The sequence below is a fragment of the Bos taurus genome, chromosome 4, assembly GCF_002263795.3.
Source record: "Bos taurus isolate L1 Dominette 01449 registration number 42190680 breed Hereford chromosome 4, ARS-UCD2.0, whole genome shotgun sequence".
Classification (NCBI taxonomy): domain Eukaryota; kingdom Metazoa; phylum Chordata; class Mammalia; order Artiodactyla; family Bovidae; genus Bos; species Bos taurus.
The window spans coordinates 39,376,880-39,448,968 of record NC_037331.1 but is presented as its reverse complement, the minus strand read 5'-3'; positions in this window follow the sequence as shown (position 1 = coordinate 39,448,968).

The window sequence follows — 72,089 nt, the reverse complement described above, 5'->3', positions numbered from 1 at the left end:
GTACTCTTGCCTGGAAAATCCCACGGATGGAGGAGCCTGGTAGGCTTCAGTCCATGGGGTCGCTAAGAGCCGGACACAATTGAGCATCTTCACTTTCACTTTTCACTTTCATGCATTGGAGAAGGAAATGGCAACCCACTCCAGTGTTCTTGCCTGGAGAATCCCAGGGATGGGGAAGCCTGGTGGGCTGCCATCTATGGGGTCTGCACAGAGTTGGACATGACTGAAGCGACTTAGCAGCAGCAGTATGTACATAAAACTGCAGGATTGGAACCTGGAATGTCTTTTCACTCCTGGTCCAGTACTCTTTCTGAACATTTGCATTATTTCTAGGTAATTTATAGAGTATAATCTTTCATACACCTTGTGCATGCACGCATGCATATACATAAATATCACACAGCAACAGCTCTGTTTTCTTTTTTTTCTTTCAGACTGATGTTTAAAAATGCTTTACATTGATGCCAATTTTATATTTACAGCCATGTAGTTTAATTCTTAGAAAAGAAATATGAATGCATTCTTTAGATAGCAGTCAAAATTATATATGTTCTGTTTGTGTGTGTGATTTGAAATGTGTTATTTTACATTAAAGGATCTGTAGTTAACAGACTTACTTTGGGTAATATCAGGTCCCTTGATCACTTCTCTTGCTTTTTTCATCGAAAAAGAAAGAGAGTTCCAGAAAAACATCTACTTCTGCTTTATAGACTATACCAAAACCTTTCACTGTGTAGATCACAACAAACTGTGGAAAATTCTGAAAGAGATGGGAAAACCAGACCAGCTGACGTGCCTTTTGAGAAATCTGTATGCACGTCAGGAAGCAACAGTTAGAACCGGACATGGAACAACAGACTGGTTCCTAGTTGGGAAAGGAGTATGTCAAGGCTGTATGTTGTCACCCTGCTTATTTAACTTATATGTAGAGTACCTCATCAAAAACGCTGGGCTGGATGAAGTACAATCTGGAATCAAGATTGCCGGGAGAAATATCAATAACCTCAGATATGCAGATGACACCACCCTTATGGCAGAAAGTGAAGAACCAAAGAGCCTCTTGATGAAAGTGAAAGAGGAGAGTGAAAAAGTTGGCTTAAAGCTCAACATGCAGAAAACAAAATCATGGCATCTGGTCCCATCACTTCATGGCAAATAAATGGAGAAACAGTAGAAACACTGCAGACAGTGACTGCAGCCATGAAATAAAAAGATGTTTACTCCTTGGAAGAAAAGTTATGACCAACCTAGACAGCATATTAAAAAGCAGAGACATTACTTTGCCAACAAAGGTCTGTCTAGTCAAGGCTATGGTTTTTCTAGTAGTCATGTATGGATGTGAGATTTGGACTATAAAGAAAGCTGTGCACAGAAGAATTGATGCTTTTGAACTGTGGTATTGGGGAAGACTCTTGGGAGTCCCTTGGATTGTGAGGAGATCCAACCAGTCCATCCTAAAGGAAATCAGTCCTGAATATTCAATGGAAGGACTGATGCTGAAGCTGAAACTCCAATACTTTGGCCACCTGATGTGAAGAACTACCTCATTGGAAAAGACCTTGATGCTAGGAAAGATTGAAGGTGGGAGGAGAAGGGAACGACAGAGGATGAGATGGTTGGATGGCATCGCCGACTCAGTGGACATGAGTTTGGGTAAACTCCGGGAGTTGATGATGGACAGGGAGGCCTGGCGTGCCACAGTCCATGGGATCACAAAGAGCCGGACACGACTGAGCAACTGAACTGAACTGATCACTTCTCACTGCTGTCCACTTTCAAAATTGGTCTCAGTCGTTTAAAGAGGGATTAATCCACAATTCCCTAGTGTGTGCTCTGTTTAAGTAATTTTTTAAAAAATGTTTTCTATCTGCAAAAAAAGTTTAATAAGTTGATTATTTTCCAATCCTCAATGCTATCCAACATTTCTTGGTGGTAGAAGAGTTCTAGAATACTTAATGAGCTGTTTTGTTTTTTTCCTCCCTTTGGTGTGTATATGTGTTGTATGTGAGGCAGGAGGCAAGAAGTGTGTGTGTGCTCGCAAATAATAAACAATGAAAGAAAACTCTTACTAAATATATGAAATAGGCTGCTTAAAGGGCAGAACATTTATGAAGTGTTGGGGAATGTATCTGAGAGTTCACAATTTTTCTCTTAATTCTTACAGTTATGGTTTATAGAGGCAGGCCAAACGCTAATGTGGAAGGAGTAGTCCATTTGGTTATAAAGCATCTAGAAAACACAATTAATTTTAGTTAGATACACAGTCTGATTCATGCATTCTAAGCTGATTACAGTCTTATTCTAGCATACCAAACTCATATTTCTTTTTCTTTAGAAGAATATTTTATAATAATGAAATTGAAGCCATAAAGAATGAGATAATTAAGAGAAGAAACTTTAACATCACCTTCTGCCTAATGCCTTAGAGATGCATTTTCATCAAAACCCCACCTAAAAGGGTACATGTTTTAAGATTTGGCTATTTTCCTTTCAAATGCAGTGGAATGTATTACTGGCTTATTACATTTTTGCTTTTTATGAGCTTTGTGCTCCCCTCCCTAATCTCATACAATTAAATGTCATATCCCTGCGGATTCTGAAAATATTATTAAAAGTTGGCACAAATATTAAATTTAACCTCTATTTCTACCTTAGTTATCATAGCCATTCTAGTAGTTATAGAGGAGAAAGGGCATGCCTTTGTCCACAAGATACCTAAAAGTCTTGTGGACTCTAAATTTGTAGGGCATCCTACAAACTCAGAAGAAAAAAGTCACATTGCTTCATGTCTTCATTTTTACCACACACACACACACACACACACACACACACACTATCACACACATTTCTAAAGAATTGTGATATATATGTATTGTGTGGAAACAAATTTTTGTTGTTGTTCAGTGACTAGGTCATGTCCAAGTCTTTGAGACCCCATGGACTGCAGCACACCAGGCTTCCCTGTCTTTCAGTCTCCCAGAGTTTGCTCAGATTTATGTCCTTTGAATCAATGATGTTATCTGACCATTTCATGCTCTGCTTTCTCCTTTTGCCTGCAGTCTTTCCCAGCATCAGGGTCTTTTTCAATGAGTTGGCTCTTTACAGCTTCAGAATCAGTCCATCCAGTGAATATTCAGGGTTGACTTCCCTTAGGATTGACTAGTTTGATCTCCTTGCAGTCTAAGGGACTCTCAGGAGTCTTCTCCAAAGCCACAGTTTGAAAGCATCAGTTCTTCAGCTTTCAACCTTCTTTATGGTCCAAGTCTCACACCAGAAACAAACTACTTTAGGGGAAAAAAATGTAGTGAACAGTACTTGAGTTGAGATCATCTTTAAGTTTATCAAGTAAATAAAATTTTTCATATTTAATAATCAAACTTTTATTTTATTTCCCAGAAAGAGGGATATATACCACTATGTAAAGGATTTGCCCATTCCAGTTGGGCAGGCCTGTTAACTAATCTTCACTCAGCCACAAAGGAGTTGTAAAATCTTGGGCAAGATTTTTTTTACTTTTTGGTGACTCAGGTTTTTCTTTCCTAATAGAACTAGCAGGGTTGTTTTGATTGTTAAATGAAACATCATGCATAAAAGGCTGGTACACTTATAGCATGTACTTAAATGCCAATGATTAAATGACAGCTATCCTTGTTGAGAAATAATTTTGCTATCATAATGACATTTTTAGTTAGCATGCTTATTATTAAAATGCTGTCTAGATACTGTAAGTAATTTGAGGGTAGGTCCATATCAGTGCAAGTTGAATTAAATTGAAATGATTTTACAAAACTTTTGCAAAATATATGTTAACTTTAGCGAGTTTCTTCCATTTAAAGTATAGTGAATTTCTTTTTCATTTCTAGGGCAAGTGAAATTCATGCTGGATACAATAATTATTAATTAGATTTAAGCAGTCTGTCAATCTAGGTTTGTGACTGAAGTCCCACACAGAGAAAACTTCAGCGACAAAAGGGAAATAAATAAATGATGAGACTGTTGAAAATTGAAGTTGTGTACAGAAAGATATTCCAAGGTCTTCAAATTGTTTAAATACCCTAGGCTTATTTGGAAATGATCTGTAAATTTTATAGGCATAAAGAGTTATTCCCACTGTATTTAAATCAGAAGAGGACAACTTATTCTAATTTAAGTGATGCTTTTATATTTGGATCTTCCCCAGATTGAATGGATGACTCAAAATACTTAATCACTAGACAATTCTAAAAGAATTTACAGACACGTTTTGTTCACTCTAATGGTCACAATGAATACTGAAAATCAGTGTTCATTTCTGGTATACAGGGAGCTGATTAAATAATTGAACTCTAGTAACATGTTCTGTGAGATTGATACAAGTCATTCTTGTAATAAATTTTGTGTTATATTTTTATAAAACCAGAAATGCAAACCAGTTTTACTTAAAATAAAACTGGAATACTTTCTATTTCCATGCAGAATAAAAACCTTAAATGTATGTGTAAAATTTTAAATATTATATCTGAGACAATTTCCATAGTGATTTTTTTAGCCTAAAATTTAGGGCCACTGAAGACAGTCAGGTCATAGTAGAGAGTTCTGACAAAACGTAGTCCACCGGAGGAGGGAATGACAAACTACTCAGGCATTCTTGCTGTAGAACCCTACCAACAGTATGAAAAGGCAAAAATATATGACACTGGAAGATGAAACCCCCCGCCCCAGGTTGGAAGGTGTCCAATATGCTACTGAGGAAGAGCAGAGGGCCATTACTGATCCAGAAAGAATGAAGCATCTGGCCCAAAGAGAAATGACACTCAGTTGTGGATGTGTCTGGTGGTGAAAGTGATGCCTGATGCTGTAAAGAACAATATTGCTTAGGAACCTGGAATGTAAGTTCATGAATCAAGGTAAGGTGTAACTTTTGTCTTATGTTGATAAGAACTGAACATTTCTCAGTCTGGGCTATAGTCCACGGGGTTGCAAAGAGTTGGACATGACTGAGCACACATGCACACATGGAGTTTAAATCTCCTAGATTTTTTGTAAGCTTTATATCTACTAACAGTATCTAGTCTTAAGGGTAATCCTCTACCTCCCAGAAATGCAATTATAGATAGTTCCTACCATCATAAGTGTATGTTCTCTTGAGTCTAGAAAATCCTACAAGAGGCTTTAGTGTACTATGGGCTTTGATGTGGAGAGTCTTGACTGTAAAGGAATGGCATGCCTCTTCAATCCCTCCTCAAACTTCCAGTGGTTGGTTAATTACTGGATGTAATACACACACACACACACACACACACACACACACACACATTTGGTGCCGAGATGATTAAATAGAACATTTTAGAATGTTTACAATTTACTAGTCATTACTTTGATGCAAGTTTGTAATGATTTAAATACATTGTTCATCTTCAAATATTACCTTGATATTTTATGACTTTTATCTTGAAGAGGAAGATGGTATAATTGTAAACTAGATAACCTCCGAAATGATTAAAGATTATGTGTGTGTGTGTGTGTGTGAGGAGGGGGGGCGGGCACGCGAGTGCACACACACGCACACTCAAGCGCGATGGGAGAAAATGCAGATATTTCAGAAAATAAGAAGTCTTTTATTTTTTGTTCTGTCTTCCTAATTCTTTTTTTTTATTTAAATTTATTTATTTTAAATGGAGGCTAATTACTTTACAATATTGTATTGGTTTTGCCATACATCAACATGAATCCGCCATGGGTGTACACATGTTCCCCACCCCTGTACCATCCATCTGGGTCATCCCAGTGCTCCAGCCCCAAGCATCCTGTATCCTGCATCGAACCTGGACTGGCAATTCATTTCTTATATGATATTACATGCTGTATATTGTCACCCTGTTTATTTAACTTATATGCAGAGTACATCATGAGAAACCCTGGACTGGAGGAAGCACAAGCTGGAGTCAAGATTGCCGGGAGAAATAACAATAACCTCAGATATGCAGATGACACCACCCTTATGGCAGAAAGTGAAGAGGAACTCAAAAGCCTCTTGATGAAAGTGAAAGAGGAGAGTGAAAAAGTTGGCTTAAAGCTCAACATTCAGAAAACGAAGATCATGGCATCCAGTCCCATCACTTCATGGGAAATAGATGGGGAAACAGTGGAAACAGTGTCAGACTTTATTTTTCTGGGCTTCAAAATCACTGCAGATGGTAACCACAGCCATGAAATTAAAAGATGCTTACTCCTTGGAAGGAAAGTTATGACCAACCTAGATAGCATATTCAAAAGCAGAGACATTACTTTGCCAACAAAGGTTCATCTAGTCAAGGCTCTGGTTTTTCCTGTGGTCATGTATGGATGTGAGAGTTGGACTGTGAGGAAGGCTGAGTGCCGAAGAATTGATGCTTTTGAACTGTGGTGTTGGAGAAGCCTCTTGAGAGTCCCTTGGACTGCAAGGAGATCCAACCAGTCCATTGTGAAGGAGATCAGCCCTGGGATTTCTTTGGAAGGAATGATGCTAAAGCTGAAACTCCAGTACTTTGGCCACCTCATGCTAAGAGTTGACTCATTGGAAAAGACTCTGTTGCTGGGAGGGATTGGGGGCAGGAGGAGAAGGGGACGACAGAGGATGAGATGGCTGGATGGCATCACTGACTCGATGGACATGAGTCTGAGTGATCTCCGGGAGTTGGTGATGGACAGGGAGGCCTGGCGTGCTGCGATTCATGGGGTTGCAAAGAGTCGGACACGACTGAGCGACTGATCTGATCTGATCTGATCTGATACATGTTTCAATGCCATTCTCCCAAATCATCCTACCCTCTCCCTCTCCCACAGAGTGCAAAAGACTGTTCTATACAGCTGTGTCTCTTTTGCTGTCTTGCATACAGGATTATCATTACCATCTTTCTAAATTCCATATATATGCGTTAGTATACTGTATTGGTGTTTTTCTTTCTGGCTTACTTCACTCTGTATAATAGGCTCCAGTTTCATCCACCTCATTAGAACTGATTCAAATGTATTCTTTTTAATGGCTGAGTAATACTCCATCATGTATATGTACCACAGCTTTCTTATCCATTTGTCTGCTGATGAGCATCTAGGTTGCTTCCATTTTCAGGTTTTAGAATCTCATTAAGCATTATCATCTTTTGATCCAGTACCTTCTTCCACTCTGTCAGATCATTCTTTCTTGTTGTTTAGTTGTTAATTTGTTGTTTAGTCGTTGTTTAGTCGTTAATTTGTGTCCAACCCTTTTGCAACCCCATGGAGTGTAGCCCACCAAGCTCCTCTGTTCATGGGATTCCCAGGCAAGAATACTGAAGTGTGTTGCCATGTCCTTTTCCAGGGGATCTTCCCGACATAGGGATCGAACCTGCAGCTCTTGCACTGTCAGGTGGATTTTTTTTACCACTGTGCCACCAGGGGAGCCCTGATTCTCTCTTACTTCTATCCAGTTTAACCCAAGAAAACAAGAATATGTACCACAGCTTTCTTATCAATTCATCTGCTGATGGACATCTAGGTTGCTTTCATATCCTGGCTATTAGAAACAGTGCTGCGATGAACATTGGGGTACACGTGTCTCCTTCAATTTTGGTTTCCTCAGTGTGTATGCCCAGCAGTGGGATTGCTGGGTCATAAGGCAGTTCTATTTCCAGTTTTTTAAGGAATCTCCACACTGTTCTCCATAGTGGCTGTACTAGTTTGCATTCCCACCAACAGTGTAAGAGGGTTCCCTTTTCTCCACACCCTCTCCAGCATTTATTGCTTGTAGACTTTTGGATAGCAGCCATTCTGACTGGTGTGAAATGGTACCTTATTGTGGTTTATAATAGCTAGGACTTGGAAGCAACCTAGATGTCCATCAGCAGATGAATGGATAAGAAAGCTGTGGTACATATACACAATGGAGTGAGTATTACTCAGCCATTAAAAAGAATACATTTGAATCAGTTCTAATGAGGTGGATGAAACTGGAGCCTATTATACAGAGTGAAGTAAGCCAGAAAGAAAAACACCAATGCAGTATACTAATGCATATATATGAAATTTAGAAAGATGGTAATGATAATCCTGTATGCGAGACAGCAAAAGAGACACAGATGTATAGAAGAGTCTTTTGGACTCTGTGGGAGAGGGAGAGGGTGGGATGATTTGGGAGAATGGCATTGAAACATGTATAATATCATATATGAAACGAATTGCCAGTCCAAGTTCAATGCAGGATGCTGGTTGCTTGGGGGTGGAGCACTGGGACGACCCAGAGGGATGGTACGGGTATACCTGTGGCTGATTCATGTTTATGTATGGCAAAACCAATACAATATTGTAAAGTAATTAACCTCTAATTAAAATAAATACATTTATATTAAAGAAAAAAAAAACAAGAATACACTGAGGACACTCTCACTGTGTGTGTTTCTTCTGGTTAACATCTAAATAAATCACTCCACCACCTGAAGTTTCATTCTGTTTCTTCCTGTTTTATTTATCAAGGCCTTTCCTGAACTGTCTGAATCCAAAACAAATGACCATCCTGTCACTTGCCTTTCCCTATCTCTTGCTGCTGCTGCTAAGTCGCTTCAGTTGTGTCCGACTCTGTGCGACCCCATAGACCGCAGCCCACCAGGCTCCGCCATCCCTGGGATTCTCCAGGCAAGAACACTGGAGTGGGTTGCCATTTCTTTCTCCAATGCATGAAACTGAAAGTGAAAGAGAAGTCTCTCAGTCCTGTCCGACTCTTCACGAACCCATGGACTGCAGCCTACCAGACTCCGCCCATGGAATTTTCCAGGCAAGAGTACTGGAGTGGGGTGCCATTGCCTTCTCCATTCCCTATCTCTTAGGATCTTCCTATTGATTAGGCAAGGCTATGAAAGTGATCCTCAATATACTTATCTCCCACTCCAGTGTTCTTGCTTGGAGAATCCCAGGGACAGGGGAACCTGGTGGGCTGCAGTCCATGGGGTCGCTAAGAGTCATGACTGAGTGACCTCACTTTCACTTTTCACTTTAATGTATTGGAGAAGGAAATGGAAACCCACTCCAATGTTCTTGCCTGGATAATCCCAGGGATGGGGGAGCCTGGTCGGCTGCCATCTATGGGGTCGAACAGAGTCAGACACGACTGAAGCGACTTAGCAGCAGTAGTAGCAGCAGCAGCAGCAGCAGGCACATTAATGGAGCTATGGAATTATTTTATAAAGGATGAGTCTTTAATCCTAAATTAAAGATGAAATTTCTAAAAAATACACCAAAACAAAACATTTTATGTAGTTCACTGCTCTGTTTTTGCTTTCGTTCTATAGCCTATAGGTTCTATAGGCTTCGTTCTTTTGCTTGCTCATTCTATAGGTGTCATATGCAAGAAATCATTCTGAAGAACAATTTTAGGAAGTTTTTCCCTATATTTTTTTCTGGAGTTTTATAGTTTCTGGTCTTAACATTCAAGTCTTTAATCCATTTTGTATATTTGTGTATTTTTGTATATGGTATAAAATATGAATGCAATTTTATTCTTTTGCAAGTGGGTATTCAGTTTTCTCAATAACATTTGTTGAAGAAACTCATTTTTTCATTGTGTATTCTTAATATTTGTATAAAAATTAACCATATATGTGTGTGTTTCTTTCTTTTTTTATTGGAGGAATATTGCTTTACAGTGTTGTGTTGGTTTCTGCCATACAAAAATGCAAATCAGTCATGTGTGTATGTATATATATCTCCCCTCCTTTTTGAATGCCTGCCCACTCCCCCAATCTCACCCCTGTACATCATCAGAGAGCTTCAGGCTGAGCTTCCTGTGTTATATAGCAACTTCTCACCACCTATCTGTTTTACGCATTTTAGTATATATCTGTTGATGCTACTTGACACACACAGATTTAAAGTGTATGTAGTAAAGTGGACTACTTCGTCCCACTCTCCCCTTCCGCCTAGTGTGTCCACAGGTTCATTCTCTATATCTGCATCTTCATTCCCTCCCTGCAAATAGGTTCATCAGTACCGTTTTTCTAGATTTCATATATACAGTATTTGTTTTTTCTCTTTCTGAGTTACTTCACTGTATAACAGGCTCTCAGGTCATCCACCTCACTACCACTTTTCCTTTTTATGGATGAGTAATATTTCATCACATATATGTACCACATCTTCTTTATCCATTCATCTGTCTGTGGACATCTAGGTTGCTGCCATGTCCTAGCCTTTGTAAATAATGCTGCAGTGAACATTGGGGTACATGTGTCAAAAATTGCAGTTTTCTCAGGATATATGCCCAGTAGTGGGATAGCTGGGTCACATGATAGATTTATTCCTAGTTTTTATTTTATTTTTTATTTATTTATTTTTTTTTGAGGAATCTCCATTCTGTTTTCCATAATGGCTGTATGAGCTTACATTCCCACCAACAGTGCAGGCAGGTTCCCTTTCTCCACATCCTCTCCAGCATTTATTGTTTGTAGATTTTTTTGATGATGGCTATTCTGACTGATATGAGGTGATTACCTCATTGTGGTTTCGCTTTTCAGGTCTCTGATAATGAGCATGTTGAGCATCTTTTCATGTGTATGTCTTCTTTGGAGAAATGTCTGCTTAGGTATTCTGCCCATTTTTTGACTGGGTTGTTTGATATTGAGCAGCATGAGCTATTTATATATTTGGAGATTAATCCTTTGTCAGTTGCTTCATTTGATTTTCTCTAATTCCGAGGGTTGTCTTTTTATCTTGTTTATGTTTCCTTGGCTGTGCAAAAGTTTTTAAGTTTAATTAGGTCCCATTTATTTACCTTTGCTTTCATTTCCATTAGTCTGAAGGTGGGTCAGAGAGAATCTTCCTGCTATTTATGTCTAAGAATGTACTGCCTATATTTTCCTCTAAGAGCTTTATAGTTTCTGGCCTTACATTTAGGTCTTTAATCCATTTTGAGTTTATTTTTGTGTATGATGTTGGGCTTCCCTTGTGGCTCAGCTGGTAAAGAATCCACCCGCAATGCAGGAGACCTGGGTTCGATCCCTAGGTTAGGAAAATCCCATGGAGAAGGGAAAGGCTAGGCATTCCAGTATTCTGGCCTGGAGAATTCCATGGACTGTACAGTTCATGGGGTCACAAAGAGTCAGACACAACTAAGCAACTTTCACTTCACTTATGATGTTAGAAAGCTTTTTTAATTTCATTCTTTTACATGTAGTTGTCCAGTTTTCCCAACACCAATTATTGAAGAGGCTGTCTTTTATCCATTGTATATTCTTGCCTCCTTTGTCAAAGATAAGGTGCCCATAGGTGTGTGGGTTTATTTCCAGGCTTTCTATCTTGCTCCATTGATCTGTGTTTCTGGTTTTGTGCCCCTGCCATACTGTCTTGATGACTGTAGCATTGTAGTATAGTCTGAAGTCATGAAGGTTGATTCTTCTGTTTTTCTTTCTCAAGATTGCAATGACTATTCAGAGTCTTTTGTATTTCCATACAAATTGTGAATTTTTTTGTTCTAGTTCTGTGAAAAATGCCATTGGTGATTTGATAGAGATTACACTGAGTCAGTAGGTTTCTTTGGGTAGTATAGTCATTTGAAAAATATTGCTTCTTCCAGTCCAGGAACAGGGTGTCTCTCTCCGTCTGTTTGTGTCATCTTTGCTTTCTTTCATCAGTGTCTTACAGTTTTCTACATACGCGTTTTTTGTCTCTTTAGGTAGGTCTATTCCTAGATATTTTATTCTTTCTGTTACAATTATAAGTGGGATTTTTTCCTTAATTTCTCTTCCTTATTTTTCACTGTAATGTATAGGAATGCAAGGGTTTACTGTGTATTAATTTTATATCTTGAAACTTTACTAAATTCATTGATTAGCTCTACAAAATTTCTGGTGGCATCTTTAGGGTTTTCTATGTATAGTAACATGTCATCTGAAAACAGTAAGAGTTTTACTTCCTTTTTTTTTCTAATCTGGATTCCTTTTATTTCTTTTTCTTATGTGATTGCTGTGGCTAAGACTTCCAAAACTGTGTTGAACAATAATGGTGAGAGTGGACACCTTTGTCCTGTTCCTGATCTTAGAGGAAATTATTCACTTTTGAGAATAATGTTTGCTGTAGGTTCATTGTATATGGACTTTATTATTTGGAGGTAGGCTCCTTCTATGCTTATAGGAAATAAGAAATCTATGTCAAGATAAAAAGGCATTTTAAAAAGTTGTACTTCCATACATTAGTCAATCCCTTAATTTAGAAGAAACTTTGCTTGGAAAATTTTTAAAAATCACTACAATGAGAAAATATTTCTGCTGAATCCAGGATACCAGGCTCTATTAGAAGGGAAATACCTTCTGAGCCATAATTCTGCATCATTTTATGGCTTAGATCCATAGAAAATAGTTCATTTAAAAATAAATATCTGCCTTGTTGTTAGCAGATTTTTCGGATGAATCAGCTGGTTTTGGCTTTGTATAAAGCTCTGATCTATAGAGTTACTCAGCTTAAAAGTCACCAAATATTTTCTTAGCAGTGTGGAAACCAAAGAGCAAAGGAAACAATCATACACTATATCCTTTATACCCTTCATAAAAAAATATTATTACATAATCTAATCATTTGATTTTGCTTAATGTTAAGTTTATATAACTTGTATTCCTTATTCCAAAGTTTTGATATCAAAACTTATATAATATGGAAAAAATATAAAACTCAGAAGTAGTAAGTAAATGTCTTCATAGCCAAAATGTAATATACCTATTACCTTCTGAGCTTAATTTTTTTTATGAAAGACGATTGTTTCTATCTTATTATAGTATTACAATCTCTCATTTAAACACAGGTAATTTTAGGAAAGAAAAATAAACTTTGCATATTATTTTAGAACTATTTCATCATTGAAATAAAAAGGTTATAAAAATTTGAGATTCTTCAAATTAAAAACTTTTTTCATGGCACATCTACCCCTCTGAATTATTGCACCAAAGTTACTTACTCCCACTTAAAGAATATTAAGTTGTCTAAAATTCATATTCCTAGTTCAGTTCATCTAATACCCATTTCTACTTTGAATATTTTTTATCTTGTTCCTTGCAGCTTGTATCATCCTGAGACCAAAAATTTAGTAATTTCCTCACTTATTGTACAAATATTCATATTCAATACTTATATACATAATATATAACAGTGAAACAGATATTAATTGTTGTGTTACCAAGTTATATAGTATCTAAAGTTGAACAGTTTTGAGAGTGGGTTGGAAAGATGATAATAAATGCTCTCTGGACGTCAGGAGTAAACTGAGATTTGTTTCCCCAGGCAAACTGCCTTACTTGACCATCCTAATTATGTAAATTGATTGAAGGTCAGAAGCACAGAATGTTCGAGACTTTTTAGCTGGAGAAAGGAAATAAATACAAAAGGTGAAAAAAATTGTACCATGGTGTATTTTATTGAGGACTTAAGTGTTACAGTTTATTTGTGTTCTCACAGGTGGGTTTCCCTTATGGTTCAGCTAGTAAAGAATCTGCCTGCAATGTGGGAGACCTAGGTTCTACCCCTGGGTTTGGGAAGATCCCCTGGAGAAGGGAAAGGCTACCCACTCCAGTATTTTGGCCTAGAGAATTCCATGGACTGTATAGTCCATGGGATCACAAAGAGTCGGACACGACTGAGTGACTTTCACTTTCACAGGTAATAGATACAAGCATTTGTGTTTTCAAATCTTCAATGTCAAAAATGAAGATGTTAGATATTTTGATTGTCTGGCTAGATGGTGAATATGCAGAGGAGACAAAAAGAAGAGTAAGGAAAGAAAATGCAGTATCAACATGAAATTTGAAGTCACTGACATCAGTCTGTTGAGTCCCAGGCATTTTACTATATACTGCAGACTAAAGATTATATTTCATTCACTGTCCTTGAAAGGCTCACTCTGGTGAGAAGACCAACACACAATCAAATATTTAAATACATGGCAAGTGTTATAATCAACATTCATAAAGTTGTGTAAAACATATATGATGGGTAAAGTATATCTTTGAGAATTAGGGAGATGGTTCAAAAATGTCTTTTGCTAGATACAGATGAAGGACAGTGGAGGAGAGTATAGGCTAACTATATTCCCAGAAAATGAACAGAATATTCTAAGCCAAAAAATGCCTTTGGTTATGGTTGTAGTATAGAATACATGTTTGAAGATAGTGTAAAGGTGGAGATGGTTGCAAAGGTCATGACATGAAAGATTTTTGTATATAAAATTTGGAATTGTACTGAGTTTAGTGAATGTGATGAATGAATTTTTTTTCCCCCGAAATTTGTGGTAGGGAAGTTTTAAATAGAGTTACCCTTGAACTTCAGAAATATTACTCTTATGCTGATTATAAGAATGGATTAGGAAGTTACCATACCAGAACCAAGAGGACAATTTAGAAAGATTTTGAAGCAAGAAATAATTGAGATCTACATTAAGGAAATTTAGCAAAATATGCAACAAGAAAAGATAAATTAAACAGATATTAAGGAGGTCAGATGGGGTGAGTTGGTTAAAATGACTTTAATGAAAAATTCAGGGTTCTTAGGAAGAATGGAGATCCAGAATGCTGTGGCATTTCTCAAAAAAAAAAAGGTTGAGGCTGAAAAACCTACAGAATATTTAGGTGGAGATATCCAGTAGAAAATTAGAAACCTAAAGCTCAGGATTAAAAATTAGGATAAAAATCAGGATAAAAAAAATCAATTGAAAACTATACTTCATATGAATTTACCTACCATATATTTCTGAATATTATCCATCACCAGCCAGGATCATCTTCCACTCTGATGATTTTTTTTTTCAATTAACTTATTTTTCCTTTCCATCTTTTATTGATTTTTCAAGATTCTAGTTAATATGCTTAGTTATAGACACTACTGAATTTCTGCCTGGGGGAGGGGGAAGCACTATTGTAAGAAATAAATAGAAAACATATTTTACTGTCAGCATAAACAATTTTTTCATGATTAAACAAAGATTTAAATTTGGGTCAACAAATATTTATTGAATTTATCTCCAGGCATAATGCTGGAGATAAAGAAAATGTATACTATCACTGTCAGTCATCAAAGAGTTTGCAGTTAAATCAAAGAGAATTGAAATTTAGATATATCAGTGTAAAAACAAAAGTGTGTAAGGTATCCAGGTGTTACAAAGAACCATTGATCAAATCTATCTGTGGATAGAGTTAAGTTCAAAATGGACTTGACACATAATGGTTCTAATTTTTTCGTTTATTTTAAATAATTTTATTTAAACATTAAAAAATACAACTAGAGAAGAAGACATGTTTCTTAGAAGTGTCCCCTAAATTTGTCTTAAAGTTTATTGACTAACCACTAGGAAAATGAAGCTTAATAGTCATCTATGTGTAATATTAATCCATAACATTTTGTTGCAGATCATGAAAAATGCATTCATTGAAACACATGTCTTAGGTTGGTTGTTTTTTTTTTTGTTTTTTTTGTTTTTAATGCTGGGTTAAGTTTTATCAGCATTCTCTTACTCCACTAAAGGAATCTGAGAGCATGCATATAACCATATGGCTTTTCTCTCATCTCAAAATAATGGTTCACATGGATTTTTATTATAAAAATAAAAACAATTGGCTACAGAGTAAGTGGTTTCTCAGAACCACACCTAACAATGATATAATATTATGAGATTTAAGAAGAAAGTAGCCAAGTTTTTCATAATGAATGCCTTAAATAAAAGAAAAAAATCTTTTGTTCCAAAGAGAATTCTGTTTCACTTTTTCACATGAACATTCTCTCCTGTTGAAATCCAAAGTAACTTAGAAAGTTGACATAATTGTTAGTATTTGCAAATTAATTATAAAATATTTTTTGTGCAAACATATGTAAATGGATTTAAAATTCTCTATTTGGTTCTATAAAATCAAATAAACCATTCTGTGTCTCAGGTCTATAACAGAAATATCAAATAAACCATTCTGTGTCTCAGGTCTATAACAAATATCAAATAGTGAGATTGGATATACTGTGCCTCTAATTGAATTCTCAGTAAAATTGCCTGTTAAAGTTGTAAGAAGTATTTTTGTATTATGAATTACATAGGATAAAACCAAAACACAATGCTACTTTTTACAATATACATTAGAACTGTCATAGTTCAAATATGATTCTAAATGTACTTTTAGGAGAAAAATCAATTTTAAATATTGTTTATTATGGTTAAATTTATTTAAACTATTTGATTTTATATTTGTACTTAATAGTTAATAAAAATTTTGTTTTAATGTTTCTTACAAAGCCCTTTTAACTTTTTTAAAATCCCCAAAGAATCTCATGAATTTATTCTACTTATGTTTAGAAAAAAATTAAATAAATGTTAATACTCAGAATCAATTTCTAAAATAGAATGAATGCTGCAGTTGATGGATCTTCTTATTGTAAATAAATAAAGAAGTTATTTAGGCTTCAAATTGGTAGTAGAATTGTTATAATTTTCATACCATTAGCTCAGCTCCAATAATTCTGTACAGGATTACAATTGGAGACAGATGGTTCTATGTCTCTAGCAATTGATTATATGATTTTGTAAACAGATAATATCAACTTGGCAGAAATCATAGGCACAACCTTTCGTTAGCATTTCAGGAAATTAGCCCCTAATCCAGTTTAGGTAGATCAAATTTAATGTGGGAGAGGACCTTTTAACCTTGCAAAAGAACACAGGCAAGAGGAAAGAGCTACTGCCAGAACAGATCTTGCTTGTTAACCCATACAAATTGTATCTTACCTTTACTTTTCATGTGAAGAAGTAAAACATGAATATTAATAGCACCTATTTTGTAAGCTTGTCATGAACAGTGTCTGTTTTGTAGGTAAATACCATGTATATTTTATGACCCCATTTCTCCATTTTCTTTCTCTGATAGTTCCTAGGAACTCCAGATTCTTCTCACTCTATTATGCAAAGTAACTAAACTCCTCAGACTCTTACATCTAGGTTTTTTTTTTATCTCTCTTAAATGTACCTGAAATATACTGATTGTATTCTGATATAATACTTAGACTCTGATGAAGCTGCTTAATTAATTACCGTTCTGTAAGACCCAGTTAAGACATGAAATGTGAATGTCCTAATTATAGTTGTATGTCAAGTAGATAACACTGCTCTATTTAAGTAGAGAAGAGAGAGAGGAAGGCAGGCCAGCAAACTACTCCAGCTATTAATTCATCTAAGTGCTACTACCCAAGCCTTCATTTACTTAATTCTAAGCTTTGTAATTCATTTCACTATAGATCCAAGGGGCTTTCCAGGTGGCCCTAGTGGTAAAAGAACCTGCCTGCCAATGGAGGAGATGTGAGAGAACCAGATTCGATCCCTAGGTGTGGCAGATACCCTGGAGAAGGGCATGGCAACCCACTCCAGTATTCTTGCCTGGAGAGTATCATGGACAGAGGAGCCTGATGGGCTACAGTTCATAGGTTGCAAAGAGTTGGACACTACTGAAGCAACTAAACACAGACACATAGATCCAAAAATGTTTAGACCCTTTCTCTTCCCTCTTGGCAACAGATGAGTTTCAAAATTCAAACTTAAAAATACATTTTAAAAAGTTATTTATGTTATTTTATGGAATACTTCCTTACCGAAGTGTACCCAGAACTACAAGTAAAATATTAAAATAATGGCATATGAATATTTAAATTAACAAGTAAAATATTGTAAATAGCCTCATAACAATCTAAATCTCATCCACTTTCTTTCTTTGTCTTCATTTCTTCCTTCTTCCTATCCTTCTATCCTCTCTCTCTCTGTTTCTTAACAAGTGAAAGGTTTCCTCAGTTTTCGCTACTGATAGGATACATTAAAAATAGGTTTTCAGAAATTTTGGGATTTGGGAATGGCAAGTAAAGGATGGTAAACTTGTATAAGAGTGGTTAAGAAATTACAAACTGAAAATTTCACTTGGACTGAAGGACAAATATTAGGATAAAATTATTTAAGGAAAGTTGTGATAAAGATTAGATTTTTTTAAAGTTCTCTTTGAGTAAAAGGCTTTTCATATACTAATTGATATATATATATATATATATATATATATATATATATATATCTGCATGTAAGCCTAGTTCATTCTCCACATGGAATGGAACAGAGACTGAACATTTGGTTTACTATAACTCAAAAAGTCAATTGTTAACTGAATAACCTCCATGCTTTACCTGCTTAGGATGATCTTACCTTATCAGTTATATACAAACGCCTTTGATTTAATAGCTTATGCCAGATCTCCTTTTCTTCTCTTAGGGAGTACCTTAGCATTAATTCATATCTTCTCTTATACCCATCTGAAACACTACTGGGATTCCTCTCACTTTTCTTTAACTTTTCAGTCTTATTCTCCTAAATAGCCCCATACAGCAAGCTGCTCTTTCAAGATTTCACATAAGCCAGAAGCTACTTTGTCTCTATCACTGCTTACAGGACCACAGAGCTTCCTTGTGACCTCTGTTCATGCCCGCAGTATGTTACATTGTCCTGGTTAATCAACATTACTACACACCAACAGGATGGTACTCTTTCTCTTAATTTCTTTGAAGGTATTCCACAAAAGAATTGCTTAGACTTCTTATTCTTTAGAAAAATTATGTGTGTGTATGTATATATATATACATACACACACACACACACATACATATATATATATGTACCTTTTCTCTCAAAGAGTGACAAGGGGTTATCCACAATGAACCTGAAAGTATTTTCTCCCCTAGATCTCATCAGGGCTAGTCCATCAGACTGAATTCTTTCTTTTACGATGGAGATTTTCCAAAGGTATTTCATTGTTAATCATATGCCTCACCCCAGCATGGCTCTATCTTAAATTTTGCTTTTCAGTGCCTCCCTCCTCCTAGATATGTGGCACACTTGTACCTGCCTGAAACTATCCATGTTAATTATTGCATTTGGTTCAACTTCTCTGACACATCATAGCCCCAAATTTGATATGCCAGAGACTCTCACTATTAACATGGCCATACTCAATACAGGCTGGGAATGGGAAGAGTAGGTAGGTGGAAAGCTTAGCATTAGTTGGATAGTTGTTTTCATTCCATGCTTTGTTCATGGAGAGCTGGCTACAATCCCATGAAAGGCAATGTGTCTCTCTTCCATCCTACAAAGAATCACGCTCTTAAAGAGTAATTGCTGTTGATGGAAGTGTGGTCTATTGGTGCTTTAAAAAGACTGAAAAATCAGTTAATCAGCTGTTGAGTAATACCTGTAAAGTGCTTTACTTTGTCTAAAATTATGGACTCTTGGCTAGCTACTTAAATAATTCAGTTTTCCACCAATAATACCTGTACGTTTCTACCAAAATATGTCATACTGTGCATTTGTAACCTTAATTTTGATATGAAGAATCAATACATATAACTATAAAAAATAAGTTTTAGAGTCTAGCTAGGTAAAATTCTGGACATAAGTAATCTATTTTTTCTTATGTCATTATAAAATATGTTTGTGATTTTTGTTAATTATTAAAGGAATCAGATAACAAAATCACTCCTTTTGTCTTATGCTAGTAAAACAAATGTATGATGAAAAGTGTATTTGTTTACATTAAGTTATTTAGTCCTATACTTACTACCCCTGAAGTTTAATGTAGAATTAAAAACAAAAACTATATAACTTGCATAATTAATTGCATAGAAGTATATTTCTATATATAAAAAGCAGATAGTTATTTATATATGGCTGGTAGTCTAGTTGCTAAGTTGTGTCCAACTCTTGTGACCCCATGGACTCTAGCTTGCCAGTTTCCTCTGTCCGTAGGATTCTCCAGGCAAGAATACTAGAGTGGATTGCCATTTCCTTCTCCAGGGGATCTGCCCAACCCAGGAATCGAACCTGGGTCTCCTGTCTTGCAGGCAGATTCCTTACTCTCTGAGCTAGGAGGGAAAATTATATTTGGCTAATACAACATAATTCTTCAGGATGAACTGATTAATAATAGCTTTATTTACCCCCAGTTTCACAAAGAGCATTGTATTTCAGAGATTAGTAGGAGTATTAATAGGATAACTAATTTGTCAGCACCTGTCCTTATTTAGTTATAATTATTTAGTTTCAGATAATAAAACATTTACATTTCTTAAAGACAAATATTTCATTTTAAATCTAGAGAACAAAATCTAGAATAGTTGTGCATAATGCTTTTAAAATGACACTGAAGAACAAATAAAATCAGACTCAGGTGTTTCCAAAATCTTAAGCAAATCTAAATACAAAATTCAGATTGACCTTTTTTCATATACAATGAATATTAAGATATTTAAGATAGCAGATTAAATGAAGCATTCAAACTGCTTCATTTCAAGAAATATGAGATTGTAAATACATGATTTAGTGCCATAATTTTGGTCAAGCAAAACCTGCTTTTTAAGACAATATAAACTTTAGAGGGAGGGGGGTTCAGGATGGGGAACACATGTATACCTGTGGCAGATTCATGTTGATGTATGGCAAAACCAATACAATATTGTAAAGTAATTAACCTCCAATTAAAATAAATTTATATTAAAAAAACAAAAACAAAAAAATAGAAAAAAAATCAAAGTGAATTTATTTGAAAGGTTAAAATTCAAAATGAGTCTCAGAAAGGCAATGAGTCAAAATAACAAATAAAATACAGTCAGGGGAACTGGTACCCAAGTATATACTGAGTATATACCCAGCTGGTACCCAAGTATATACTGAGAGACCAGAGCTCAATAAAGAGTAACAGATAAAATCCAAGAATTGTTAAGATTCAGTTTCTTTTCAATGCAAAGACCAATCTGCTTTCATTAACATCTAAGCTTCACCACTGAGTACAATTTGATTCCCATGTCTTATTCCAGTCCTTGACTATAAATAACATTATTTATAGTCGAGGGTTCTAAGGAATCAGAAACCCAGTGGTATGACAACATGCCAGCTTCCCCTGCTCCCCTAATAACTCAAAGCCAAGCTTGAGTACACACTTTCTCACTGTCTTTCTTGACAAAAGCAAGACATTTTGAGGCTTGCTTCAAGAAACTTGGCCTCATTTATAAACTTTAATGAGTACTTAATTTTTTAAAAATAAAATTGCAGTCCTGCTTTGCTTTCTTTAGAGATGAGGACATTGCCTCTGAACCTTGTTCTTTAAGATTTTTGGTTATTGTTACCAATTACAAGATAGAGTTGCCAGATAGCACGCAGTACACTCAGTTAAGTTTGAATTCAGATAAACAATGGGATTTATTTTTTTAGTATAAGTATGTCCCAAATGTTTTTTATGCTAAAATTTTTTGTTGTTTATCTGAAAGTCAAATCTAACTGGGTATTTTTACTTGCTGAACCTACTATCAGGCCTTCATGGCATTAGCATCCAGTTTAGTCCTCAGGTTATTACTAGAACTCACTTGGTGGGCCAGTCAACTAGAGCCAGCTAATATCCCCTGAACATTGTCATCAGTGTTACACTGTATCTCTAGAAAACTAGAAGTTTCTCCTGGGACCTTCTGTGTTTATCTATCCTACCACACTCCTAGCCTGACAGAACTTTATTTCAAAAGTACTTTAAATTGCTGTAGTAAATAACTCTGATGGTCTTTCTAACATGGGCAATTGATAAAGCTTTAAAATTAATAATAAAGTTGTTTGAAGAATTTATCTTAAAAATAGATTATGATCAAAATAGGATTATATGAATTATTATAAGCTATTATATGAAGACATGACTTTGGTCTAATTTTGCCTATGTTCCCTGCCCTTGCCAGCTTAAATCTCAGGGGTATAGAAGTATTATATTACAGTTTAATATAGTTATGTACTGTAACTAAAACAAAAATATTGAATAATTTTTTTTGGTTGCAGTACTTCAGTAAAAAATGTGCTAAAAGTGACAGAAGTTTCAGATAAAGGAAACAAAAACCTTATTTTTCCTGTTTAGGACATCTGAGAACAGATTTAAATACACACACATATATGCATGAAAACTAGATCATATATGGAATGATAGCTATCAGACAGAGCTTAATTTCAGCCTATAATGTCTATGCTATTTTAAGCAGGCAATTTATTAGAGATAATTAAATAATAAATTATAGAATCTTTGGGAAGACTGAACAAATATAATCCGTTTACCTTCTTGGAATGACTACCAAAGACATACCATTCAATTCCACCACAGAGGTGGGCAGTACCACTGCTACTGTTAGGAAGCTGCCACATCCAGAATCACACCCTCACAGCCAAAATCAGGAACCTGACATAGGAAGGTTGCATAATGAGGAAGCTCTGGCTGCTGTAGATGCTATTTACATAACTACATCTCACTTATAAATCACACTGGTAAAATGGATGTCCCACACTATGCCTCTTGACACTCAATACTGGATACTGAAACCACTGTTCATTTGCTTCAGAAAACTAAACACCTTCTTATCTGCACTTGCCAGCAGAAATGGCATTTGCATCAAAAGTTGGTTTCTGCTCACATCCATTTAACAATATCATGTAAGCCCAGTCTTACTGCCTGAATGTAAATCCCATTTGGAACCCCAGTTCCAGAGGTCTGGGAACTGCAGTCTGTAGTTTTCCATCTAAATGGAAAAGATACTAAAAGTAGAGTACTTATTGAATGCCAGTCTACTATATCCATACAGGGTGCCATAATATTTTTTAAACCTGAACCATATGTTTGTGTCATATCCAACAGCCACCAGACTACAAAATGATGACATTAAATAAAATAATTTTAAGTTATGGTATATTAAACTTAATTGGTTGTGACAAATGCTGAAAAGAAATGCAGATTGGAAATTTAGAGCTTCAAGAACTGCTTAGGTGCATTCATAGATAAGTGATAGGTTTTTTACTGCAAACTAAGGATGTTTTGGAGAAGGCAATGGCACCCCACTCCAGTACTCTTGCCTGGAAAATCCCATGGACGGAGGAGCCTGGTGGACTGCCGTCCATGGGGTCGCTAAGAGTTGGACACAGCTGAGCAACTTCCCTTTTGCTTTTCACTTTCATGCACATTGGAGAAGGAAATGGCAACCCACTCCAGTGTTCTTGCCTGAAGAATCCCAGGGATGGGGAAGCCTGGTGGGCTGCCATCTATGGGGTCCCACAGAGTCGGACACGACTGAAGCGACTTAGCAGCAGCAGCAGCAAGGATGTTTTAGATTTTGTGTTTATAATCTTTTGAGATTAATGTTCAGGACAGCATCTCTCAACTCACGTGTGAGTGCATGCTCAGTCTCTCAGTCGTGTCCGACGCTTTGCAACACCATGCACTGTAGCTTGCCAGTCTCCTCTGTCCATGGAATTTTCCAGGCAAGAACACTGGAGTGGGTTGCCATTTCCTACTCCAGGGGATATTCCTGACCCAGAGATTAGATCGAGCCCATGTCTTTTGCATCTCCTGCATTGGCAGGTGGATTCTTTACCACTGTGCCAAGTCTGTAATCACTTAAAGAACTTTAAACAAAATGCCAGTATTCAGGCTACTTTGATTTATTCAGTCAGAATTTCTGTGTGCTTAAAGATCCATGGGTTAATCTAATACGCATCCAGCTTGAGCATCACTTGCTTCATATGAAAATCAGTCCTTCTGGAGACACATCTCCGTTAACTTAAAATATAAAGGCTGTTGAACCCATGGGTCTCATCTAGAATAGTATTTACTATGATTATTAAAAATGGAGTACATATAGAGATATAGGTTTTATTTTTACGTACTAATCACTAGATTACAAATGAGAGCTATATATTTTATGATCACAGATTAGACTTGATTTGGAATTAACTTCAGAAATGGAAATTCTGATTTTGCATGGACTAATATATACATTGATTTAGATGAAAGGCATTACATTTTGTGGAAAAAACAAACTTTCCTTAAAATTATTTCCTTATAATAATTCTGTGATTTAAGGAAAAAATGATTATATATCACTAATAAAATATAATCTGTTAAAAATAGGCTGTATAAAGCTGTATAGTCTCATGGTCATTTTTTATTATTACACATAAAATATAAATACATATTTTAAAATTATGACACAGTACAAGAAAATTGTTAACATTTTGTAAAAATTAAATATGAATTCTTCTAAAATTCAACATTTAGCATGGTGTTGCACACTATAAACATCTAATAAACTGTTTTTTAGTAGATTCATATTAGAATTATGCAGCAGGGGAAAAGAAAATCACTTCCAGGAGAGAAAAAGCACATTACTCATCTTCTTGAAGTTCTCTTTACACAAACCAAAGCGCGTTTCTACACAGTATTAAGTAGTTTTCTGGGGTGGAGTTGCATTCCTTGTATTTTTCTGCATTCCATCATCATTTATCAAATGTCCCAACTTGGATTTTAGAAATATTGATCATACACATTGCTTAATAAACCTTTCAAACTTTATGAGTAAATAGGCAAAAAGGGAAAAGATTGCAAATTGTAAAATTAAGGGGATGGTACAGTGATGAAAGATAAAAGAATATCAATGTACTGGATCTAAATAATCTCTTCAGTGATTTATAATATTAAAGAAAACAATTAAAAATAATACAAACCTCACGTTTTTCTTTAAGTTTTGGCTTATTCTTATTTTCATCCATTTTTTAAATGCAAAAACCTGAAATTTTTAACAGCCTAATTTAAAAAGTACCTACTTTTCTACCTAGTTTGATCTAGTCAACAGGGTTCCTCATGGCAAAAACAAATAAGCTTTAATATTCACAAGTAGGGGCTTCCTAGGTAGCTCAGCTGGTAAAGAATCCACCTGCGATTCAGGAGATCCCAGTTAAATTCATGGATTGGGAAGTTCCCCTAGAAAAGGGATAGGCTACCCACTCCAGTATTCTTAGACTCCCTGGTGGCTCGGATGGTAAAGAATGCACCTCAGTGTGGGAGACCTGGGTTCGCTATCTGGCTTGGGAAGATCACCTGGAGGAGGGCATAGCAACCCACTCCAGTATTCTTGCCTGGAGAAACCCCATGGATGGAAGAACCTGGTGGGCTACATTCCATGGGGTGGCAAAGAGTCAGACATGACTACACACTGCACAGCAGCATTCACAAGTATGTCTATTTGAGCTTTGATGATTTATTGGCTTTTGTCACTATGTTCTTATTCCCCCTGAAAAAATATTTACAATATTTAGGCATTTGGACTATTTTGATTACATTCTCTCCCCCTTAGACTACTCTATGTAAACAAGTAGCTGATATGAAACTAAATTTTTCCAGAAGACGTTGTGGGTTGGGTTGCTCAATATCCACTCAACTCCCTTCTAGCATGCCATTCTAAATATGGTCAGTGTTTGAAACACAAAAAGTAAATGTAAGAGACTCCTTTGCAGCCACTGTTTTAGACTCTTCCAAACAGAAAATCTAGTAGAGAATTAGGAGAAGGAACAACTTGAGCTACAGGAGTAGATAGGTACAATGTGTGCATATGTAAGAGCAGGCATTTTGTTATGTGACAGCTCAAGCAGAGATTCTAGCATCTGGTTCTTGTTGTCGTAGATGCCAAGTGGCATGAGCCAAGGCCTGTACGGTTTCCACCAGAACAGCCTTGCAGCTGAATGCTTACCTTGGCTGCCTTTGTTCTAGCTGCATCTAGCCACTCTCCCGCCTCTAACTACTTTAAAGTTGCTATCAGTCACACAGCATGTTCTGATAAATCTTTTTGTGCTTAAAATAGTTGAGCCCAAAGTTAACCCAGTTAAAATGGATTTTGTTGTCTTCTTACTGAAATGCTAACCAAAGAATCAGCTAAAGTAGTTTGGTAGCAGTTCGTACTTAAACACTTTAGGAAATTGGGAAGATGGCACAGCAAAAAAGGCAGTACAATTACCCTGAAACATAATCTAGAAGTAGTTGCATTTTGACTTGTGATATCTCAACAGAAATTTCTCCCATCAACTTCATTGTCTTACAGGAGTTTCTGTCTTTAAGTGACCTCACCCATAAAATTTTCCTTGGTTGTGTGTTCAACCTTAACTAAAAATAGGCATGCAGGTTTTTTCAGCACTGTTTACTTGACAACAGACAGGATTTGAAGTCTCTTTGCCTCAAGTCTTTTCAGTCAGTGAGTGGAATCACCCACAGATTTATTCATTTATTCACTTTAGTCCCAATAAGAGACTTAGCTTTTGATTATAATTTGGTTTGACTCCATATGTTGGGTTAGGTGCCTACATAAATCCCCTTACTTTAGGACCTAGTTTCTCTAAAACTAGGTCTCTTTCTCTCTTTTCTTAGAGAAAATAGAAATTATATTATTTTCTCTTTTGGCCACTGAGGCTCTTTTCTACAAAAGTTGACTCATATATCTTATGCTATCATTTTTATAGAGCAAAATTTTTAAATAGAAATAACTGTTACTTCAGTTGAAACAATGAGTTTAGTTGTTAGTTGCCAATGTAATATAATAAAATGGCAAATTATTTGTGTATAAGCATGATTTGCATGAATGCTTGGCAACTCTTGATAAGGGGCATGATCATACTTACTTAGCTCAATATAATCAGTGATGCTCTCTACATATCTCCCCAGCTCAGATTTCCATAAATAAAAATAATCCAAGTTTTTAGTGGATAATTAATCTATCAAGTCAACCTGATCCTATTATGGCTATGATTGTATTATAGTTGTTAGTAGCAGCAAATACAAAATAAGACAAGATAGTTTATCACTGTAAAATTATAGCAATGGGAGCTAAAACTATCCTTAAAATAATATAGTATACATTTATAAGGGGTTTAAAAGATACAGAAACTAATGAGACACCACAATTTCCCTCTGCCAATCTTGCCTCACCACATCTCAGTACATATAATCTCTACATCTTTAGTTAAAAGATGTAGTAAAAGGCAGCTCTCCTTTTCAGAGTCTGTATTATTCTAGCTGTAGCAAACAAACTGAAGAGGACAGAATATTGAAATATTACACGGCTACTCTGTTGACTTCCTTAGCAAGTGCTATCCCAAACTTGATGTCCTATAACCCTGAAGATGTATGTCTTCTAGTGGCATTGGGGTTGGAAAGCCACCCCTGGCGTAATAAGATCAAGTATGGTCAGTGTGATTGTGACATTCTGGCCCAGCTTCACTCAAGGTCTTGTATGACACAGACTCCACAATCTCAGTTAAAATTGAAAACCATGGTTTAATGAATTTGTATTTTAATACTTAGAAAGAACATGATCCATGGAGTAGTATTATCTGTACACTCACAAGGAAGTTATTAAAGTTACTTTTTGATGAGAAGTTAAAATATTTAGGAATGTCTTTATTTTGGAAGAATGTACTCCTAATCTAATTATAAGACTATGTTGCTAAAATCATGGCTGGGTACCAGGTAGTTCCTACACATCATTATCTATTCTGGTAACTGTTAGACAGGAGAATGTATTAAAAGAGGTCAGGAGATATTTTCACTTCACTTCCAAATCTGTGAGAACACATCTAATTTCAGTCTATGTCTCTAGCATCCTAACTTTAAGAGATTTTAAGAGGTAAATTTACAGTTTGGCCCATCTCTGGAACTGGCAGGCAGTCTCAAGGAGGATAATAGTGAGATTGATCAAATTAATATGCAGTTTTCACACAAGTTGTTGTTCTTCCAGTTGCTCCATCATGTCTGACTCTTTGCAACCCCATGGACTACAGCATGCCAGGCTTCCCTGTCTACCATTTCCTGGAACTTGCTCAAACTCATGTCCATTGAGTTAGTTATGCCATCCAACCATCTAGTCCTCTATCATCCCCTTCTCCTCCTGCCTTCAGTCTTTCCCAGCATTGGGTTCTTTTCTAATGAGTCAGCTCTTTGTATCAGGTGGCCAAAGTTTTGGAGCTTCAGCTTCAACATCAGTCCTTTTAATGAATATTCAGCATTGATTCCCCTTAGGATTAACTGGTTTGATCTCCTTGCAGTCCAAGGGACTCTGAAGAGTCTTCTCCAACACAAGAGCTCAAAAGCATCAATTCTTTGATATTCAGTCTTCTTTATGGTCCAACACTCATATCCATACATGACTTCTGGAAAAATAAAATTTCACACAAATAGTATTAATATCTATAGCCTAGCCCCTAGACTACAATGTGCATGTCTATATAATGATCATTGTTAACATCAGTGAAGATTCAGAATTTGGAAACCAAACAATTTGCATTCCAGGAGCACCCGCCAAGTGTGAAGTCCACACCAAGGAACATCCAAGCAATGATAATATAACTCAGGAATTTACTACTTTTTGTAGAATAAAAATGTGGGAGGTCTGAAATGTTACATTAGAATCAAGTGTGCCTGTAAGACAAGGTGAATAACAATAGTATTGTGCTGGAGGTTGAAAATGTAATTTTCAGTGTTTTAATTTATTGTTTTTCTTTTTATATCAATGGAATATTTTATGTAACAGTGTTAGGAAACCCTAAGAGTTCACACTCTGTTAATTTCTTTAACCATTTAACATTCTTAACAAATGAATGTTAAAAAGTAATCAGACTTCAAACTCTTCAATATACTTCTAAGTATGTATATTAGTCAGAAAGCCTGTTTATGTTTCATAGTATGTTTCATTAGCTCACTACAAGTAAGTTACAATGAGTTATAGACAATTCTTACATATTCAATAACATAAATACACTCTCAGTATCAAGTACTTACTGGCTAGTAACAGTAAATTGAAAAGTAATAAGCAGGCCTTCAATAAGACTGTATTTTATTGCTGTAATTTTACTCAAGGATGTTCTCACCATGAAAGAAAAATTTAAAAAGTAAAACTACAACAATCCAAGAGCAATTGACTTCAAACAAGATATAGAACAAATAGAAAACCAACTTTGAACCACAGTGCCCCTGGCATATAGAATAGGCTGTAAGTGGATTTTTAAAATAAGCATCTAAAATTTTTTGATTTAAAGAAAAGATCTACTTCAGAATTGAAGAGACATTGCAGGGACAACTGGATAAAGATACGTGTCTCTGTTCTGGGACACTCAGATGTGTTAAGACTGACTATTTTGAATGTGCCTATTTAGCATGTTTCGGTATGGAAGTGAGATATCAAGATAGTGTATATATGTTCGCATCTCTCCCAAGAACAAGCATTTATTCTCCAGGACAATTAAAAAAAAAAAGATAGTGTATATAACAGTTATCACATAAAATTACTAAATAAAAATAACATACAAAATTCTACTTCTGTCATGGAGTGGATCAAATAAATTCATTTTTTTCTGTTAATATTTTATCATATACATACATGTTATTTTAAGATATTATTAAATTAGACATCAGTCTGTGTGTGATGGTATTTAATCACAAGATAAATGCTGTATATATATCCAGTCCCATCACTTCATGGCAAATAGATGGGGAAAAAATGGAAACAGTGACAGATTTTATTTTCTTGGGCTCCAAAATCAGGTGACTGCAGCCAGGAAATTAAAAGATGCTTGCTCCTTGAAGAAAAGCTATGATAAAACTAGACAGTGTATTAAAAAGCAGAGACGTCACTTGGCTGACAAAGGTCCATCTAGTCAAAGCTGTGGTTTTTTCAGTAGTCATGTACAGATGTGAAAGCTGGACCATAAAGAAGACTGAGCACAGAAGAATTTATGCTTTTGAACTGTGGTGCTGGAGAAGACTCTTGAGAGTCACTTCAACAGCAAGCAGATCAAACCAGTCAACATTAAATGAAATCAACCTTGAATATTCATTTGGAAGGACTGATGCTGAAGATGAAGCTCCAGTACTTTGGTCACCTGGTGGAAAGAGCCAAATCATTGGAAAAGACCTTGATGCTGGGAAAGATTGAGGGCAAGAGAAGGGAGCGACAGAGCATAATATGGTTGGATGGCATCCGTGACTCAATGGACATGAGTTTGAGCAAACTCTGGGAAATAGTGAAGGACAGGAAAGCCTGGTGTGCTGCAGTTCATGGGGTCACAAAGAGTCGGACATGACTTAGTGACTGAACAGCAACATCTCAATATGGTTTGATAGTATTCAAGTATTAAAACATATATTTTCATCTCTAAGAGACTTTTAAAGTAAAGTATTATATAACATGAAGCACACAAAATGAGAAAGGAAGGCTTGACAGAAGAGATGTAATCATAAGCTTGAGAATAAAATGACTTTGCTGATGGATCAGAAAAGCTGTGAGATACAGGAAAGTCCGATAAGTGGATTCTTCTGCAGGATACATAAAAGGAGATATAATTAGTGGTATGAAATACCAGGATGCAATTTACCAAGAACATGATTCTAAGAAAATAGGACTTTTATAATCAGGCAGAAAGCTGCTAATAATTACTATGACCAATATATATGCCATGAGTTGTAAAATATCTGCCCCTGTTGAAATTTGTATCCTGTAGATGTCATCAACCTTGTGAATTTATAAAGGATCCCTTTGAGCTGGAATGGAAAAAAAAAAAGCTTCAGACCATATACCCTGGTTCTCAATTGCCTCAGTTTAGAACGTGATTGTTTTAACAAATTAAACTGTCTTAGATGATCTAGTTTCTCTTATTTCAGATCAGGAACACCTACAAATATTATTGTGCATATGTGCTGTGTGCTCATTCCTGTCTGACTCTTTGTGACCCCATGGAGCCCACCAGGCTCCTCTGTCCGTGGAACTTTCCAGGCAAGCATACTGGAGTGGGTACGATTTCCTACTCCAGGAGATCTTCCCGATGCAGAGATAGAACCTGTGTCTGGCGTTTCCTGCATTGGCCACAGATTATTTACCACTGCACTATGTGGAAAGCTCAGAAATCGTGTGTCAGTGTGTGTGTGTGTTTGTGTGTGTGTGTCAGTGTGTGTGTGTGTCTGTGTGTGTGTTTGTGTGCTCAGTCATGTTCAACTCTTTGCAACCCTTTGGACTGTAACCCACCAGACTCCTGTGTCCGTGGGATTTTTCCGGCAAGAATGCTGAAATGGGTTGCCATTTCCTCCTCCAGGGGATCTTCCTGACCCAGGGATCAAATCCATGTATCCTGCATCTCCTGCATTGCAGGCAGATTCTTCACCTGGTGAGGCATCGGGGAAGCCTAGCTCAGAATAATTACAAGACTTACCTAACCACAGTTAGGATTAAGTATTAAAGTTAGGTATTAGTCTTTCTGCCTCCTAATTTAGAGATCTTTTTATTGTACCACATTTGAGAGCAGCCCTGCAGACCTGAGAAATACCTATGTGGAAAAAATATTTTTTTCTCTGTCTACAGTCCATTTACAGTATATGTTGATATTCCTGCCTGAAACAATTGACTATCAATTTACTCATGTAAATTCATTTGAGTTCCTATGAATCTTATATCTCTCTTCTCACTTTTGTTTTATTAATTATTGAATATGAATTGAGTCCAATGAATATCAAATATGTGAAAAGTATAAACTATTATACAATTAAAAGCTGTAGGTTCACTGTCCATTTTAAGGAAACTTCAAATAAAACCATTGCCTGGAAATTTTTTAATTTCTGTTCCTTGGCTTTTCTTTAATATTATGCTACACAAGTTAATATTACAAAATAAAATCTTATTGAATTACACCTTGGGGGCATAATTTAACAGTCTATTTTGAAATGTTACAATTTATTAATCTAAAATTGAAATCATTCCAAAAACTGGAAAAAGTATTGATTAAAGAGGCCTTTTAATATTTCTGTATATTTGTTCTATGAAATTAAGTTGGGCGGGTTCTGTGTGAAATGAAGGTTGGGAAAAATAGAAAAAAAAGAACAAAAAAAAAACACAGATAGTGCAGTATTTCAACCTGTGAGATAAAAAAAGGCCAATGAGTAAAGTCAAAGTATTTCCCTTGCTCTCTGAAGGGACTCACTTTCCCAAGCACAACATTAGGAGAGGGTAGCCAAATAGTGCACAGTGATCTTGCTGAGGGGTGAAACAGATCACCACTACTGAGCTGGCTAGAATGTGCTTGGCAACATAACAGAGAAGGGAGCTGTGTATAAATGAAGCTCCAAAATTTTACGTAAAGGTCCCCTTGGGAATTGTTACTGAATAGTAGACTGTATATGTACAGGGAGAAACTTCACAAATTTAGGCAAAGAACAACTACTGGGGAAAATGTATCAAAAGAAAGAAAGAAGAAAAAAGTATATGGAACTGTAAACTGAAGAAATACCTGAGCTCATACAAACCTTGGCTATGTTTAATACTGAGATTCCAGAGTGGAGAGACATCATCAAAAACTCAGATCACTAAGAAGTGAGCTCAGGCAGTCCATATCTAAATAAAGAGCTAATCTGTTTTAAAGTAAAAGCTATCATTTCAGTTCAACTGCTCAGTCATATCCAACTCTTTGTGACCCCATGGACTGTGGCATGCCAGGCTTTCATGTCCATCACCAATTCCCAGAGCTTGCTCAAACTCATGTCCATTGAATTGGTGATGCCATCCAACCATCTCATCCTGTCATCCCCTTCTCCTCTTGCCTTCCATCTTTCCCAGCATCAGGGTCTTTTCTAATGAGTCAGTTCTTCTCATCACGAGGCCAAAGTATTGGAGTTTCAGCTTCAACATCAGTCCTTCCATTGAATATTCAGGACTGATTTCCTTTAGGATTGACAGGTTGGATCTCCTTGCAGTCCAAGAGACTCTCAAGAGTCTTCTCCAACATTACAGTTTAAAAGCATCAATTCTGCGCTCAGCTTTCTTCGTAGTCCAGCTCTCACATCCATACATGACTACTGGAAAAACCATAGCCTTGACTAGACAGACCTTTGCTGGCAAAGTAATGTCTCTGCTTTTTAATATACTGTCTAGCTTGGTCTTAACTTTTCTTCCAAGGAGCAAGCATCTTTTAATTTCATGGCTGCAGTCACCATCTGCAGTGGTTTTGGAGCCCAAGAAAATAAAGTCTGTCACTGTTTCCATTGCTTCACTGTCTATTTCCCATGAAGTGATGGGGCCAGATTCCATGATCTTAGTTTTCTGAATGTTGAGTTTTAAGCCAACTTTTTCACTCTCTTTCACTTTCATCAAGAGGCTCTTTAGTTCTTCTTCACTTTCTGCCTTAAGGGTGGTGTCATCTGCGTATCTGAAGTTATTGATATTTCTCCCGGCTAATTGAATCCAGCTTGTGCTTCATCCAGCCCGACATTTCACATGATGTACTCTGCATATAAGTTAAATAAGCAAGATGTCAATATACAGCTTTGATGTACCTCTTTCCCAATTTGAAACCAGTCCATTGTTCCATATCCTATTCTAAGTGATGGTTCTTGACCTGCATACAGGTTTCTCAGGAGGCAGGTAAGGTGGACTGATATTCCCATCTCTTTAATAATTTTCCATAGTTTTTTGTGATCAACATAGTCAAAAGCTTTAGCATAGTCAATAAAGCAGAGTATATGTTTTTCTGGAATTCTCTTGATTGTTCTATGATCCAACGGATGTTGGCAATTTGATCTCTGGCTCCTCTGCCTTTTCTAAATCCAGCTTGGACATCTGGAAGTTCACGATTCACATATCGCTGAAGCCTCGCTTGGAGAATTTGGGGCATTACTTTGCTAGTGCATGAGATGAGTGCAATTGTGTGGTAGTTGAGCATTCTTTGGCATTGCCTTTATTTGGGATTGGAATGAAAACTGACCTTTTCCAGTCCTGTGACCACTGCTGAATTTTCCAAATTTGCTGACATATTGAGTGCAGCACTTTCACAACATCATCTTTTAGGATTTGAAATAGCTCAACTGGAATTTCATTACCTCCACTAGCTTTGTTTGTAGTGATGCTTCCTAAGGCCCATTTGAGTTCGCATTCCAGGATGTCTGGCTCTGGGTGAGTGATCACACCATTGTGGTTATCTGGCTCATGAAGATATTGTTTGTATAGTTCTTCTCTGTATTTTTGCCACCTCTTCTTAATATCTCCTGCTTCTTTTAGGTCCCTACCATGTCTGTCCTTGGTGGAGCCCATCTTTGCATGAAATGTTCCCTTGGTATCTCTAATTTTCTTGAAGAGATCTCTAGTCTTTCCCATTCTATTGTTTTCCTGTATTTGTTTGCAATGATCACTGAGAAAGGCTTTATTTTCTCTCCTTGCTATTCTTTGGAACTCTGCATTCAATAGGGTATATCTTCCTTTTCTCCATTGTCTTTAGCTTCTCTTCTTTTTCCAGCTATTTGCAAGGCCTCCTCAGACAACCATTTTGCCTTTTTGTATTTCTTTTTCTTGGGAATGGTTTTGATCCCTGCCTTCTGTACAATGTCATGAACCTCTGCCCATAATTCTTCAGGGACTCTGTCTGTCAGATTTAATCCCTTGAAACTATTTGTCACTTCCACTGTATAATCATAAGGGATTTGATTTAGGTTGTACCTGAATGGTCTTTGGAGAAGGAAATGGCAACCCACTCCAGCGTTCTTGCCTGGAGAATCCCAGGGATGGCAGAGCCTGGTGGGCTGCCATCTCTGGGGTTGCACAGAGTCAGGCATGACTGAAGCGACTTAGCAGCAGCAGCAGCAGCATACCTGAATGGTCTAGTGGTTTTCCCTACTTTATTCAATTTTAGTCTGAATTTGGCAATAAGAATTTCATGACCTAAGCCACAGTCAGCTCCTGGTCTTGTTTTTTCTGACTATATTGAGCTTCTCCATCTTTGGCTGCAAAGAATATAATGAATCTGATTTTGGTATTGACCATCCGGTGATGTCCATGTGTAGAATCTTCTCTTGTGTTTTTGGAAGAGGATGTTTTCTATGACCAGTGTATTCTCTTGGCAAAACTCTGTTAGCATTTGCCCCTGCTTCCTTTTGTACATTTTGCAAAACAAATTTGCCTGTTACTCCAGGTATCTCTTGATTTCCTACTTTTGCATTCCAGTCCTCTATAAGGATAAGGACATCTTTTTTGGGTGTTAGTTCTAGAAGTTCTTGTGGGTCTTCATAGAAGTGTTCAATTCAGCTTCTTTAGCATTACTGGTCGGGGCATAGACTTGGATTACTGTGATATTGAATGGTTTGTCATTTTTAAGATTGCACCCAAGTACTGCATTTCTGACTCTTTTGTTGACTATGATGGCTACTCCATTTCTTCTAAGGGATTCTTGCCCACAGTAGTAGATATAATGGCCATCTGAGTTAAATTCACCCATTCCAGTCCATTTCAGTTCACTGATTCCTGAAATGTCGACATTAACTCTTGCCATCTGCTGTTTGACTGCTTCCAATTTGCCTTGTTTCATGGACCTAACATTCCAGGTTCCTATGCAATATTGCTTTTTACAGCATTGGACTTTACTTCCATCACCAGTCATATCCACAATAGGGCATTATTTTTGCTTTGGCTCCATTTCTTCATTCTCTCTGATATTATTTCTACACTCTTCTCCAGTAGCATATAAGGCACCTACCCACCTGGGAAGTTCATCTTTCAATGTCATATCTTTTGCCTTTCGTACTGTTCATGGAGTTCTGATGGCAAGAATATTGAAGTGGTTTGCTATCCCCTTCTCCAAAGGACCATGTATTGTCAGAACTCCCCACCATGACGTGGCCCTACATGGCATGGCTCATAGTTTCATGGAGTTAGACAAGGCTGTTGTCCATGTGATCAGTTTGATTAGTTTACTGTGATTGTGGTTTTAATTTTATCTGCCCTCTGAGGAATAATGATAAGAGGCTTATGGAAGCTTCCTGATGGGAAAGACTGACTGTGGGGAAAACTGGGTCTTGTTCTGAATGGTAGGGCCATGCTTGGTAAATCTTTAATCCAATTTTCTGTAGATGAGCTGGGCTATGTTCCCAGTTGTTTGACCTGCTACCATACTATGGTTGAGGTAATGATGAAAATGGGAACCTCCTTCAAAATGTCCAGTGCGTGCACTGCCACACTCAGTGCTCCAGAACCTGCAGCAGGCCACTGCCAACCCATGCCTCCACCAGGGACTCCTGGACACTCACAGGCAAGTCTAGGTCAGTCTCTTGTGGGACTGGTGTACACATGGTGTACACATGGGTTTCTCCTGGGTCCTGGTGTACACATGGTTTTGTGTGTGCCCTCAAAGAGCCTGCTTCCCTAGCCCTGTGTAAGTTCTGGTGCCTCATTTGTGGGGTTAATGGCAACCTCCTCCAAGAGGGCTTAGGCCACCTCTAGGTCTACTGCACCCAAAGCCCCTACCCCTGTGGCTGAACACTGCTGACCCGTACCTCCCCAGGAGACACTCAAACACTCAAAGGCAGGTCTGGCTTATCTCTGTGGGGTCTCCTGGTGTGCATAAGGTTTTGTTTGAGCCTTCTAAGCATCTCTGGCAGATATGGGGTTTGATTCTAAATGTGAATTCGCCCCTCCTACAGTCTTTCTGGGGCTTCATCTTTGCCCTTGGACGTGGGGTATCTTTTTTTGATATGATCCAACATTCTCCTGTTGTTGATTGTTCAGCAGTGAGTTGTAATTTTGGAGTTCTCATAGGAGAAGATGAGAGCACATCCTTCTACTCCACCATTTTGTTGGGTGTCAAATTGCTTCAGTCATGTCTGATTCTGTGATCCTATAAACTGTAGCCCACCAGGCTCCTCTGTTCATGGGGTTCTTCAGGCAAGAATATCAGCATGGGTTCCCATGCCCTTCTCCAGGGGACAAAGCTATTAAGAATCCCCCAAATCAAAATTAAAAACAAACATAAAACTGTTCAAGCTGATTCATAAATAAAGTAACAGCTTTCCAGAAAAAAGCTCAGCATTCTGGAGGAAGATAATAAAGTCCAAATACTTAATAATTAGCATAGCTATAACCAACCATGTATAATCAACATAGTAGTAGTAAAGGAGTAATAAAATGTAACATATAACTCAGATTAAAAATATCAGTTACTGCTACTAGAATTAAAAATAATAGATGTTATTGACTATCTAATGGAAAAGCACAGATTTTTATAGATATAAATAGATAAGTTTATCTTGCTATTGTTTAGTCATGTCTGAGTCTTTTGCAACCCCATGGATGGTAGCCCACCTGGCTCCTCTGTCTGTGGGGTTTTCAGGGAAGAATACTGAAGTGGGTTGCCATTTCCTTCTCCAGGAAAATATGTTTTTAGGTAAAGATAAATGCTATTATATAAATATGTAAGCTATTATAAATATATCTCAAGAACTTGAAGCACAACGAGAACATAAAAAGCAAATAGGAAAATATCAGTAGAGAAATGGAAACCATATATTTACAAAAATTAAAATTCCAGAACTAAATATATCACATCTGAATGAAGCATTCACTGAATGAGCTCAACAACCGATTAGGCACTTCAATAGAAAAGGTCAGCGATCTTGGAGAAAATAAAATAGGAACCATACAAACTAAAGTGTAGAGAAAAAACACCTGAAGGAAAAAAAGGACGAGATTGGCAAGAAAATATCAAGTAAATGAATGCATATATAATTGGAATGCCAGAGGAAATTCATAAAGAAGAAAATTTTGGAGAACTATCAGTTGAATGCTTTCTAAACATGATAACAGAGATATAATATGAGTGGTTTCCCTGGTGGCTCAGTAGTAAAGACTCCACCTGCCAATGCAGTAGATAATGGGTTCCATCCCTGGTTCAGGAAGATCCCACATGCCACGGAGCAACTAAGCCCAGGAGCACCACAACTACTGAACCTGTGCTCTAGAGCTCAGGAGCTGCAGCTACTGAGCCTTCATTCCCTAGAGCCCATGCTCAACAATAAGAGAAGTCACTGCAGTGAGAAGCTTGCACACCACAACTAGAGAGTATTCCTCTCTTGTCATAACTAAGGAAAAGTCTATGCAACAACAAAGACCCAGCATAGCCAATAAATAAATAAATTTTAAAATAACCTCAAATTAAAGGAAAAATAAGTAAAAATAAAACCACAGCAATACATATTATAATCAAATTTAGAAAGCCAGAAAGAAAGTAAAAACTTATGTTGATGTATGACAGAAATCAAACCAATATTGTAAAGCAATCATTGATCAATTAAAAATAAATAAATAAAAATCTTAAAGCAACTAGAGATAAAACAGATGTATTATCATATCAAAGATAAGTGTTCCCTGATTTTTCCAGAGAAATAATACAAGCCAGAAGAAAATGCAATCACATCACTAAAGCATTGGAAAGAAATAATATATATCCTACAAATTATAAGGCCAACACATTTTCAACAAATAAATATATTGTCTAAAGTCCTGCTCTGTAAGAAATGATAAAGTTTTTGAGAGTAAATGAAAATGATATCAGATACAAAACTCAGATCTATACAAACAAATGAAGAGTGTCAAAGTAGTAAACTTATGTATATGTGTAAATAATTCTCATTTAATTAAAAAATTTTTCTTATTTCTTAAATCTTTCAAATGAATTTAAAAATATTTGATAGTAATATATTTTAGGGTTATATGTATAATTAAAACTTCTGACATGAAGGACAAGAGTGAGAAAAATGGAAATATACTCTTTTAAGATTTTTAGATTATGAAGTTACATAATATTTAGAGGGTTTCCCAGATGGCTCCACTGGTAAAGAATCTGCCTGCCAAGCAGGAGATGTGGATTCAATCCCTGTGTAGAGAAGATGCCTTCGAGACGGAAATGGTAGTCCACTCCAGTATTCTTGCCTCGGAATAATGAATAATTGAAAAATGAAATACATTTTATATTATTTTTGGTAGCAAAACCTCCATACTAAAACTACAAAAGATTGAATAGGAAAATTTAAGACCTAAATAGTTTTAACAGTGAGGTAGCATTTGAGGGTAAAATATGAGTAGAACTGATAAAGGTAACGAGGTTGAATGGTCATCAAAGGCACTTGCCACAAGAAGGTTGCATGAGAGGTTACTTTTCTTGCATGAGAGGAGATTCATGATATAAAGTTTTTCTGTTTCATATTAACACGGTTCAGCAGATCATTGTGTATATGCGTATTTTCCTGTCCCATATACACTTTTTTTTTTCTAAGCTTTGTTAAACTCTCTGTAAACCTCTTGTCTTTCAGCTCCTTAACTTGCAGCTGATATCTCCCGAGCTATCTCATCCTTCACCCCACCTTTTCTCTATTCTTTAGCATCAGATCTAGTTCTGCACTGAAGTGTTTTGTAGATATACACGTGCCAAGGCAGCCATATTTCCATGTATTTAATGAGAGACTTGGCTGATATATATATATATATATATATATATATATATGGTTTCAGGAATGACTGATATATTTGTGAGGCATAATTTCTAAATTAAACAAAAAGAAAGGTACTTGAGTGTGTACCACTGACTGGTTCAAAATTGGGAAACAAGTACAACACCCTGCTTATTTAATTTATATGAAGAGTACATCATGGAAGATTCTGGACTGGATAAATTACAAGCTAGAATAAAGATTGCTAGGAGAAATAACAACCTCAGATATGCAGATGACACCACTCTTATGGCAGAAAGTGAAATGGAACTGAAGAGCCTCTTGATGAAGGTGAAAGAGGAGAATGAAAAGTCTTGCTTGAAACTCAACATTAGAGAAAATTAGATCATGGCATCTGGTCCCATCACTTCATGGCAAATAGAAGGGGAAAAGCAGAAGCAGTGACAGACTTTGTGGACTACGGATGGTGACTGCAGCCATGAAATTAAAATATACTTACTCTTTAGAAGAAAAGCTATGACAAACCTAGATAGCATACTTAAAAAAAGAGTCATTATTTTGCTGAAAAAGGTCCATATAGTCAGAACTATGGTTGTTCCAGTAATCAAGTATGGATGTGAGAGTTGGACCATAAAGAAGGCTGAGCACTGAAGAATTGATGCTTTCAAATTGTAGTCCTGGAGAAGATTCTTGAGCGTTCCTTGAACAGCAAAGAGAACCAACCAATCAATCTTAAAGAAAATCAACCCTGAATATTCATTGGAAGTACTGGTGTGGAACCTGAAGCTCCAATACTTGGGCCACCTGATTCAAAGAGGAACTGACTCATTGGAAAACACCCTGATCCTGGGAAAGATTGAAAGCAAAAGGAGAAGGGGGAAGGAGAGGATAAGACGGTTAGATTGCATCACTGACTCAATGGATGTGGATCTGAGCAAACTCCAGGAGTTAGTGGAGGACAGAGAAGCCTGGCATGCTACAGTCCATGGGGTCACAAAGAGTCAGACACGACTCAGTGATTGAACAACAACAACAGCAACTTGGATGTGTATGCTAATCTTTCCTTCAGTAAACTATAGCGCTTCATTATAAAGTGACTATGGGTTTTAGACCAACCAGAAAAAAAGCACTATAATGAGTTTTGGCCCAGATCAACTTGCAATGTGTCTTGAGATTTTGCTTTTTCATGCCACACTGATTTTGACTTGATTTACTCTTCATTTCCTATTTCCTACCTTCTTGTTATGTTTTGAGGTTTGGGGATTTTTTGGTTGTTTTAGGATATAGCACAAACTTTCCAGGCCATCTACCTTGATAATATTACACTCTAATGAAACTCAAATTACTCTTTTAAAAAGCTCAAAAGTCACTTTATAGTGAAATTTTATCACTTTATTGTGAAACTCAATGATATTGATTTTATTGTATATTAGGACTATTCAGAAAACTCAGCAGTGGCCACAGGACTGGAAAACATCAGTTTTCATTCCAGTCCCAAAGAAAGGTAATGCCAAAGAATGCTCAAACTACCGCACAATTGCACTCATCTCACACACTAGTAAAGTAATGCTCAAAATTCTCCAAGCCAGGCTTCAGCAATACATGAACCGTGAACTTCCAGATGTTCAAGCTGGTTTTAGAAAAGGCAGAGGAACCAGAGATCAAATTGCCAACATCCGCTGGATCATGGAAAAAGCAAGAGAGTTCCAGAAAAACATCTATTTCTGCTTTATTGACTATGCCAAAGCCTTTGACTGTGTGGATCACAATAAACTGTGGAACATTCTGAAAGAGATGGGAATACCAGACCACCTGATCTGCCTCTTGAGAAACCTGTATGCAGGTCAGGAAGCAACAGTTAGAACTGGATATGGAACAACAGACTGGTTCCAAATAGGAAAAGGAGTATGTCAAGGCTGTATATTGTCACCCTGCTTATTTAGCTTATATGCAGAGTACATCATGAGAAATGCTGGGCTGGAGGAAGCACAAGCTGGAATCAAGATTGCTCAGAGAAATATCAATAACCTCAGATATGCAGATGACACCACCCTTATGGCAGAAAGTGAAGAGGAACTCAAAAGCCTCTTGATGAAAGTGAAAGAGGAGAGTGAAAAAGTTGGCTCAAAGCTCATCATTCAGAAAACTAAGATCATGGCATCTAGTCCCATCACTTCATGGGAAATAGATGGGGAAACAGTGGAAACAGTATCAGACTTTATTTTTGGGGGGCTCCAAAATCACTGCAGATGGTGATTGCAGCCATGAAGTATAAAGACACTTACTCCTTGGAAGGAAAGTTGTGACCAACCTATATAGCATATTCAAAAGCCAAGACATTACTTTGCCAACAAAGGTCCGTCTGGTCAAGGCTAAGGTTTTTCCTCTGGTCATGTATGGATGTGAGAGTTGGACTGTGAAGAAAGTTGAGCACTGAAGAATTGGTGCTTTTGAGCTGTGGTGTTGGAGAAGACTGTTGAGAGTCCCTTGGACTGCGAGGAGATCCAACCAGTCCATTCTGAAGGAGATCAGTCCTGGGTGTTCTTTGGAAGGACTGATGCTAAAGCTGAAACTCCAATGCTTTGGCCACCTCATGCGAAGAGTTGACTCATTGGAAAAGACTCTGATGCTGGGAGGGATTGGGGGAAGGTGGAAATGGGGATGACAGAGGATGAGATGGCTGGATGGCATCACCAACTCAATAGACATGAGTTTGAGTGAACTCTGGGAGTTGGTGATGGACAGGGAGGCCTGGTGTGCTGATTCATGGGGTCGCAGAGTCAGATACAACTGAGCAACTGAACTGAAGTGAACTGAGGGCTATTCTAGTGGAACTTATCATATTGTAATATAGTCTTATTTGTATATCACTTGAAACAATTTTGTGCTCTTTTCTACCCTGTTACAAACTCTTTTTGAGTTTTAGTGAAGAACACAGATTTAATGCAAGTGTTATCCAATTAAAACAAAAAAGCCCTCATATTTTTGCTTGTTCACTAGAAAGTTGTGTCAACCAATGTATGTTATATATTTGGGTTGGCCAAAGGACTCATTTTGGATTTTCCATATGATCGTTTAGAAAAACCTGAATGAACTTTTGGCCAACCCAATATAAGAGTTTATTTTGAAATCTTAGAGGGGGAAACATATTCCTTTATTACATTATTTTATTCTAGAATTTCAACTGATATATTTCAAGTGTAATTGAAGTATGAATTGGACATTTTAAAACAAGATTTAAATGACTTACCAGAAACATTGACTCATATTTTTGGCTATAGAAAGTTTTCCAGGTGTTTGGTTAGGCATTGGAATAGGAAGAAGGAACAGGCAAGTTCTGAATTTGAAAACTTAAATATGAATTGTTTGTAGTGTATTTTCTTTGTTATTTTCATATTACAATTTTATAGAATAAACATGGGAGAAAAATATTTATCTGCCAAATATTCAAGCGGACACATATTTCTCTCTTTAGTAAGTAAGTTGCAATGTTTTCATATTATTTTGGTTAAGGAATATTATGAAATACACCTTATTTTTTAATTTAATGCCTATTTTAATTTGCTAGCAGTATTACAAATATTATAAGCAAGAAGGAGATTTATTGGACATGTAATGTAGTAGTACCTCATCAAATTAAGACAGATGAGCAGGAATTTCACCCTCCACTTGCTGCTCAGTGACTGGAACTGTGGGCTTGAATTTCATCTGGATTTTTCTCTCTGTCTCTGATTTCTGCTTTGCTTCATGCTGTCTTCATTCTCTTCTAGTTTACATAGGCTTTCATCACCCTAAAACCGTGTTGGTAGGCGGTGTTAAACTAACATTACTCAAGATTTGTGTCAAGTGAAAAAAATACCTATGTGTATATATTAGCTCCACATAGAATATTATCTAGGAGAGTTCTCTGATTGTTTCAGGCTGTATCAAGTGCAATCCCTGAACCATCTGCTATGGCCAACATGACAGCAGGCTATGCTAGGGCCAGAGAAAGGAAGAAAGTAAAGGGTAGTCCTGGGCTGAAAAAAATATCACATACAGCTTAGGGGACATTTCACTATTTGTATTATTTTATTTTACTTAATAATTGTTTGTTAAGACATGTATTTTCCAGAAAAATATGTGGCACTTAATAAGATATTGTTATTCAAAAAATGGGGATCTCTGGAAATAATTTTGAAATATAAAAATTTATGTCTCAAAATATTGTTAGCTCATTGTCATGTTTGATAAATTAGTTTAAATTTAAATTTATTACATGTTTTCTTTACAAAGGTTGTTAATAGTTAAAAACACAAGGAAAAAACCTATCATTCATTCCATTTAGAAATATAAAAAATGTTAATATTTTGCAGACTATTCTTTTACTATTTTTATAAAATATTAGCTTCCTTGAAAATTTGCTAAAATACATATTTTGATCTTTATAAAAATTTCCTTTTATATTATAAACATATGGCCACATAATTAAGTATTTTACTACAAATTCATTTTTTGGATGCATGCTGCTGCTACTGCTGCTAAGTCGTTTCAGTCATGTCCGACTCTGTGCGACCCCAGAGACGGCAGCCCACCAGGCTCCCCTGTCCCTGGGATTCTCCAGGCAAGAACACCAGAGTGGGTTGCCATTTCTTTCTCCAATGCATGAAAGTGAAAAGTGAAAGTGAAGTCACCCAGTTGTGTCTATTAGCGACCCCATGGACTGCAGCCCACCAGGCTCCTCCGACCATGGGATTTTCCAGGCAAGAGTACTGGCGTGGGGTGCCATTGCCTTCTCCATTATTGGATGCATATTATCTCATAAAAATTGTATTCATTTCACATACAAAGTTAATGTTCAAAATCCTTCAAGCTAGGCTTCACCAATACATGAATGGAGAACTTCCAGATGTACAAGCTGGGTTTAGAAAAGGTAGAGGAACCAGATATCAAATTGCCAACAGCTGGTGGATCATAGAAAATGCAAGAGAATTCCAGAAAATAATCTGTTTCTCCTTTATTGACTATAACAAAGTCTTTGACTATGTGGATCACAGCAATAGTGGAAAATTATCAAAGACATGGGAATATCAGAGCACATTACCTGCCTCCTGAGAAACCTGTATGCAGGTCAAGAACCATCAGTTAGAACAGGATATAGAATAACAGATTAGTTCCAAATTGGGGAAGGACTACGTCAAGGCTGTATATTGTCACCTTGCTTATTTAAGTTATTTGCAGAATATATCATGCTAAATGCTGGGCTGAATGAAACACAAGGTGGAACCAAGATTGCCAGAAGAAATATCAATACCCTCAGATATGGAGGTGTCACCACCCTAATGGCAAAAAATGAAGAGGAACCAAAGAGCCTCTTGTTGAAGGTGAAAGAGGAGTTGAAAAAGCTGACTTAAAACTCAACATTCCAAATGGATAAGAAAGCTGTGGTACATATACACAATGGAGTATTACTCAGCCATTAAAAAGAATACATTTGAATCAGTTCTAATGAGGTGGATGAAACTGGAGCCTATTATACACAGTGAAGTAAGCCAGAAAGAAAAACACCAAGACAGTATACTAACACATATATATGGAATTTAGAAAGATAGTAACAATAACCCTGTATGCAAAATAGCAAAAGAGACACAGATGTATATAACAGTGGACTCTGTGGAAGAGGGCAAGGGTGGGATGATTTGGGAGAATGGCATTGAAACATGTATAATATCATATGTGAAACAAATCGCCAGTCCAGGTTCGATGCATGATACAGGATGCTCAGGGCTGGTGCACTGGGTTGACCCAGAGGGATGGTATGGGGAGGGAGGTGGGAGGGGGGTTCAGGATGGGGAACACATGTACACCCATGGTGGATTCATGTTGATGTATGGCAAAACCAATACAATATTGTAATTAGCCTTCAATTAAAATAAATAAATTTATATTTTAAAAAAATCTCCCCCCCCAAAAAAAGAAACAAACTATAGAAAGCAAGCATACCTCGGAGACCACACAGGTTTAGTTCTGGACCACCACAATAAAGGGAATATTGCAATTAAAAAAAAAACAAAAACTCAACATTCAAAAAAACTAAGATCATGGCATCTGATCCCATCATTTCATGGCAAATAGTTGGGGAAACAATGGAAACAGTGATAGACTTTATTTTCTTGGGCTCCAGAACCACTGTAGATGGTGACTGCAGCCATGAAATTAAAAAGACACTTGCCCTTGGAAGAAAAGCTGTGACAAACCTAGACAGCATATTAAAAAACAGACATTACTTTGCCAACAAAGGTCCATATAGTCAAAGCTGTGGTTTTTCCAGTAGTCATGTATGGATGTTAGAGCTTTAAAATAAAAAAGGCCAAGCACCAAAGAAATGATGCCTTGAAACTGTGATGCTAGACTCTTGAGAATCTCTTGGATAGCAAGGGGATCAAAGCAATCAGTCCTAAAGGAAATCAATGGTGACTATTCAGTGGAAGGACTGATTCTGAAGCTGAAGCTCCAATACTTTGTCCACCTCATGCAAAGAGCCTACTCGTTGGAAAAGACCTTGATGCTGGGAAAGATTGAAGGCAGGAAGCAAAGGGCAGACAGAGGACAAGATGGTGGGATAGCATCACCAACTCAATGGACGTGAGTTTGAGTAAACTCCGGGAAATAGTGAAGGAGAGGGAAGCCTGGAATGCTGCAGTCCTTATGGTGCAAACAGTCGAACACTACTGAGCAATGGAACAACTGAATAATTAATGAACATCATTAATTATTGCATCATTAACAGCAACAGCATCATTAACAGCAATCACCTTTTGCTGCATATTGACATATATACATAGTATTTTGATAAATAAATAGCCTTATAGATAAATATTTCCACATGTTTAATATTGTTTCCTTTACACAGATTTCTAGAAATAATCAAAAGATGAAGTAATTTACAAGTCTTTGATACATACAGCAATACATTCTATTAGTTAAAAATGTGTGGCTAATCATGTCAGACAATTCATAAATAAAAATCAGGCTTGTATTAGATGTTTCATCACATGTCAAGTAGAAACATTTTTCTGAAATCACAGTTTCAAAATGAAACATTAGGCAATATGCATAATAATAGCGATACATGCTATTAAATACTAATTTAATTTCTACTCATCTGATCCTTTAGCATTGTCTGAGAGTCTGATATTTTACATTGAAAATAATTTATACACTTCAGGGAGGAATGTTATGACACTGACAGATAAGGAAAGTATACTCTTGGGAGTCAAGATTTTTATCTTCGTTTTATCCTTGAAGGGACTAGCCAAGTCAGAAATCATAAGGTGGCAGCAGGCTGCAACTCAGGCAACAGTGAATGCTGCAGACTTGATGCAGAATTTCTTCTAGAAAACTCAGTTTTTGTTCTTAAGGCCTTCAACTCTGGTTGAGGCTCCATCTACATTATTAAGAATAGCTTCCTTTTCTGCATTTTATATTAAGTTACATGCACAAAATATCTCCCCAAGAACTCCTAGATTATTGTTTGATTAAATAATTGGATATGATAGCCTGATCAAGTTTACATAAAAACAAACCATTGCAAGGACTTTTGACAAATTCAATAATTAGAATAAATAAGGACCAGATAATGATTTCTAGAACCCTAGAAGATCATAAAATAAACTGGTGCTGTCATTTCTAAATATTTTCTAAACCTGTAGCACTTAAGCATATGCTATGTTTGAGTATATTTATTCATTTAATAATGTTAGTGTTCACACAAATGCTTAATGGACTTAGGCTTTTATGTGAATCCCTAATGCTTTGTATTACAGTAATTCCCTCCTTATCAGTGGGGAAATATCTTCCAAGATCCCCAGTGGATGCCTAAAACCATAGATAGTACTAAACCTATATTATATGTACTATTTTTCCTATGCATACATAACTATAATAAAGTTTAATTAATAAATTTACAATAAAATAGAACAATTATAATAATATACTGTGATAAACTTATGTGAATGTGGTATTTCTCAAAATATCTTATTGTACAAATCTAAAGCCTTTTCCATCTTTATTAAGCACTTATCATGCACTGTGGCCATAAGTATTGTAGTAGGATATGTGATAGCAAAACTGGTACAAATTTACTTTTTCTTCTGCCCAGTTTGACAGAGAAAATTTGTTCTTACCATAGATCTTAGCAACCTCAGCTTATGATTTTTTTTTTTCTTTATCAAGTCAAGAACATTCACCTTTTCACTTAAAAGAAACACTTCATGGCTTCTTTGTGGCATAGCAAAATTAGGACATGGACATCTTTAGGGAGCTATTATTCTACCTACCAAATATTCATATAATAATTTGTATTTATTACCTGAAAAAGGTTGTTTAAATAAAGTATGGACATTTATGGTCATTGCATGTTTAGTCACAATTTTAGCATATTGCTTTCATAAGAAGATAGTAAGCATTATTAAAAGATAATGTTCAAAGGTAAAATAATGCCGTACAAATATAAACTAAGTATATATCAAAGATGTACGTTAGTACATTAATTAAACCAGTAAAATGTTATAGCTATTTCAAAAGAGAATTCAAAGCAAACTACACTTACATAAATCAATTAGGAATGATCAAGTTAATTCATAAATAGATACAAAACTGGCTTTTTCCATAAAGGATCAAGGAAAATCAATTGCTCTCCACTGGATGGAATTATTTTTTCGTCTGAATATAAGAATAGTTTACATTTCTACCAGCTTCTCTAACTCAGTTGTAAAATAGCTCAAAGAAAATGGTGTAAATGCCTTCAGTTCAGTTCAGTTCAGTCACTCAGTCGTGTCGTGCAGCATGCCAGGCCTCCCTGTCCATCACCAACTCCCAGAGTTCACGCAAACTCACATCCATCGAGTCAGTGATGCCATCCAACCATCTCATCCTTTGTCGTCCCCTTCTCCTCCTGCCCTCAATCCCTCCCAGCATCAGAGTCTTTTCCAATAGCAGATAAATTGGAAGGATATAATTTAAAGCCTTCACAGTTTTCCATTTGAAGACAGCCAATAACTTTTTCGGAGAAGGCAATGGCACCCCACTCCAGTACTCTTGCCTGGAAAATCCCATGGGCGGAGGAGCCTGGTGGGCTGCAGTCCATGGGGTCACTAAGAGTCGGACACGACTGAGTGACTTCACTTTCACGCATTGGAGAAGGAAATGGCAACCCACTCCAGTGTTCTTGCCTGGAGAATCCCAGGGACGAGGGAGCCTGGTGGGCTGCCATCTATGGAGTTGCACAGAGTAGGACACGACTGAAGTGACTTAGCAGCAGCAGTAGCAATAACTTTTTGGCCCATTTCAAAGACTTTCACAATTTTTTATGACTTTGTTTACTAAATTGAGTAATTTATCAAGCGGCAGGGTAGAAAAAACTACAATCTATCTCATCTTAACTTTTACACTAAAAGTCAAACTTAAGAAAAAGTCAAGAATGACAGTAAATGTAGTATATAAACTTTATGCTTATATAATGTAATTGTAAGGGTAAAATAATAACTAAATAGTTTTGCCTAATGGCTACAAAATTCTACATTTTGCTTTCAGTAATATGATTATGTTCATTTAGTGATTCTGAAAAAGGAAAAATTTTATTCACTTATATCTATATAAGTCCATTATTTTTATTTTAGCTTTTTTTCACAGTGATGAAGATTTTTGCATTCATTTCCAAACACATCAAAAAGAAACAAAATTTATTACTTCAGAAGAAGTGCATTAATTACTGAAATTAAAAGTATTTTATATAATTATGTTAATTTTTTATTGCGAGTTAGATTTTATTTAAAAGAACTGCTTCACCAGGGTTTGGGGATTAGATTGCATTTGAGTGAGAATAACAAGAACACATGGAGAAGGCAATGGCCCCCCACTCCAGTACTCTTGCCTGGAAAAATCCCATGGACGAAGGAACCTGGTGGGCTGCAGTCCATGGGGTCGCTAGGAGTCGGACACGACTGAGCGACTTCACTTTCACTTTTCACTTTCATGCATTAGAGAAGGAAATGGCAACCCACTCCAGTGTTCTTGCCCAGAAAATCCCAGGGACGGGGGAGCCTGGTGGGCTACAGTCCATGGCGTTGCACAGAATCGGACACGACTGAAGCAACTTAGCAGCAGCAGCAGCAACAAGAACACAAGTTTGCACATATTCCTGTAGAAATAAATTAAAACTTCAAAAATGCCAACATTTGTCAATTCTAATCTATTATTAGTAATCACAGATTTATCTATGCAAATATATTCTGTATGTATTCCTTGAATAAAGTCCTTTATTTTCCAGTTAGCTCTGCCTAACTTTTATAAAGTCATTTTCCACTCACAATCTATGTTGTATAACCATCCACTCAGGCCACAGCTTTAGTTATACAGACTATGAGACATGGCCTTCTAATGAGTTAATTTTCTTTATTTTTCTTCTTCTTTTACTCCTTTGCAGCATTTTCGTTCTAGAATGGCTTTTTGTGTTAGTTCGCTAAGACTATAGTAGCAAAATCTACTCACTAGGTATCTTAAACAGCAGAAATTATTTATTCATAGTTCTGGAGACTGAAAGTCCGAGATCAAGGTGTTAATTAGGTTTGGTTTTTCCCAAAGCCTGTTTCCCTTACTTGCAAGTGGCTACCTTCTTGCTGTATCCTCACAAGGCCTTTTTTCATACCACTGCCGTCATTTCCTCTTATTATCAGGACACTGGTTTTATTGGATTAGAAACTACCCATACGACCTAATTTAACATTGATCACCTCTCCAAAGGCCTTATCTCCAAATATAGTTACATTGAGAGTTAAAATTCCAAAATATGAACTTAAGAGGGACACAATCCAGTATAAAACAACCCCTTTGGTTCTTATTTTGTGTGCTATCCATGTATATTATATTTCCGACCCCATCTTCTCTTGTTTCTTATTTTCACTCCTGTTTTCTAAAAGTAAATATTTCCAAGTGCCTCTCTTTATTTTCCTCTCTTTTCTATACTCTCTTTCACTTCTCTTTCATTCCTATGTTCCTGCTTTGGTCAATCTTATCACCTCTTCACACTTTCTACAATAGTTCCATTAATATTGATACCCTAATTTATATTTCTTGTTTCATTTTTGTGTGTGTGTGAAATGTTATTAAATATTTGTATTTTAGGTATAAAAACATTATATAATACATTTAAAATATGCTGTTTTCTTCAAATACATTCCATTAAATGTTCTCACCTTTTATTCACAATCCTTGAAATCCTTTCTGTCTTTTTATATGGACCTGTTGCTTTATGTTTCCTTTGAACAGTGTCTGTTAACTGATTCCCTTTTTTGTCTGCTTTATGCTTTGCTAAAGCTAGGGTAAGGCTGTTATTCCTGGTTTTTTGATATAAAACAGTAATTTCCAGATATTGAACTGAAAACAGATCTTTAACTGTAAAGAAACATGGATGCCATTGTGTTACCCAATAAAATACCCTCTCTTTCTGCAGAAGCTTGAAATTTTATTGTTCAACCTTCTGTATCCATTAAGTGGGCTGACTTCACCACAGATTTGAAAGGAGAAAAAAAAAAAAGCATGGTCCATTCAGGAAATAGAGGGGATGTTTTGATGGCTATACCATATGAGTGGGGAAACAGTAGAAGACAAAGACAGAAAGCAAATTATGGGCGTTGTGATGGTCTACTCTGAAATATATGCTAAACATTCCTACATTATTCACAGTAGACAGTGCAGACCTATTGAAAGATTTTCAACAGGAGAGCAACATTTTTAGATTTCACCTTTAGCTATATCATTCTGATAGAGGAGCAATTAGTTTTTAAAAGGTGACATTTGTGGAAATAAGGAATAAATTTTAAAAAGGTGACATTTGTAGAAATAGCAGCAAGTTAGAAACTACTCTGAGTATTTGCTTGAGAGTATGTATGTGAGATGCTGACGAGGCATTCTTGACACAGTATATTTTAATACTGGAGCTTTTGGACTAGGCTGGTGACTGACACATTAATGGTTTGATTGCTTGATCTTTCTAGGTATGTATACACACGTATACATATATGGATGGATGGATATAGAGAGAGAAACTAATTTACACTCCTCATTTCTTGTTCTATCTCTTTGATTGGAAATGGTTTTTTTGACCACATGTGACAACTCTCAAGCTCACCTCCTCATTTAATGTTGATGTTTCTATATTAAAACATAAGAAAACAAAACCTATTTTTAACACTATATAGCATGCATGTTGTAGGTCTTAAGTAAAATAATTATGAACACTTGAAACACATTTAAGTATAGCTGGCTCAAATAAATGATTGAGATCAAAGATCATAGCCAAAGCCCTTTATTTCCATCTTATATTTATATTATGAAAGTACCATTGTCTACATTGGCCAAAAAATACACAAATAAACAAACTGTGATTTAGTTAGTCTTTGATAAAAATTAATAGAATTATGAATTCTAACTATTGGGATACTTGAAAATTAAATGATTGGACTCTATGAGTTTATCTTCATCTGGAAGATGAAGATATGAACCTATGAAAAAGTGGAACTGTTACCTCAGAAGTTTTCAAATATGTGAAAAAAATTCTTTGTTTAAAAGAGAAGTGAATTTTCATAGATAAAGTTGGTGCTTATCTGTTGTTGTTGTTCAGTCGCTTAGTTGTGACTGACTCTTTGTGACTCCATGGATTGCAGCACGCTAGGTTTCCCTGTCCCTCACCATCTCCCGGAGCTTTCTCAAACTCATGCCTTTGAGTTGGTGTTGCCATCCAACTATCTCATCCTCTGTCATCCCCTTCTTCTCCCGCTTTCAATCTTTCCCGGAATCAGGATATTTTCTAATGAATTGGCTCTTCGTATCAGGTGGCAAAAGTACTGGGGCTTCGGCTTCAGCATCAGTCCTTCCAATGAATATTCAGGGTTGATTTCTTTTAGGACTGACTGATTTGATCTCCTTGCAGTACAAGGGATTCTGAAAAGTCTTCCTAACACCACAGTTCAAAGGCACCAGTTCTTCAGTGCCCAACTTCTTTATAGTCTAACTCTCACATCCTTACATGACTACTGGAAACACCATAGCTTTGACTATACAGACCTTTGTCAGCAAAGTGATGTCTCTGCTTTTTAATATGCTGTCTAGGTTTTTCATAGCTTTTCTTCCAAGGAGCAAGCATATTTTATTTCATGGCTGCAGTCACCATCTGCAGTGATATTGGAGCCCCTCAAAATAAAGTCTGTCACTGTTTCCGTTAATTAGTTTTATATAATCTGCTTTTGCTTTATGTGGGTTTAGAGAAAGGCACCAATGAAGTAGAGAGAGAAATAGGGAAAGCTTAGGCTTGTAGAAAATGTAGGGTCAAGGAGATCTTCTGTACAGCCAATTTGGTGATTTTAAAACAACAACAAACCAATACCCTCATATTTTAATTTTACTGTGTTGGCTGCTAAATGGATGCATCAAGTTAGCAGGAGATATTGTGTTGCTTCAGATGCAGATTTAGAATCAAGGTAGTGAAAGTAAGGAGAAAGAAGAATGCAAAGATAAGGAGGCATTGTTCAACTGAGAAAATAAAAAGTGATAGATTTGATATGGAAGGTGAAGAAGGAGAAGTTGAGAGGGCCAAATAACTCCCAGGTTTCTGATTTTGGAATTAAAATGATTGGTTACCTTTATTTTACTGAGCATCTGCTGTGTGCCAAAACTATTCGAGATATTGGTGATAGTTTGAAGTAGATAAGCCAAGTCTTTATTTTCATAGAAATTTTATTCTAGTTATAGAGATAGTTATAATCAAATAAGCAAAAAAAAAAGGCTCTTTTTAAGCAAAAATAAAGTTTGACAATGAGACAGAAGTAAAAGAAAGGGGTATAAGAAAGAGCTGTTTTCAGAGAAGAAGTAGGATGGCTCACTGAAAACATGACATCTGAGCCAATACTTGAGAGAAGTGAGACTATCAGTGAATGGTATTTCTATTACCTTTGGCCTAATTATATCCATATCTGGACTTCGGGGCAGATTCCAATTCCAATTTCCAATATATTCTTTTTTTTCTGCTTTTTTACAATGCAACTCGGGAGCTACTTTTCATCGCTTGTTAAGCCAAGTTTTGAAACCAGTGCAGCTGGCAGGCTGTCTTAATGCTTTCTGTTACAGTATTGCTGGTAACTTCCTTTTCCAAACTTTTCATGCTGTTCTATACACATTTTATTTAAATAATGATCCCCAGAGATGGATAATCATTTCTTGAATTCCAGGAATGTCGAATCTCTAAAATAAGGAATCAGGGTATTAATCATTTCTCATCTCTCCCAATCACCACCATACAGGTATGAGCTTAACTTAGTCTTACATTAAGATCACAAGCACACTGCTAGTTTCTTCCTCTAGAGGTTTGTTCAGATTTTTTAAAACATCTTGTCAAAGCTCTGAAATTTTCACATGGTTCTGGCTGTGAATGAAAACAAACAAAAAAAAACCTTTGTTGTAATATGTTTGTCCCTGCTACCCATTCAGTGATTTAAAGAGAATAAAGAACAGTTACAGCTAAATTTAAGTTTGTGTTCATGTTGTTATTGATGGGGTTAGAAGACATGTATAGTACATATATATGTGTGTTTTATTAATATATGCATATGTACATACACTATATTATCTAGATATGTATATGAATTATAGATGGAATCACATGGATAGACGAATTCATATCTTTCATTGTCACGAAGTAGCTTGGGCTTCACAGGTGGCTCTAGTAGTAAAAAACCCACCTGCCAATGCAGGAGACTGACATAAGAGACCTGGGTTTGATCCCTGTGTCAAGAAGATCCCCTGGAAGAGGGCATGACAACCCATTCCAATACTCTTGCCTGGAGAATCCAATGGATAGAGGAGCCTGGCGGGCTACAGTCCATGGTGTCGCAAAGAGTTGGACACAACTAAAGCTACCTAGTACAGCAGAGCACAGCATAAGTAACTTTCATGAAAATTCCTATATTTCATCTTATTTGAAGTTCATCAGTGAATTACTTTAAGTGTTAGAAGTTGTGCTTCTTTCAACCCGAATTCCTCCTAAAACTAAAGACATAAAATTATCCAATATGATTGGACTCTGATAATAACAAAGCAAAATTAGAAATCATATTGATATTACATGAATAATATTACTTCTCCTCCATTACTCTGCTATTTCTTCTGCCCCTCTCTCTTTTTTATGATCTAATGTTCATTAGGTCTGAGGATAATAATATTCTCAACAAAAAGATTTAGCACATACTAGAAACATCTACATTCCAGGGATGAAAGCTGCTTTACAAATAATTTAATTAATATGATGCACTTCTGTGCAAGGAATACATCTATTGCTGAGCTCTATATAGCTCATTTATCTACACTTTATGAATTAAAAAAATAAATGCTTAACATTCTAAACAGCTTTATTTCAATTAGTGTACAAACCGGAAGAAAAGAACATTTACCAAGGAAAGTTTGTAACCACTTTTTTCTATTATTACACACCATGAAAAATTCATCTTATAATGGTTCAGACTTAGTACTTATTTATGTACACATTTGTTTCATGCACATATACTTCTGCATGTTTATATAAACTCAAACACCTTCATTCACATATTTTTAAAATATTTAAATGGAAATAAAAGGTTTATGAAATGAAATAACCTTACTACAATTTGTTATTTATGATACTGTAATATTTTCTTTTTTTTTCCACTCTTTTTGTTTGTACATTTTTAATTTTTGAATTTTTAAGGCTGCTAATAATCACTGAATTGATTTTATAAATTGCTAATGGGTTGTAACTCACAATTAGTAAAATATTAGTGTACGTTATATAATTGATATGAAAATAATAAATAATGGAAGAAAGAGAAAGAAGAGGAGGGAGAGAAGAAAAGAAGAAAGGAAGAAAAACAGCTCTGAATACAAATACATGCTCTATAGTCTTATGAACATAAAAAAAATATGGAAGAGTATAAACACAATTATTAATCTTGATTGCTTTGGAGAGGTAAGGATAGGAATCGAAAATGGAAAATATTTGAGGTCTCAGTATAAGTGTTTTATTTATACAACTTCTTTTCACTAGATTTCTCTTATATGTGTATATATATATATATGTGTGTGTGTGTGTGTGTGTGTGAGTGTGTGATGTTTTTGTGTTGTTTTAGTTGATAAGTCATGTCCAACTCTTTTGCAACTCCATGGACTGTACCCTCCTGGACTGTAGCCTGAAATCCTCGGTCCGTGGGATTTCCCAGACAAGAGTACTAGAATGGGTTGCCATTTCCCTCTCCAGGGGATATTCTCGACCCAGGAATCAAACCTGTATCTCCTGTATTAGCAAGCAGATTCTTTACCACTAAGCTACCAGAGAAGCCCCATGTGTGTGTGTGTGTGTGTGTGTGTGTGTGTGTATAAATATATATAGAGAGAGAGAGAAAGAGAGAGAGAGAGAGAGATGAGAGATAGTATTTTATATATACAGGACATATGTATATACATATATGGAAATATGCAATAGTGCAATATTTATATATGTATGAGAGAGAAAGATTTTGAGGTAGAGATAAATACAGACAGAAATTTTCAGTGTTGAATTTAATATACTGTCATATATTTAACATTGTCACTTATTTTGCAAAAAAAAAAAAATCATAATGAATGCCTTGACTTTTGCAAAGTTTAAAATACATCTCATGTTGGTTGCCACATAAGAGCAACCAACTCCCTGACAAAAATTTACTTGGCACCCCCATACAAAGAATCCAAGCCTGACCAAAGTGATCAGAGGCTGCTTTGGTTAACATGCGCATCTCACGAACAAGAATATGTGCAAAGAGTGTTTTCATGATTTGCCCAAGAAAGGGCCGTAGAAACAGATTTACTAATTTCCTTGTAAGATTTTTTTTTTTTATTGCACCAGTGGAGAATTGACTAAGATTTAATTTGAGTCATTTAATAGGTTTCACTCTAATTCATGCTTTTACCTCTGAAGACTTTTTTGTCTGTTTCCTTACAGAAACTTGTAAGGTTTTGCCAAAATACACAGAATGGTAAGAATTGAAAACATCAAAGATACTTTAAAGTTGTTTTGAACACCAAGATGATGACCATATTCATACTGAGAATTTCCAAATTCACAGAAATACTTCTACATTGAATTAGTAAATTTATCAACTTCTTTCTGTCTCCTGTGTGGAATCATTTATGTCAGTATAAAAAGGCTTTTGATTCTTGATTTGGATGCTTACATTAATGGATGGTAAATTAGCCAAGAAAGATAGTTAAAAGCATTGTTTAAATTATTTATGTGTAGTTAAAAAGATATTTTGGAGTATATTCTTTAGTTCCTTAATGATATGCTGCTATTTTCAAAGGCACCTCTTTCAGATAAGCACTGAGTGAGAGAGAAGCTGAATTGTGAATTAACTTGACAACACTCATTTTATTCTTTTTCTTTCTAGAAATAAGTCATGAAAGCACAGAAGTAGAGACAGATTTTGATCAATCTAGAAAGCTTCTTATTTTACAGATTTCTAATTACTTTAACCTAATTTGTCTCCTATTCTTAGTAAAATTAGTGTTCGAAGTGAACATTCCTACCCTTTTTGACAAAATTTCAAGTGAAAAGTTTAATCATACTACCTTAGTGTCAGAAAACAAACATCATTTTATGTCACATTTAAATTGTGTCATATTCTTTAATAGTGTACTCTTTAATACACTTGAATATTTAATAGTATATTCTTTTTAATATCATGTGTAATATCTGTCAAATATAGATGTCCCATAAATATTTGTTGAGTTAATGATTAATACTTGAATTATTAAATTGATTTCAGCTAGGCAAATAGACATTTAGTAGTCCTTAGTTGGATACACTTCCAGAGGAATTTTTAGAAATTACCTTGGTACAGAAGTTATTTTCTGAGTAGAAAACTTTAGAGACCCCTTACTTGTGCAATTTTAAGCTTGAAACTGGTCCACTATCCTTTATGATACAACTTACAAGACACCTTGTATTATTGCTGTATTTTGTTTTGGCAAGGATAACAATCAGATCTCAAGCTAGGTAGAAAATAGTCTTCGTACCAATTTCTCACAGACACTAGTTTAGGAAATTTTTAAGAATTCTGGAAAAATGATGAGAATTTTTATATAGAGGCCAAGAGGACCTCAATAAAAAGGGGCAAAGCATAGTCAAAGCTATGGTTTTTGCAGTAGTCATGTATGGGTATGAGAGTTGGACCATAAAGAAGGCTGAGGACAAAAGAATTGATGCTTTCAAATTGTGGTGTTGAAGAAGACTCTTGAGAATCTCTTGGACTGCAAGTAGATAAAACCAGTCGATCCTAAAGGAAATCGACCCTGAATATTCACTAGGAGGACTGATGCTGAAGCTCCAATTCTTTGGCATCTGAGGTGAAGAGCCGAGTCATTGGAAAGGACCCTGATGCTGGGAAATACTGAGGGCAGGAAAAGGGGGCAACAGAGGATGAGATGGTTGGATGGCATCACTGTCTCAATGGACATGAGTTTGAACACACTCCAGGAGATAATTAAGGACAGGAAAGCTTGGCAACCTGAAGTCCATGGGGCCGCAAATACTCAGACATGACTGAGTGACTGAAAAATAACAGCAAGGATCTCTACCTTTCCCCTTTGAGTTTCTACTTCATTAGTCTATTTCTATCTTAATTATCCTGGCTAATCACACAGGAAGGAAAGTAAGACCCCAGGGAGATTTTTACTCTCTTAGAAGATGTCTGAACCAATTGTCATGACTGTTTAGATCAGAGCCTAGGTGGAAGTAAGGGAGACATAGGTTTGATGACTCAAAGGAGCCAATACTGGAATATCTTCTGATCATGCTACAGGGCCCTGATCACATAACTATGCTGTGAAGGAAAAGCTGTTTGTATAATCAGAAACAGTGAGGACATTAGGAGCCCAAGTGCACTTGGGTCTGAGAACACCCTAGCTGATTGTTAGTTAGTTCAGTCGCTCAGTCATGTCCGACACTTTGAGACCCCATGGACTGCAGTACGCCAGGCTTCCCTGTCCATCACCAACTTCCAGGGCTTATTCAAACTCAAGTCCATTGAGTCAGTGATGCCATCCAACCACCTCATCCTCTGTCATTCCCTTCTTCTTCCTGCCTTCAATTATTCCCAGATTTAGGGTCTTTTCCACTGAGTCAGTTCTTCACATCAGGTGGCCAAAGTAGTGGAGTTTCAGCTTCAGCATCCATCCTTCCAATGAATATTCAGGACTGATTTCCTTTGGGATTGACTGGTTGGATCTCCTTGCAGTCCAAGGGACTCTCAAGAGTCTTCTCCAACACCACAGTTCGAAAGCATCAATTCTTCAGCTCTCAGCTTTCTTTATAGTCCAACTCTCACATCCCTACATGACCACTGGAAAAAACATAGCCTTGACTAGACGGACCTTTGTTGGCAAAGTAATGTCTCTGCTTTTGAATATGCTGTCTACGTTGGTCATAATTTTCCTTCCAAGGAGTAAGCATCTTTTAATTTCATGGCTGCAGTCACCATCTGCAGTGATTTTGGAGCCCCCAAAAATAAAGTCTGTCACTTTCCATTGTTGCCCAAACTATCCGCCATGAAGTGATGGGACCGAATGCCATGATCTTAGTTTTCCAACTGTTGAGTTTTTTTTTTTTTTTTTTTTAAACTTTGCAATATTGTATTGGTTCTGCCATATATTTCGAAGTGAATCCGCCACAGGCATACACATGTTCCCCATCCTGAACCCACCTCCCTCCTCCCTCCCCATACCATCCCCCTGAGTTGTCCCTGTGCACCAGCCCCAAGTATCCAGTATCGTGCATCGAACTTGGACTGGCGACTCGTTTCATTTATGATATTATACATATTTCAATGCCATTCTCCCAAATCATCTCACCCTCTCCCTCTCCCACAGAGTCCAAAAGACTGTTCTATACATCAGTGTCTCTTTTGCTGTCTCGTATACAGGGTTATTGTTACCATCTTTCTAAATTCCATATATATGTGTTAGTATACTGTATTGGTGTTTTTCTTTCTGGCTTGCTTCACTCTATATAATAGGCTCCAGTTTCATCCACCTCATTAGAACTGATTCAAATGTATTCTTTTTAATGGCTGAGTAATACTCCATTGTGTATATGTACCGCAGCTTTCTTATCCATTCATCTGCTGATGGGCATCTAGGTTGCTTCCATGTCCTGGCTATTATAAACAGTGCTGTGATGTTGAGTTTTAAGCCAGCTTTTTCACTCTCTTCTTTCACTTTCTTCAAGAGGCTCTGTAGTTCTTCTTCACTTTCTGCCATAAGGGTGGTGTCATCTGGATATCTGAAGTTATTCTATTTCTTCCAGCAGTCTTGATTCCAGCTGTGCTTTATTCATTCCAGTGTTTCTCATGATGTACTCTACATATAAGTTAAATAAGCATGGTGACAATATACAGCCTTGATGTACTCCTTTCCCAATTTAAAACCAGTCTGTTATTCCATGTCCAGTTCTAACTGTTGCTTCTTGACCTGCATACAGATTTCTAAGGAAGCAGGTCAGGTGGTCTGGTATTCCCATCTCTTGAAGAATTTTCCACAGTTTGTTGTGATCCACACAGTCAAAGGCTTTGGCATAGTCAATAAAGCAGAAGTATATGTTTCTCTGGAACTCTCTCACTTTAATGATGATTGTAGCACTGACTAAAAACTTTATCTGTCCCTCTTCTGCCCAAACTATTGAACCTCTTGGTTTGCTGGTCTTAGTGTACCTTCATTACCCCTTTGCTTCCTTCACAGAAAAAATCAGACCCTAGACTCCAGAGTTTTGTATTCACAACTGATGAATTAAGAAACACAAGTTATAAATATAGTCATTCAGATTTAGAATTTGAATGCAATAAGTTAATGAGGAAGCAGTGTGAAGTTTCTTAAAATGAGGAATGCGGAATAGACTTTTTCAGTTCTAGGCATTTCTTAAAGGGGCTGCTATGTCCAAGAATTTTAGTGGTAAAGGTTGATCCAATTAATAGTAGAGGAGAGGGACTATTTGGGGTAATAGTTTCTTTTGTTTTGTTCTTGTACTCTTACATTCAAGCCCTCACAGATACTGATCTCATTTCAAGGACTTTGTCTTTTCTCCTATGCATGTCTGGAGGTTTTCTTATTTAGAGTATCTGATGATCCCACTCTCTATAGTCATCTATTGCTGCATAACAAATTACCCTAAAATATAATGCCTTTAAACAAGAATCAGATTCATTATGATATTTGGCAAAACTAATACAATTATGTAAAGTTTAAAAATAAAATAAAATTAAAAAAACAAACAAACAAGAATCAGCAACATGGCCCTTTGTATAGTTTGTGAGCCAGTAGTGGTACTTATATTTATATGTGGTTGACAAAATAAAAATAAGTGTAATATGTTCTGATATGTAAAATTTATATAAAGTTCAAATTTCAATGTCCATAAAGACATTTTTGCTGGAATATGCCCATGCTTACTTGTTAATTATTGTCTGTTAAGGCTACTTTGGAAGAAAAGTTATGACCAACCTAGATGGCATATTCAAAAGCAGAGACATTACTTTGCCAACAAAGGTCCGTCTAGTCAAGGCTATGGTTTTTCCAGTGGTCATGTAGGGATGTGAGAGTTGGACTGTGAAGAAAGCTGAGTGCCAAAGAATTGATGCTTTTGAACTGTGGTGTTGGAGAAGACTCTTGAGAGTCCCTTGGACTGCAAGGAGATCCAACTGTTCCATTCTGAAGGAGATCAGTCTGGGATTTCTGTGGAAGGAATGACGCTAAGGCTGAAACTCCAGTACTTTGGCCACCTCATGCAAAGAGTTGACTCATTGGAAAAGACTCTAATGCTGGGAGGGATTGGGGGCAGGAGGAGAAAGGGACGACAGAGGATGAGATGGCTGGATGGCATCACTGACTCATTGGACGTGAGTCTGAGTGAACTCCGGGAGTTGGTGATGGACAGGGAGGCCTGGCGTGCACTGAACTGAACTGAACTGAAGGCTACTTTTATGCTAAAAGAACAGAATTGAATATTTGCAAAAGACACCGTATGTTCTGCAAAGGCTAAAGTTTAATCTATCTGGCCATTTACAGAAAAGTTTTGCTGTTCAGTTAAGTTCAGTTCAGTCACTCAGTCGTGTCCGACTCTTTGCGACCCCATGAGTCGCAGCACGCCAGGCCTCCCTGTCCATCACCAACTCCCGGAGTTCACTCAGACTCACGTCCATCGAGTCAGTGATGCCATCCAGCCATCTCATCCTCTGTCATCCTCTTCTCCTCCTGCCCCCAATCCTTCCCAGCATCAGAGTCTTTTCCAATGAGTCAACTCTTCCCATGAGGTGGCCAAAGTACTGGAGTTTCAGCTTTAGCATCATTCCTTCCAAAGAAATCCCAGACTGATCTCCTTCAGAATGGAATGGTTGGATCTCCTTGCAGTCCAAGGGACTCTCAAGAGTCTTCTTCAACACCACAGTTCAAAAGCATCAATTCTTTGGCACTCAGATTTCTTCACAGTCCAACTCTCACATCCCTACATGACCACTGGAAAAACCATAGCCTTGACTAGACGGACCTTTGTTGGCAAAGTAATGTCTCTGCTTTTGAATATGCTGTCTACGTTGGTCATAACTTTCCTTCCAAGGAGTAAGCGTCTTTTAATTTCATGGCTGCAGTCACCATCTGCAGTGATTTTGGAGCCCAGAAAAATAAAGTCTGACACTGTTTCCACTGTTTCCCCATCTATTTCCCATGAAGTCATGGGACCGGATGCCATGATCTTCGTTTTCTGAATGTTGAGCTTTAAGCCAACTTTTTCACTCTCCACTTTCACCTTCATCAAGAGGCTTTTGAGTTCCTCTTCACTTTCTGCCATAAGGGTGGTGTCATCTGCATATCTGAGGTTATTGATATTTCTCCCAGCAATCTTGATTCCAGCTTGTGCTTCTTCCAGCCCAGCATTTCTCATGATATACTCTTCATATAAGTTAAATAAGCAGGGTGACAATATACAGTCTTGACATACTCCTTTTCCTATTTGGAACCAGTCTGTTGTTCCATGTCCAGTTCTAACTGTTGCTTCCTGACCTGCATACAGATTTCTCAAAGGCAGGTCAGGTGGTTTGGTATTCCCATCTCTTTCAGAATTTTCCACAGTTTATTGTGATCCACACAGTCAAAGGCTTTGGCATAGTCAATAAAGCAGAAATAGATGTTTTTCCAGAACTCTCTTGCTTTTTCGATGATCCAGCGGATGTTGGCAATTTGATCTCTGGTTCCTCTGCCTTTTCTAAAACCAGCTTGAACATCAGGAAGTTCACGGTTCATGTAGAGCCCCTCTTAAAATGATGATGACCATTTATAAATGCTTGTGATTTCTGTTCATAAGGATTCAAACAGCCAATTCAATAGTTCTGCTTTATGGTTTCTTATGAAGTTTAAAATCAGATGTTGGCTGAGGATGCCATTGTCAAAAAGCTTGACTGGAGTTAAACAACATCCCCAGCTGACCTCTGACCATGAGGCTAACCGCCACAGTCCACCCTCTTTCCTTCAAATATTCATGTGACTTTTGTAGAAAAAATAGATTCAACGCCATCCAAAGTTTCCACCCTACAAATCATGAACTCAAATGCAAGGATCTTATCTTCTATAATAGTTCCAGGTATTCCCTTGCTTCCTTGGAACCGTTTCCTCCTGATCTGAAGGCCTGTGAACAAAAAGGGCCTAGTTATGTGTTCCATATACTCAGCATAGGATAGTGGTACCAGCAGAGTGAAACTATACAGAACAGTCCTGATCTAAAGGAAGGAGGGAGGCACATAAGGAATCAGTCAGTAGCACTTCTGAAGTCCAGCTGGCACAGTTGCTACAACTACATAGGTCTCATTAAAGCCAAGTAAGACCTGGGCAGCCAGCTCTTACAGTAAGGGAGGGGTGCACTTATAGTCTCCAGAAGCATCAGGTGTGCAAGCTTGTTTGAGAAATTTCAGGAAACTGAACTTCTTCAGGAGCCTAGAGGAATTTGAGAAGAAATTTTTAAATCATTTTAATTATGGTTTAAAATTTTAAAATATTTATGGTTTAAATATTTTAAACCATTTGAAATATTTATCAAAAAGTGAACAATATAGATGTATAATATAAAAAGTGAAGCTCTTCCCTCATCCTTCTCCATATAGAAGTAACCACTTCTAACCCCCTTGTACAGTTTGGTCTGACTGGTTTTTGTACCACACAATATTTGTTCCTTAATAGCTGGTATTACTAAATATATTGTTATACAACTTACATTTCTCAGTTTGAAAGCCCAGAGATCCTATTTTTTTCATGTGCATGCATGCATATACGTTCGCCCATTCCTTAATGACTCAAATCATTAAAAGTTCAATCCACTTTACCCAGACCACATCTCCCATACCAAATAATGTGAAATGACCTTAATGTTTCTTTGATCTCCTATACACTATGGTCTAGATAACAATTACTTTAGAATTATTTTCTTATTTATTCCCCTCATGACTTTATGACTCCTCATAATTTGTTGGACATATGGTAAGTGCTCCATAAATATTTATTGTTTTATGCTGCATGCCATTTAAACTGAGCTAGAGTCAGTTCACTGTAAAATTAAGAGCATTAGCTTTGGCCAGAAGCATTTGGGTTCAGGCCCAGGACTTGCCATTTTCTAGCTAATATATCATCTTGGGCAAGTTACTTAACTTATGGGTACTGCTGTGTCCTCATGCTCACCACAAAATGGTGCCGATTATTAGTTTTTCCCTTCTCTATTTTTATTTTCCCTTATTGTCTTAGAAACACCTCATCTCTCTCAACACTTCTGGCTGTCTCTTCTTCCCCTGGGTAACCAAAGTAACTATAGAACCAGCACCCACACCCCCTTATTCCAGTTGCATTAGAATAGCTTCCCCAGAATCCTCCATGACAGAGCAGTGGAAAACATTTGGGATTCTCCTACCACTTTCAGACTCAGGTGAAGAGCTGCCTTGTGGTATGAGCTCATCTTAAAGAGCTGGGGATTTAATAACCTATGGAGAGAAATTTGACCAGTGAGAAATAAGACACAGGAGGTGTCCACAGATCAATTTGTTTCTATTACTCAGAGTTAATGTGAGAACTAGTACTAGAAAAATACCTGTACTTAAAAAATTTGTTGCAAATTATATTTTAATGGTATATATAAATAAGTGGTTTGTGTGTGTGCTTAGTTGTTCAGCCATGTCCAATTCTTTACCATCCTATGGAATGTAGCCCACCAGGCTCCTCTATCCATGGGGATTCTCTAAGCAAGAGTACTGGAGTGGGTTGCCATGCCTTCCTCCAGGGGATCTTCCCAAACCGGGGATCAAACCCAGGTCTCTGACATTGCAGGCAAATTCTTTACCATCTGAACTACCAGAGAACCCCAAGAATACTGGAGTGGGTAGCCTAACCCTTCTCCAGAGGATCTTCCCAGCCCAAGAATAGAACTGGGATCTCCTGCGTTGCAGGTGGATTCTTTATCAGCTGAGCTACCAGAGAAGCCCAAACATATGGTATGGGATAGAAAATATACTTTATTTAGGCATAAGATATCATTGGTAATCCATATGTAATAACTTACAAATTATTCTTAGTCTATTCATAAAGTGAATATATTCACATTCAGTGTCTTCACTTTTAGGCCCAATAGTTGAACCATCTTTTAATTGCTGTCATAACTGAATTCTTGCTGTCTTAATGAATCTTTACTTTTATCTATAAGTATTTTATCCCCCCCTCCAAAGTTCTATTATAACGTATCCAGATGTACACATAATATGAAAATAACAGGATTTTATATTCCCCAATACTTGCTTTTATAACCCCCAAGGAAGCATCATTGTCTAGTTGAAAAAAATAACTAAACCAAAAGACAGAATTCTGAACTCAACTCACCATGCCAGTGTATATTACTTGTTAGAAGTGTAAGTGTAGCCAGGAATGTTCCTCTGTTGGGGGCCAGAGTGAGGTACTCCGCCCGTGACAAAGATCATGAGGAAGGAGGCTCGACATATGCAAAGGCGGGATCGAGCCTCAGGAGTCCCCCTGGAACTCCTCGAGCATCTACCCCCATAACCAGAGCCTGCCTACTTTACTACTTTGTGCTCTTACCTACACCTCTGACTTTACGGGGGGCTGTCCCCCACCACCTCTTTCGGAGAAGGAGTTAACCTAGAGCTCCAGTTTATAATAATTCCTGGGCGTGATAAGAGTGTTTTAACCTACAAACTCCTCTGAAGGTTCTCTAGCCTGCCTGACAGGCTCGTCCAGCCACATGTGATTGCTCACAGCCTCCCAACCGTGAGAGGCACGAGATGCTTTAAACCTTCTAAAAACAGGTTCCTTAGAAAAGTTAGAAAACTATTAGTATAAGTATAATGGGCTGATTAGAAATTGTATTGGTGAAGGGTTTTTCATTTGTTGAGCCAATGTTTGTTGCTAAGTCTCCACATCCCCTGCCCTTACACACATTAATGAATATATAGAATTAACCTTTGATATTAATCACGTTAGACCTTAGGCTAAGTAAATTCTTTCCTTAACTAAAACCCACTACACCCTCACCCTGTAGGAATGTAACTTTATTTGGGTGGCGTCTGTTTTGAGAATAATCAGCCCTGGAGAAATAAGTGTCCTGATTGACTGACCGCTGTCACAAGGAGAGGGTCATAAATTGTCAGCAGGCCCCCCTGGCCAGAAGATGATGTAACACCCCTAAGACCTCTGTATACATTTGTGTGAAGCACCTGACTTTAATAAAAGTCAGGACTGCTGTCCCCACGTGACTTTTGTATAACATCTCAGTGTATAAAAACAGACTCTGGAAAATAAAGAATTGGGATCAGTTTCTCGAAATACTGGTCTCCCCATGTCGCTCTCTCTCTCACTCTGGTTGAGTCTCCATCTGGAGCGCGGAACCCACCATGCTTACTAATTATGCCTGGGCTTCTAAGATCCGACCGGGGAGGCCTCAGTGTCTCCTCTCCTTCGGGAGAACGGAAGGACGCCTGCGGCCTACGTAAGTGGTGCAAACTTCTTGTCTTGAAGTTTTATTGGTCCCCCGCGTAAACCAAGCTACTCAGCCTCTTTTCTCCACTGAATTTTCCTACTGAGCTATCCTTATTCTATTACTCTTTATATCTCTAATTAATATCTAATTGAAGCTATTGTATCCTGATCCTCGCCTATGCCGTCTCTCCTTCGAATACCCTGGATCAGCCGGGGCTGGTCCCCGGCATTCCTCTTTGAATGACATGAGCTACATTAGATGGCTTCTAAAGGGCCTTCCAGGCCTAATGCATTATGAGTTTTTTTGCAAAGTGAGTGTATACATATCTACACCCACACACGACTCCTACACATAGCCCAGTGTATTTATCTTGACCCCTAAATAGCTCATTCAACTTGATGTTTATTCTATCATAGTTTTTAAAATTTTTATTTCACTTGGAATTTCATTTTTTCTACTATACATCAAATATGTGTCAAGTAACTACAATTGTGTCTTTCATTGAAAGGTGTCAGGGATATGATGGTAAGTGAAACACGGATCCTGCCTTCCCGACTAAGACTACTTACATGGTTCCTTGGAGCAGTAATCTTCAGTTTGCTTATGACTTCCTGCTGGTGATACTCAGATGTGTCTCCCACAGCAAACCTTTGAAACTGCTGACTTCTGAGCAACCCCTCTTTTAAGACTGGGATGCATCTAGTCTCTCCTTGTAACAGGTGCTAAACTAGAGATCTGATATCCTTGGCTGGGATCCAGATAGTTGAGGCAGCTCAGAGAAATATGGTTTGTAATCACTGTGGCTGTTCCTTGCTGTCTACAGTGTCATCACCCCCAAGTAGTGCTTATTTTCCAAGTCTTGGTGGCTTGACTATGGTGATTTTGTAAATGTAACTTTTGTTAAGGTTTATAATACAGTAAAAAACTCCCTTTGTCCCCAAAATTGTAGTTTTAGTAATCCACCTTTGAATGTTCATATGCAATAGCATATTCCCAAAGTGTGTCAGGGACAGACAGATGGCTGTATCAGGAGAATTTTTCTTAATTAGCACATGGTGACTCTTGATGCAGTCTATTCTTCTGGAAAGTAAAGTGTGATAATTTCTATAGTCAGCGATGGCCAGAGAATTGGTATCTAAATCAGACAGAAAGGAAGGAAAAAGTTTAGCACTTAATGAATCCTGAAAATAATTCAATAGAGCTGAGCATCTGGAATCAACTTGAACTGAACATTACTATTCTAGACTTCAAGAAAATGGCATGCAGGGCATTGTTCAGCAAATTCCTAAATAAAATTAAAATATTACTTTTTCTCATGGGAGTCAATTGTTTAAGTTTCCAATGTCAATTATTTTACAATACAGAAGCATTGATATTCTAAGATGATAGTAATAATAATATATTATTTTGCAAGCATATGTTTATGTGTATGTATGTACACAAAAGCACATTGTAGTATTTAGCACTCTGTTGTGAACCTCTATTACTGTGTTTATCAACATACTTTTCATTTGTTGTTTGCTTTTCTGTTTCCTCTGTGGATTCTAGACAAGGATATATAGGGACTGTATTTATTGTCCAGTGTTTCATTTTGGTAAAAATGCTTGACAGAATTTGCTAAAGCTAAGTATACATGTTCTCCGACTCAGAACTTTTATTCCTTGGTATATATTCAACACAATGGCATACAGGTATGTATCAACAGATTGGCACATGAATATTCTCAACTAGATTGTGTTCATTAAATACTTATTGTGTGACCTAATGCACTGATGTGTTTTATTTATGACAATGTACAAACAAAAATGTTAAAGTATAGAATTTGAATACTATTTCAAAATCTTATGACATCTCACCAAAATAGTTTTGCCTGCTTCTAAAGATAAATCATATATAAGGTTTTTTTTGTTTAATGTAAAGAAATAGATTAATTGAAAATGTATTAATATTCATTTCAAATGCTTAGTTTTAATCTGACAATTTTATGTATGATTGACTATTTCAGAGAACAGATCCAGTCTGAATTCACTTTTCAAAACAAAAATATGGAAATTACTTGTCATTTATCCTTTACTTATTGAAAATATGTTTGTTAGATTTTTAAAAGGATATTAGAAATGTAGAGTGAATGCTTATTAAAGTGAGCTTTGTGCCTTGGATATCAATGTAATATAAAATTTCTGACAACATTCAAAGAAAAATATGAGACCAAAAATAAATAAATAAATAAACCAAAAACTTTACCTTCAGTAAGAGCCAAGTGATTTCTTTTTTATATAATTTTTATTGGAGTACAGTTTAGTCAAAATGTTGTGTTAGTTTCTGCTGTGCAGTAAAGTGAATCAGTTTTACCCACTCTTTTTTAGATGTGTTTCCCATATAGGTCATTAGAGAGGATTGAGCGTAGTTTCCTGTGCTACACAGTAGTTCCCATTAGTTTATCTATTTTATATATAGCAGCATATATGTCAATCCCAATCTCTTAATTCATCCTTGTCCCCCATAACCATATGTATGTTTCTTACATCTGAGCCTCTATTTCTGTTTTGTAAATAGATTCATATGTACCATTATTTTGTAAGATTCCACATATAAGCAATATCATGATGTCTGCCTCTCTCTGTGGACTTACTTCATTCAGTATGACAATCTCTAGACCCATCTGTGTTGCTGCAAATGGCAGTATTTTGTTCTTTTTATGGCTGAATAATATCCCATTGTATGTATGTACCATTTGTTTCTTATCCATTCTTCATTGATGAACATTTAAGTTGCTTCCATGTCCTGGCTATTGTAAATAGTGCTGCAATGAACAGTGGGGTTCATACATCTTTTCAACTTATAGTTTTCTCTAGACAGATGTCCAAGAGTGAGATTGGTGCATCATCAGATCAGATCAGTCGCTCAGTCGTGTCCGACTTTTTGCGACCCCATGAATCGCAGCACACCAGGCCTCCCTGTCCATCACCAACTCCCAGAGTTCACTCAGACTCACGTCCATCAAGTCAATGATGCCATCCAGCCAGCTCATCCTCTATCGTCCCCTTCTCCTCCTGCCCCCAATCCCTCCCAGCATCAGAGTCTTTTCCAATGAGTCAACTCTTCGCATGAGGTGGCCAAAGTACTGGAGTTTCAGCTTTAACATCATTCCTTCCAAAGAAATCCCAGGGCTGATCTCCTTCACAATGGACTGGTTGGATCTCCTTGCAGTCCAAGGGACTCTCAAGAGTCTTCTCCAACATCACAGTTCAAAAGCATCAACTCTTCAGCGCTCAGCCTTCTTCACAGTCCAACTCTCACATCCATACATGACCACAGGAAAAACCAGAGCCTTGACTAGACGGACCTTTGTTGGCAAAGTAATGTCTCTGCTTTTGAATATTCTATCTAGGTTGGTCATAACTTTACTTCCAAGGAGCAAGCGTCTTCTAATTTCATGGCTGCAGTCACCATCTGTAGTGATTTTGGAGCCCAGAAAAATAAAGTCTGACGCTATTTCCACTGTTTCCCCATCTATTTCACACGCTAGTAAAGTAATGCTCAAAATTCTCCAAGCCAGGCTTCAGCAATACGTGAACCGTGAACTTCCTGATGTTCAAGCTGGTTTTAGAAAAGGCAGAGGAACCAGAGATCAAATTGCCAACATCTGCTGGATCATAGAAAAAGCAAGAGAGTTCCAGAAAAACATCTATTTCTGCTTTATTGACTATGCCAAAGCCTTTGACTGTGTGGATCACAATAAACTGTGGAAAATTCTGAAAGAGATGGGAATACCAGACCACCTGATCTGCCTCTTGAGAAATTTGTATGCAGGTCAGGAAGCAACAGTTAGAACTGGACATGGAACAACAGACTGGTGCATCATATGGTAGCTCTATTTTTAGTTTTTTTAAGGAACCTCCATACTGTTCTTCATATTGACTGTATCAATTTACATTTCCACCAACCGTGTAAGAGCGTTCCCTCCACATCCTCTCAAGCATTTATTGTATGTTATTTTTTTGATGATAGCCATTCTGACTGGTGTGACGTGACTTCATTGCAATTTTGACTTGTATTTTGCTAATAATTAGTGATGCTGAGCACCTTTACATGTGTTTTTTGCCATTGTATGTCTTCTTTGGACAAATATCTATTTAGATCTTCTGCCCATTTTTTGATTTTTTTTAATACTGACTTGCATGAGTAGGTTTTATATGTTGCAGATTAATCTCTTGTAGATCAGTTCATTTGCCAAGATTTTCTTTCATTCTGTGGATTGCTGTTTTGTTTATGATTTCCTTTGCTGTGCAAAAGGTATTAAGCTTAATTAGGTCTCATTTGTTTATTTTTATTTTTGTTTTCATTACTCTAGGAAATGGATCAAAAAAGACCTTGCTGCGATTTATGCCATAGAGTGTTCTGCCTTTGTTTTCTTCTAAGAGTTTTATAGTTTCTCATCTAACACTTAGGTCTCTAAACCATTTTAACTTTATTTTTATGTATGGTGTTGAAGAATGCCCTAATTCCATTCTTTTACATGGAGCTGTCTAGTTTTCCTAGCACCACTTATTGAAAAGACTGTCTTTTTTTCCCATTTTATATTCTTGGCCCCTTTGTCATATATTAGGTGATCATAAGTGCATGCACTCATTGGTAAACTGTCTATTCTGATCTGTTGATCTATATTTCTGTTTTTGTGCAAGAACCTACTGTTTTGATTACTGTAGCTTTGTAGTATAGTCTGAAGGCAGTGAGCCTGGTTCTTCCAGCTCTATTTTCTTTCTCAAGATTGCTTTGGTTATTTGGGGTCTTTTGTGTTTCCATACAAGTTGTATTTTTGTTGTTCTAAGTCTAAAAAATGCTGTTGGTAGTGGTTACATCGAATTTGTGGATTAATTTGGGTAGTTTAGTCATTTTAACAATAGTGATTCTTCCAGTCCAAGAACATTGTATATCTTTCCATCTGTTTGTGTCATCTTTGATTTCTAAGACCAACTAATTTCTTAAAAGCAAATGTCTTGATATTTCAAGTTTATTTTCCTAACTTTATTTGTATTCCTACTTGCACACCATAATAGAGTTAATTATCATGTTTCATGATCATAATTATCATGATTACATTGTATAGTGGGTTTCAAATTAATATTTTTAATGCAAGATATCTTGTGAGAGCAAATACTAAGTATTTGTCCAAGTTATGAACACTAGATCTGAACACATTTATGTGTATAGGGTATTGACTACTGTTTCTTTTTTCTTAATATAAATTTATTTATTTTAATTGGAGGCTAATCACTTTACAATATTGTATTGTTTTTGCCATACATCAACATGAATCTGCCACGGGTGTACATGTATTCCCCATCCTGAACCCCCCTCCCACCTCCCTCCCCGTACCATCCCTCTGGGTCATCCCAGGGGATGATTTGGGAGAATGACTACTGTTTCTTACCCTTCAAAATTTTTCTTAGCTTTTGATTAGTATAGAATCTCAGTTCAGTTCAGTTCAGTTCAGTCGCTCAGTCGTGTCCGACTCTGCAACCCCATGAACCACATCATGCCAGGCCTCCCTGTCCATCACCAATTCTGAGAGTTTACCCAAACTCATGTCCACTGAGTCAGTGATGCTATCCAACCATCTCATCCTCTATTGTCCCCTTCTCCTCCTGCCCTCAATCTTTCCCAGCATCAGGAACTTTTCAAATGAGTCAGTTCTTCACATCAGGTGGAAAAAGTATTGGAATTTCAGCTTCAACATCAGTCCTTCCAGTGAACACCCAGGACTGATCTCCTTTAGGATGGACAGGTTGGATCTCCTTGTAGTCCAAGGGACTCTCAAGAGTCTTCTCCAACACCACAGTTCAAAAACATCA